General features: G+C 52.1%; 2 protein-coding genes across 6 annotated transcripts; both read right to left on the bottom strand.

Annotated features, from left to right (window-relative positions):
- Positions 1-27,247: 27,247 nt before the first annotated feature.
- Positions 27,248-48,799, bottom strand: LOC119956273 (synembryn-A-like). 4 transcript variants are annotated; one of them, XM_038783343.1, is made up of 12 exons: positions 48,602-48,797; positions 43,752-43,799; positions 41,550-41,567; positions 38,704-38,796; positions 36,626-37,243; positions 35,394-35,488; positions 34,515-34,665; positions 34,301-34,396; positions 31,037-31,181; positions 29,336-29,480; positions 29,088-29,207; positions 27,248-27,793 (listed from the first exon to the last, which is right to left on the bottom strand). In XM_038783343.1, exons 1-12 carry the CDS (start codon positions 48,689-48,691, stop codon positions 27,670-27,672), a joined length of 1,743 nt encoding a protein of 580 aa, XP_038639271.1. In that variant the 5' UTR covers positions 48,692-48,797; the 3' UTR covers positions 27,248-27,669. The 4 variants fall into 4 exon arrangements, with proteins under 4 accessions (XP_038639271.1, XP_038639273.1, XP_038639272.1 ...); XM_038783345.1 differs by having other exon boundaries at positions 27,656-27,793; positions 38,704-38,791; positions 48,602-48,798; XM_038783344.1 differs by lacking the exon at positions 38,704-38,796 and having other exon boundaries at positions 27,656-27,793; positions 48,602-48,799.
- A 4,209-nt stretch (positions 48,800-53,008) lies between these two features.
- On the bottom strand, positions 53,009-70,258 carry LOC119956275. 2 transcript variants are annotated; one of them, XM_038783349.1, is made up of 7 exons: positions 69,854-70,258; positions 63,001-63,090; positions 60,807-60,911; positions 59,800-59,922; positions 57,744-57,869; positions 54,804-54,934; positions 53,009-53,364 (listed from the first exon to the last, which is right to left on the bottom strand). In XM_038783349.1, the coding sequence occupies exons 1-6, from the start codon at positions 69,868-69,870 to the stop codon at positions 54,808-54,810; spliced, it is 588 nt and encodes a 195-aa protein (XP_038639277.1). In that variant the 5' UTR covers positions 69,871-70,258; the 3' UTR covers positions 53,009-53,364; positions 54,804-54,807. The 2 variants fall into 2 exon arrangements, with proteins under 2 accessions (XP_038639277.1, XP_038639276.1); XM_038783348.1 differs by lacking the exon at positions 69,854-70,258 and adding an exon at positions 64,841-65,529.
- Positions 70,259-70,497: the final 239 nt, after the last annotated feature.

The raw sequence follows: 70,497 nt of genomic DNA, 5'->3' as shown, positions 1-70,497 counted from the left end.
GAAAGCTCAGTTTGCGGATTTAGTCGCAACTTTCCAAGCGAATCCAAGGGAGAATCTGCAGGGTTATGAGAAAAGGCTCTAATCGGGCAGCTCCTTCGAACGGCCAGCCCGAGCACGATGTCCTGGATGGCCTCCTCCTGGTGATGGATCATCCCAGGAATTAACCGCACATAAAACACGGTCAAATACTGTCGGGGAAAAAAAATGAAAGCCTTTTCCTCCGTGTAGGCGAAGCCCCCCCCCCCCGCCGAGAAATTCTGGAAGAAATCGCCCAAACGTCTTGAGAATTTCAAAGTTACCTTAAAGGGGTGCGTTCCCAAGAAAGGGGGGACCTGGCGAATCCTGGTAGAGCTGAGGGCGTGGCACTTTCCCATTACAGAGCAGCTGGCTTTACCAGGCACTACCCAAGCAAAGCCTCACCGTGGAATCGAGACCCAGAGTGACATGGGGCTATCAGTTGCAGCAAGCGTAATTGAACTCTGTCGGCGGGGGGGACTTTGCTCTGGTCTGCTTGCTTGGCAGCTCTGTGTGTGTGTGTGTGTGTGTGTGTGTGTGTGATGAGGGAGGGACTGGTTAACGGCAGAGATGGCTTCAGCGTCGCCACCAACTGAAATAGAATTCGCCGGACAGGAAGAATCGCTTTGGCCCAATTCCAGCGAGACATGCTTCACAAGGATCCTCGGGTGGGATTCTCCCATCTGATGGCAGAGTGTTGACGCCTTCCTAATAACTGGAGAGTTTAACGACGGCGTCATCGGACCGCTAAGTGTAGCGATCCTCTGCCCTTCTGGAGTGACCCACGCCGCTCCAGCCGCCGATACCGGCGTCAAATGGGCGCCGCGGGTCTGCGCATGCGCGGTAGCGTCCTTCCCCCCCGGCGGACCCGACGCAACATGGCGTAGGGCTACAGGGGCCGGCGCGGAGTAAAAGAGGCCCCCACCGCGAGAGGCCGGCCCGCCAATCGGTAGGCCCCGGTCGCGGGCCAGGCCATGGTGGAGGCCCCCCCCCGTGGGTCGGACCGCCCCTCCCCAGGCCGCCCCCGACAGGATGGACGCTGAGGCCCCGGCGGGTAAGACCAGATGTGAACGGCGCCGGCGGACTCGGCCCATCCCGGGCGGAGAATCGCCAGGAGGCGCCGCGTAGAGCGGCCCCTGACCGGCGCCGTGCCGGCACCAATGGCGCCGATTCTCTGGTCACCGGATAATCGGCGGACCGGCATTGCGCGATCGCGCCTGTCCCGGCGATTCTCCGACCCGGCGTGGGCTGAGAGAATCCCGCCCCTCCTTCCTACCCCCTCTGTTTCCGGTCCCCCTTCGACATTCTGTAATCCTTTCTCCCTCATGTATTTATCGAGCTTTGCCTTGACTGCCTCTGGCCTCAACAGTTCCTCGTGGCGGAGAATTCCCCCCAATCCCTGGGTAAAGCCGTTCCTCCTGAATTCTCAATTGGACTTTCTGAGTGTCTCTCTCCACAGGCGCTGCCGAGCATTTCTATAGTTTTCTCTTTTTACTTCAGCTCTCGAGCATCCACAGATTTTTTGATTCTATCGTTACGGAAGGTGGGATGTTGCCCTTTCCTGGGCAGCCTGGGATTCGACAAGTCTGGAGGCACCACAGGCATGGATGAAGATTTCAACAGTGGATAAGCTGAGGCCAGTGTTATGGAGGTAGAGGTAGGTGGTCTGGATGGAGTACATAGATGTGGCCGAACCCTCTTCTGAAAACTCAAGGCCGACAATTAATCCACAGTGCAGAAAGAGGCCATTCAGCCCATCGAGTCTGCACCGGCCCTTGGAAAGGGCACCCCACTTAAGCCCACGCCTCCACACTATCTTCATAACCCAGTAACCCCACCTAACCTTTCGGACACTAAGGGCCAATTTAGCATGGCCAATCCACCTAACCTGCACATCTTTGGACTGTGGGAGGAAACCGGAGCACCCGGAGGAAACCCACGCAGACCCACCAATTACAGTGAGGGTAAAGATGTCTTGACCCACAGAAAGAGTGCGCCTGTCAGATTGTTAATCAGTTTGTGAAACCTTCCGACCTTGATATGTTCTCAAAGCAGACGGGTTCGGCATGTTCCAATGCTACATCGACCGTAAAGAATGGGCAGCACGGTGGCGCAGTGGTTAGCACTGCTGCCTGACGGCGCCGAGGTTTCGATCCCGGCCCCGGGTCACTGTCCGTGTGGAGTTTGCACATTCTCCCCGTGTCTGTGTGGGTCTCACCCCCACAACCCAAGGATGTGCTGGCCAGGTGGATTGGCCACGCTAAATTGTCCCTCAATTGGGGAAAAACCCCCCACAAAAGAAATATTTGCATTTATTTAATGTAACCACAGAACAGCTCATATGGAGCACAGCAAGCTCCCACGAAACAACACTGAGATAAGGGGCAGGTTTCTGCGCTGGCGGGATTCTCCGTTATGGCGGCCGGTCTTCCTGTTGTGGGGCACCCCCACGCCGTCCGGGAAACCCCCCCGGGCTGCCGGCAAAACGGAGAATCCCGCCGGCAGAGAATCCCGGCCAAGGTTTTTGCGATGTTGGTTGAGGGATGAATGCTGGTGAGGGGCTCTCTGGGAGATCACCCCTGCTGTTTCTTCCAGATGGGGGCTGTAAGATCTACATCAACCTGAATACCTCGTCTGAAAGGTGGCACCTCCGGCAGTACTGGACTGGAAATGAGTCCCGGGTTTTATGCTCGACTCTCTGGAGTGGAGCTTCCTGCTGGGGTGGTTGAAGAGGAGACGATGAATGACGTCACAGGAAATTGGATGGGCACTCAATGGAAAGAAAGTTTCCGGGCTACGGGGATAGAGCAGGGAGAGAGAGAGGGGGGGGGGGGGGGGGGGGGGGGGGGGGGGGGGTGGGATGGGACTGTCCTGGTTGAGCTACTGAGAGCTAGCATGGACTCGATGGACTGAATGGCCTCTTTCTGTGGCCGTAATGAGTCTAAGATTCGAGCCCATGAGTCGATGGTGAGAGCACTGACAATTGAATCGTGGCTAACACTGATGGAGAAGGGAATGCTGGCACTGTAAGGGTTTAAAAAAAATAAATTTAGAGTACCCAATTCATTTTTTCCAATTAAGGGGCAATTTAGCGCGGCCAATCCACCTAGCCTACACATCTTTGGGTTGTGGGGGTGAAACCCACGCAGACACGGGGAGAATGTGAAACCCCACACGGACAGAGACCCAGAGCCGGGATCGAACCTGGGACCTCAGCGCCGTGAGGCCGCAGTGCTAACCACTGCGCCGCCGTGCTGCCCCCTGCAAGGGTTTTTTAAAAATATTTTTATTCTCCTCCTTTTTCACATTTTCTCCCAAATTTACACCCAACAATAAACAATAATCAGTAACAAATATGTCAATCCCCATGTCAATAACAACGATCCCATCCTCCCGCCAAACCCCAAACATTAGCCGCATTGTCACATAAACAAATGACAAAAAGGAATCAGGAATCACCCACAGTCACCATTAACACACACAGCACCCCTCCTCCCAACCCACCCACCCACCCCCCAAACCTCCCACCCATCCCCCCCAACTAATGTTCGATATTATCCAGTTCTTGAAAGTGCACAATGAATAACGCCCATGAATTGTAGAACCCCTCCGTCCTTCCTCTCAGTTCAAACGTAACCTTCTCAAGACTCAAGAATTCCAACAGCCCCCCCCCCCCCCCCCCCCCCCCCGCCACGCCAGGGTAGAGGGTGAAGAAGCTGCTCTCCATCCTATCGGGCGATCAACGAGGCGAAGGCTACGACATCTGCCTCCGCACCCATTTCCAACCCCGGCTGGTCTGACACCCCGAATATGGCCTCCCGAGGGTCCGGGTCCAGTTTCACGTGCACCACTTTAGAAATTAGCCTAAAAACTTCCTTCCGGTAATCCTCTAGCTTTGGACAGGACCAAAACATATGAACGTGATTAGCGCCCCCCCCCCCCCACGCAATGTTCACACACATCTACTCCTTCAAAGAATCGGCTCATCCTCGCCATTGTGAGGTGTGCTCTGTATACCCCCTGCAGCTGTATCAGCCCCAACCTTGCGCACGAGGTGGAGGCATTGGCACTGCATGGGTTAATGGTAAATTTGTGACTGGATGGAGGAAGTTTCTGATGACGTGCATTGTGACTGACAGGGTTTCGATGGAGCGAAGGAGAGCGAATGAGTGAAAACTGAATGGGGCGGGCAAGTTTGGACTGGCTGAGGAGAGGGTGTGGATCCAGTTGACAAACCAGCTCTCTCACTTCAGGAAGAGCCGGGCTGTAAGGTGGCTGCGTGGCAGAGTGCACAGTCAGGATCCGGCTGCCAAGGAGGGGGTGGGGTGGGGGGGGTGGCAAATCCGAGGCGCCACGGGGCATGGAGATCCCACACTTGCAGCACGTCGCCCTGGCGCTGGAGACGGACGCCCGGGCTGGCCGGAAGAGGAAGGTCAGCTCGCTGGCACGCCCGCGACCACGGCGGCGGCGGTGCCAGGCTCCCAGCGGGCTCTCCGCCAGCAGCCTGCGGCGGAACGAGCGGGAGAGGAATCGGGTCCGGCTGGTCAACCTGGGCTTCGCCAACCTGCAGCAGCACGTGCCTCAGAGCGGGTCGGGCAAGAGGATGAGCAAAGTGGACACCCTGCGGTCAGCGGTCGAATACATCCGGATGCTGGAGGTCCTGCTTCGGGAACAGAGCTCCGGCGAATCCCAACTGATCCCCCCCTCAGCGATAGGCCGGGGATCCATCTCCGACTCCCCCCTCTCTTCCTACTCATCCGAGGACGTCTCTCACGACTCTATCTACTCTGAGCGGGAATTCACGATCTGCAAGGACTGGCTGGGGATTGAGTGACCAGGTGAGCTCCCTCGGGACAACACCCGCCTGCCACGGTTAAGGGTTTAGAAGACCCACCACACTAGATCTCCCTCTTCAGAGCTGTACAGGGTAGGAGACCAGGACTAGGGGTTAGCATTGGAGGCAGCCCAGAGGAGGTTCACCCGGCTGATCCCGGCTACGGAGGGATTTTCTTATGAGGAGAGGTTGAGTAGGTCGGGTCTGTACACATTGGAGTTTTGACGAATGAGAGGCGACCTTATTGACACATATCAGATTCTCAGGGGATTTGACAGGGTCGATGCTGAGAGGCTGTTTCCCCTTGTGGGAGAGTCTAGGACCAGAGGGCATCATCTCAGAGTGAGGGGGGGGGGTCACCCATTTCAGACAGAGATGAGGAGGAATTTCTTCTCTCAGAGGGGAGTGAATCTGTGGAATTCTTTACCGCGGAGCGCTGTAGAGGCTGGGCTGTTAATATGTTCACAACTGAGACAGACAGATTTTAAATCGGTGAGGGAATCGAGGGTGATGAGGATAAGGCAGGAAAGTGGAGTTGAAGATTATCACATCAGATCAGTCAGGACCTCATTGAATGGCAGAGCCGACTCAATGGGCCGAATGGCCTATTTCTTCTCCCACGTCTTATGATGCCATGGAGAGAAGATGTGATTGTGGTAGTATGGCTGGAGAGATCATATCACCGGAGAACCAGGCTGCCATTGGTACAGCAGCCTCGTTGCCCATTGGCCCAGGCAAGTCATGTGCCTCTCTGCCAATTGGTTGTGGCTGGTCATGTTACTCTACCTTTGCCCTACCTGCAACAGCAGTGAACACGCCAACATTGAGGGCATTTAAAAATTTATTGGATAAGCATATGGATGATAATGGCATAGTGTAGGTTAGATGGCCTTTAGATTTTTTCCATGTCGGTGCAACATCGAGGGCCGAAGGGCCTGTACTGCGCTGTATCGTTCTATGTTCTATGTTCTATGACTCCCCGCCGATTGGCTGAGAGGTCGGTAGCTCCGCCTACAAGGCGGGGTATAAGAGCTCGTGTTGGCTGGCAGTCGGCCTTTCTCTGTACGACCACTGCCGGGCTCACATCTAGCGCATTAAAGCCTGTTGTTTGGAACCCCACTACGACTCGAGTCCAATGGATGGTGCATCAGTGATTATCAAGGACGTTTTGATCAGCTGACGCCATGTTCAGAATCTTGCGTCCGTCACGATTCCGTGACTTTTCAAAGTGCGACACGGCCAATGAAACACGTTTTGAAATGTAGTCACGGGCCAGCAAACCCCAAAACAGCGATACGTTCACGACCAGATAACCTGTTGTGTTGACGTTGGGTTGAGGGGTAAATACCGACCAGGACACAATGGAGGGTCCGGCTGCTTTTCTGAGAGATAGCACCGTTTGACCTTTCACTGAGGGGGCAGCTGAATTCTCGGGTAAGGCCTCATTCGAGTTGACACGTCCGCCAGCGCAGTCTCCCCCCCCCCCCCCCCCCCCCCCCCAGTAGGCTGGGGATTCAGGGTTTTGAGCCTCTCGTCCTGATTCACGCTCCCTGATTGCGAATGACGCCCCCAAGAGGCTGAATATAGCGCAGAGAGAAACTATCTTCTCTGGTAGAAAGAAAGCATCACCTTAAAAAAATAAAGAGCCATGGTACGCGTACAGGCGGCAATGTCCGAAAACACTTGTTCACACAAAGGGTATTGAGGTTTTCCCTCACTAACCCACACCTCACGGACTGCAGTGGTTCATAAAGGCAATTAGGGATGGGCAATAAACGTTGGCCCCACCAGCGATACCCACCTCCCATGATTGAATTTAAAAAAAAAACTCTTTCGCTCTCCCTCTCCCTGAGGCACGGGAGTCAATCGAAAATTTAAAGACTGAAACTGATAGATTTGCATTCGGCAAGTGTTACCGAGACAGGCCAGATAAAGATTAGATTAACCTTGATGGGGGAGAGATCCCCAGGGACTAAATCGGCTCCTGTTTACCTTTAGGATATTACGGGACTCGCTGTTCAGTATTTAGTGGACGGTGATGTCCTGGAGATTACTGTTCAACGCGCTTGCTCCCCTCAAACTCTTCTTCCACCGGTTGGAGATGGGCTGGGGTTGTTCTCCTTAGATCAGGGCGAGGCTGAGGGACGGATTTGATTGAGGTGTACAAAATTGTGAGGGGCCTAGGGTAGATTTGGGCCTATTTACCTCAGCAGAGGTTGTGGGCGGCTCCACATTTTGGGCCGGTGCAGACACGATGGGCGAGTGGCCTCTTTGTGTGCTGTAGACGTTCTATGATTCTTCTCTCGAGCTCCCCAGATTTGAAGATTTTGCGCTGGGCATTGACGCACGGCAACTCAGGCTCCGATCCGGTGCCAGGCATTCAGTGGGTGCCAGAACCTTCCGTTTAGAGTCAGGCCTCAATACTTCAAGGCAGCCTGGTTTAGACATCCATCGTGTTAAATTTGTACAACCAGTTCTGCCCCTGATCACTGAGCCTTCTTGCTGTCAGTCAGTTCCTTACGTCTGCCGTACCATGGGTTAATGATTGGCCGGGATTTTCCGGTCATCGGGATTCACTTTTCCCGTCGACAGTGTACCCCCCCCCCCCCCCCCCCCCACCCTGGGTTTCCCGGCGGAGTGGGGTGGTTACGATGGGAAGTCCCACTGACAAACGGCGGGAAGATAGGATGCCACTCCCAGCGAAAGGCCGAGGATCACGCGGCTGAGGGACCAGAGAATCCCGTCCCATCGCGTTTCAAAACGTGGAGAGGAACTTTCAATAGCAGAGGTTAAGTGTTTACAGAGCAACAACGCTGCCAGTAGCTAAAGGCGTGTTGGAATGAGTGCAGGAAAACGAGTTACAATCTCGATGAGCAATTGGGTAGGCAGAGAAAGCCAAAGGGAATGAAGGGGTTTAGGAGTGGGGTGGGGTGGGGATTGCGTTCAACTCGAGGCCGAGATCGAGAGCCAAGGAAATCAGCGGAGTGGGATGACGCCACCTTCGAGGGATTTCCTCAACGCGGGTTTGGGTCTGCTGTAGACTCCTGGATAGAGATCGGCCACCATGACATCAGCCAATAACCTTTATCATTGTATTATCCAACTGCTGGGTCTTCCCTCGTCCACGCTCCACAGTGTGGCTGGATTGGGCGAATCACAGGCCCGCATCCTCAGGGTATGAGGAGTGATTGTTAGCCGTGCTCACGGTGGGAACTGCACCAACAAGGAAACAGCTTGGAAAATTGAAGGCAGCACCTGGAGATGTGCTCTGGTTTCCACAGACTGTTATTTACGGCCTCCATACTCACCCTGTCATCCACCATGAATACATTCAAGAGGCGGCTGGATGTAGCACTTGGGGAGAATGGGATCAAAGGCTATGGGGGAGAAAGCAGGGTTAGGCTATTGAGTTGGATGATCAGCCATGATGGTGATGAATGGCGGAGCAGGCTCGAAGGGCCAGAAGGCCTCCTCCTACTCTTATCTTCTATGTATAGCACAGAGGGCAGCACAGTGGCCGAGTGATCAGCACAGCTGCCTCACTGCGCTGAGGTCCCAGGTTCAACCCCGGCTCTGGGTCACTGTCCGTGTGGAGTTTGTACATTCTCCCCGTGTCTGCGTGGGTTTCGCCCCCACAACCCAAAAATGGGCAGTGGGCAGATTGGCCACTCTAAACTGCCCCTTAATTGGAAAAAGTAATTGGGTAATCTAAATATATTTTTAAAAATCTATGTATAGCGTAGGATTGTCCTGCAGAGAATATTTGTTCACTATCCACTCACCTCCCTTTGATGGTGAGATACCAGAGAGGCAGGCACCCATGGAGAGAATTGAGTGGAAGAATGAGGGGACTGTGCATTCGTAGAAGGTGGCCATTCAGCCCATCGTGCCCGTGCTAGCCCTTAGAAGGACCTATTCCTCGCAGCCGGAACAATTTCTCCTTTTCAAGTTTATCCCCTTTTGCTACACACTCGATTGGACAATGAGTGAGGTGTTCAGGATGTGGGTTTATTTCCAAAGCTTGAAAGCTGGAGGGAACTAGCAACAGGTTTGTGGTGGAGTGTTCGTGTCAGGACCATCACTGTTCTGGACTCTGCTCAAATCCATTAGATTTGGATTCCAGAAACTAGTTTGTGGGTTTGGGTCGGTGCCAATCAATTAGAACATTTCTCATTCTGCGATTTCGAGGAACCTCCTACGGGTTTCGAAAAACCGCGTGCAAATATTTTCCATTTTTACACTCGCACAACTGTTCTTGTGAGTGGGGTGGCCGTAGTTGCCATAGTAACTCGAGAAGCGCAAGTCGACCTGGAGGCCGCTGAGAGTAGGATCAGGCAGCAGCTTTGCACTTGAATGGGCGGCACGGTGGCGCAGTGGGTTAGCACTGCTGCCTCACGGCGCCGAGGCCCCAGGTTCGATCCCGGCTCTGGGTCACTGTCTCCATGTGGAGTTTGCACATTCTCCCCGTGTCTGCGTGGGTTTCGCACCCACAACCCAAAGATGTGCAGGGTAGGCGGATGGGCTGTGCTAAATTGCCCCTTAATTGGAAAAAAATGAATTGGACTCTCTAAATTTATTTTTTTTAAACTTTGCATTCGCATAGCACCTGCGGTAGTGATATAGAACATAGAACGGTACAGCACAGAACAGGCCCTTCGGCCCTCGATGTTGTGCCGAGCAATGATCACCCTACTCAAACCCACGTATCCACCCTATACCCGTAACCCAACAACCCCCACCTTAACCTTACTTTTTAGGACACTACAGGCAATTTAGCATGGCCAATCCACCTAACCAGCACATCTTTGGACTGTGGGAGGAAACCGGAGCACCCGGAGGAAACCCACGCACACACGGGGAGGACGTGCAGACTCCGCACAGACAGTGACCCAGGCGGGAATCGAACCTGGGACCCTGGAGCTGTGAAGCATTTATGCTAACCACCATGCTACCCTGCTGCCATATGTCCCAAGGCGCTGCACAGGACAGGCGAAAACCTGACACTGAGCCCGGGGAGGGGACAATAGGACAGGTGACTGAAACCTTGGCCAAAAGGGGGGAGGGGTGCAGGGGGCCCTATCTTACGGAATGTAGAAAGAGGCCATTCGGCCCATCATGCCTGAAAATGAAATGAAAAATGAAAATCGCTTATTGTCACGAGTAGGCTTCAATGAAGTTACTGTGAAAAGCCCCTAGTCGCCACATTCCGGCGCCTGTTCGGGGAGGCTGGTACGGGAATTGAACCGTGCTGCTGGCCTGCCTTGGTCTGCCTCAAAAGCCAGCTATTTAGCCCAGTGTGCTAAACCAGCCCCTGTGCCTGCACTGTCTCTCTGAAAGAACACCCTGCCTTGGCCCACTACCCCGCCCTATCCCCGTGACCCCAGCTACCCTGCTTATTGTCGGGACACTAAGGGGCAATTTAGCCGGGCCTTGGACATGCAGTCGCCCTGGCGACCTGGCAGCCATGTCTCCGTAATTACAATCATTACAATTAACACACCAATTTGAGCTGTTAATACATCTATCTTATTATGAAAGCTCCACGCATTCAAACACATGGCCTTTAGGCTAAGAGGGGTAAGGGGAGAGGATTGATTGGGAGGGGGTGCTGGGGGAAAGATGGCGGCCCCGGGGAGGGGGGGGGGGGGCAGAAAAGAAACCAAACTAATTGATGCTTTCTTCCATTTGCAGGGGTCGGTGTTGTTTGGTCCAAAGGTTTCTGAGGGGGGAGTGACTCCCCTCTTTTCTTTCCCTGTTTTTTTTCCTTTGCTGACAACTCTCTCCGCTACACAGGGACTGTGGTGAAAAAGAACGAGGCCTCAATATCTCATTAGGCGTCTATCTCAGAACTATGAACATGGCCATTGGCCTGCGCGCCTCCCCAAGGCTCCCGGATTCCATTGGATGTTATTTATGTTGTACATAACTGTAACTGTAGAGGTTATGTTGTCAGGATCAAATCTCTCCCTCATAAACAGGAATGGGGGACAATCTGGTTCTTTGGGGAGGTGGCGATAATGTTGCCAGACTAGTAACCCCGAGACGCGGACTAATGTCCTCTGGGGGAAGGAAATCTGCCGCCCTGACCCGGTCTGGCCTACATGTGACTCCAGACCCACAGCACTGCGGTCGACTCTTAACTACCCCGTCTGAAACGGACGAACGCGCCACTCAGTTCAAGGGCAATTAGGGATGGGCAACAAATGCTGGGCCCAGCCACATCCCCCATGACCTGTATTTCTCCCCGACCAACAGGAAACGGCTGACCCAGTCATGATCCCATTGCCGCGTCCGGGATCTTGCTGTGTGCAAATGGCGCACATTGCGACCATGATCGGCGACTGCAAATCCCCCTCCACGCCACTCACCGCGCCTGACTTTGAAAATACTTTCCGTTTATCACCGTCGCTGGGTCACAATCCTGGAACTCCCTCCCTAACAGCACTGTGGGTGTACCTACACCACGCGGAGTGCAGCGGTTCCAGAAGGCGGCTCACCGCTGCATTCTCAAGGTAAATTAGAGGATGGGCGATAAATACCAGCGATGCCCACATCTCATGGATCACCAAAAACAAATGGAACCATTCCGAGTGAGTGTGGAGTTGGGCCCTGTCAGGGACTGGGTTTCCAGACCTGCACCATGACCTGTGAAAATAGGGTTAAAGGAATGAATGCTCCTTTCTGCTGAGGGGCTGGAGTCAGGGGTCACTCGAGAGCCACCCTGAGGACTGCTTCAAGATACGGTTTGGACGGTGCTTGAGGTTTTGCACGTGGAGATCCCTGTGCGTCACCACGGAGACCAGGACCTGGAAAGAAAGAGGGCGGGTGGGAGAGGCTGAGGAACCTCCACTCAAATCAGAGGCCCCACTGAAGGAACCAGCACCGAATCCTCGAATCCATTCGCAGCAACTGGCTGTGATACTGGATTCATTCATCCCGAGATCTGGACAAACAGGCCATGGCTCATGAGTTCGAATCTCATCACGGAATTTGAATAATGTTGTAAAAATCAGAACAAAAATAAATACAAATATCCTTGCGGCTAGGCCATGGAACTAACAGGGAACATGGGTCAAGAACCGTATTGTGCTGTGCCCCCAGAATAATGGGCAAGGCTGGGTTTGATGACAGGTGTTGGGTTCTGTTGCATGTTTCTTTTTAACCCTGTGGCATTGTTACACATTTGATTGTCTTCAGTTTCCTGTTTAGTGTAAAAATGTAAAATGAAACAGTAAAGATGTTTTTATGCCAAAGAAATGTCATTTTGTCTTGCATGTGTGTGCATGTTAATGTGTGTATGTTAATGTGTGCATGTTAATATGTGTATGACTGTGTGTGCATGTTAATATGTGTATGACTGTGTGTGCATGTTAATATGTGTATGTCTGTGTGTGCATGTTAATATGTGTATGTTAATGTGTGTATGTCTGTGTGTGCATGTTAATGTGTATGTCTGTGTGCATGTTAATATGTGTATGTTAATGTGTGTATGTCTGTGTGTGCATGTTAATGTGTATGTCTGTGTGTGCATGTTAATATGTGTATGTCTGTGTGTGCATGTTAATGTGTGTATGTTAATATGTGTATGTCTGTGTGTGCATGCTAATGTGTGTATGTTAATATGTGTATGTCTGTGTGTGCATGTTAATATGTGTATGTTAATATGTGTATGTCTGTGTGTGCATGTTAATATGTGTATGTTTGTGTGTGTATGTTAATATGTGTATGTCTGTGTGTGCATGTTAATATGTGTATGTTAATATGTGTATGTCTGTGTGTGCATGTTAATATGTGTATGTTTGTGTGTGTATGTTAATATGTGTATGTCTGTGTGTGCATGTTAATATGTGTATGTCTGTGTGTGCATGTTAATATGTGTATGTTAATATGTGTATGTCTGTGTGTGCATGTTAATATGTGTATGTTTGTGTGTGTATGTTAATATGTGTATGTCTGTGTGTGCATGTTAATATGTGTATGTCTGTGTGTGCATGTTAATATGTGTATGTCTGTGTGTGCATGTTAATATGTGTATGTCTGTGTGTGCATGTTAATATGTGTATGTATGTGTGTTGTTATGAGACTGTCACTTTAAGAAATGTTTGGCTGCTCATGTTACTGCAGTAATGTCAGAGTGTGGGTGGAGCTGAGCTTTGGCTGCAGTGATGTCAGAGTGTGGGTGGAGCTGAGCTTTGGCTCTGCTTTTTAGTTTCACTTTGAGAAAACCTCGGGTGTGTCTGTGTTTTTCTGGTTTCGTTTTCAGTGTTGGAGCTGAAGCCAGACAAAGCAGGTGTACTGCTGTTCTCTCTGCCATGAAACGACTGTCTCTTGATCATTTGGTGAATTCAGAATTATAAATGTTCTGAGTAGTGACTTTAACCTGATGTGCTTCTGTTAAAGGTTATGTTTTTTGTAAGTTGTTATAACCTACCTGCCTACCATTGGCTGGGGACTAATGACAACCCCACAATCCTATGGGAGTATGAGTGAGCTTCCCCAATGAGGGGGGCGGAGAAATCATTAGCAGAGTCCCTGCATAAATAGAGCTGGCCAGTTTGGAACCAGCAGAGAGAGAGAGGAGTGAGCAGCAAGGGAAGTTGCTGTTGCTGTATATGTTATTGTAAATAAATGTTATTTCTTTGTATCCTGAAAACTCGTGCTGGATTCTTCGTGGCCCTCACAAAATAAGTCTTCTGTATTTTAAAAGGACAGCGTAAGCATCACTTAGTGTTGTTTTCTTTGGGGGTTGTATTTGAATTGATGGTTGCTAAGATGTTCACTGTATGTTTTAAAAAGGTTAACTTGAGTTCACAGAATAAACATTGTTTTGCTTTACAAAAATACTTTTCGATTTCTACTCTACCACACCTGTAGAATGGACCGTATGCTCCCCATACCACAATTTAGTAAAAGTTGTGGGTCAGGTGAACTCCATGATACACTTTGGGGTTCTCTAAACCCTGGCCCATAACACTAGTAACCTGTGAAACAAGCACATGTGCTGGGTATAGTTTGACATTGACCTTTTAGAAACAGTGGATAACTTCTGAGTGACGACCGTGTTCCTATGAAGTAATTGTCATTGCTGCATTTGTAGTTGTACATTTTTCTTGTCCGCCTATATATGAAAATGTACTTTTCAACAAGGACCCATGGTACCAAAATATTACTGATGTACTGCCACGTGTTGTGATGGTAATAGAAGAATAGTGGTAAGATAGTTCTGGCCGGCTACCTTTACACCTCTCAGTCCCAAGACAGAAAACACAAATTCACAACAGTTCCAAATTTGTACAGGAAGATGGAGGAGGATAAACTAGTTTTAAATCTAAAGCTTTTATTATGTTCAGTTGGAACACAAGTGATAGTCAAGATTCTTTAAGATGTGAAAATCAGTGGGGTTTCCATGCAGTTGCAAATTTCATACTTATGAATATCTGAAACGAATGAATGAAAATTGCTTATTGTCACAAGTAGGCTTCAAATGAAGTTACTGTGAAAAGCCCCTAGTCGCCACATTCCGGCGCCTGTTCGGGGAGGCTGGTACGGGAATTGAACCCACGCTGCTGGCCTACCTTGGTCTGCTTTCAAAGACAGCGATTTAGCCGTGTGCTAAACCAGCCCCTTACCTATAGAAATCTTAGACAAATATTAATATTTATTAGTCAATGAAGTCTGGACAAAAATTTTAAATGGTGAATGTAAACATGAAAACTATATGGTGTTTAAAGCATCGGATCTGAAATCGAATCCTCGTACAGTATTTAATTACTTGAATGCCTGCTAAAATTAATTTTAAAAATGAAGTGTGCTGCCACCTTCCTTTCTTTAAAGTTCAGCTCCCTGACAAGATTGGATCTGACAACAGGAGAGGCAATATTTACTCAGAGCGCTCTGTTTGTGATTTAGTTGTGAACGGGGTGTGGGAACATTGCAACGTTCTGAGCAAACAGGACGCGCGGGGTCCTCCCTCGAGCTAATAGACTCTTCGGCACCTCCCTGACATCCTGAATGGAGCCAGAAGATCCTTGATCGGTAAATCCTGAAAGCCGAACGCATCCAAGAACCACATTTCGTTTTAACCTCATCGACCTTCCTTTAGCGCGAGAACTCTGATTACTTGTCTGCACCATTTACCGGGCAACTTGTGTGGTGGACATGTCAGAAAATAAACTTATTGCAGGCGCCCTGTATTTATTATTCCGCGAGACACCTTACTTTTCCAACCAATTTATTATCTTTAGACGATAACGAGCCGTGGCTGGGGCGATGGTAATGTAACACGGGATCCGATAACCAAAATGATCTGAAATCCGGGAGAAAATTCCGGCCGAAGTTCCAAACAAGGGGCTGGATTCTCTGGTCGCTGACGCCGAAATCGCGTTCGGGGGCCAGCCGGAGAATTGGGGGTGGCGCCGCTTTCCCGCTGCTCCGCCCCCTCGAAAGCAGTGTACTCTTGGAGGGGGGGGTCGTCGCAAATAACGGGAAACCGTGTTGGCAGCGGCAAAACGTGCGTAGAAAATCCAGCGCAGTGACTCGGCAAAACTGCAGCCGGCAGAGTTTAATGGAGACGATCGACTTATAATTAAAAAGAAGATATTTCAGCCACTTTTCTAAATAGTGCGGAGCCAGGGACAGAGCTCCGAGTATTACAAATGATTAAAGCGTCGTGGACAAGTGCCAAAGAAAATAATTAAAAAGCAAATAGAACGTTGACCTTTATCTCCCAGTCACATTGGTTATCTCCAGGCTGACAGGTGTCTGAGCAGTGCTGAGGGAGTGTTGCACTGTCGGAGGTGCCGTTTTTCAGACGCGACGTTAAACTAGCGGCCCTCTCTCAGCTGTGCATCAGAACAAAAAAATAAATGAAAAGACGTTCCTCCCGGAATTCTGGTTAACTTTCAATCATCCTCACCCAAAACAGGCCGGGGGGCCCAAACTGAAACTAAAATGAATTTGTGTCATCTGCTCCTCGGATATTATATCACATCTGCGCTCGCCCAGAGTCAGCGCTGCCGCCTCACGGTGCTGAGGACCCGGAGGTTCGATCCCGGCCCCGGGTCACTGTCCGTGTGGAGTTTGCCCATTCTCCCCGTGTCTGCGTGGGTCTCACCCCCACAACCCAAAAAGATGTGCAGGGTAGGTGGATTGGCCGCGCTAAAGTTACCCCCTTAATTGGAAAAAAAGAATTGAATACTTTAAGTTGAAATGATAAAGATAAGAAAAGCCAGAGTGATTGGCCACCCTCCCAGTCACTAATGCCCGCCCTCCAGCCAACGCAATGCCGCCAATAATACAGACGAACCCCAGACTGGTGTAAGGGTGGGTCAGGCCAATTTAGGCAAAGCACCAGGAATCACGTGTACTGAGGGAGTGCCGCACTGTCAGAGGGTCAGTACTGAGGGAGTGCCGCACTGTCAGAGGGTCAGTACTGAGGGAGCGCCGCACTGTCAGACGGTCAGTACTGAGGGAGTGCCGCACTGTCAGAGGGTCAGTACTGAGGGAGTGCCGCACTGTCAGAGGGTCAGTACTGAGGGAGTGCTGCATTGTCAGAGGGTCAGTACTGAGGGAGCGCCGCACTGTCAGACGGTCAGTACTGAGGGAGTGCCGCACTGTCAGAGGGTCAGTACTGAGGGAGTGCCGCACTGTCAGAGGGTCAGTACTGAGGGAGTGCTGCACTGTCAGAGGGTCAGTACTGAGAGAGTGACGCACTGTCAGAGGGTCAGTACTGAGGGAGCGCCGCACTGTCAGAGGGTCAGTACTGAGGGAGAGCTGCACTGTCAGAGGGTCAGTACTGAGGGAGCCGCACTGTCAGAGGGTCAGTACTGAGGGAGAGCCGCACTGTCAGAGGGTCAGTACTGAGGGAGTGCCGCACTGTCAGAGGATCAGTACTGAGGGAGTGCTGCACTGTCAGAGGGTCAGTACTGAGGGAGTGCCGCACTGTCAGAGGGTCTGTACTGAGGGAGAGCTGCACTGTCAGAGGGTCAGTACTGAAGGAGCCGCACTGTCAGAGGGTCAGTACTGAGGGAGAGCCGCACTGTCAGAGGGTCAGTACTGAGGGAGTGCCGCACTGTCAGAGGGTCAGTACTGAGGGAGTGCTGCACTGTCAGAGGGTCAGTACTGAGGGAGCGCCGCACTGTCAGAGGGTCAGTACTGAGGGAGTGCTGCACTGTTGGAAGTTCAATCACCCAGATAAGACATCAAATCAAATTCCATCTCAGGTGATGTTTAAAATATTCCCAGCCCTCTGTTTGAAGATGAGAGGGGAGTTCTGCCCAGTGTCCTGGACGCTGTCTCTGCGCCATCTGTTATTGATAAAGAAAAATAAGACTTGCAATGTCCAGATCCAGTCATTTATTTCAAGGCCCTGGGACCTTGCTCTGTAAAAAAAATGGTGGCCGTTGTTAGCGATGACACTTTCCGTTTGACGCTTTCTCAAATCTTGTGAGGATGGGGCTGGGGTTCCGTTTGAATGTGAGCTCGCTGCTGTCCCATTTTGAGCGATCTCTTGCGCGATTTGATTGTGAGCCAGTTGACTAACCTAACAGTCCTCGCCAATCTGTACTTCCTCCAGGGCAACTTGTGCTTCTGCAAACAAACCATTAGTTGCTCAGTTGACGCCCACATGTCTCTCAGGAATGCTCGGCACTGTTGGATAATCATGTGCCATGCCAAAAGCCACTGCGCACGGTTCACAAGCTCTTGGCTCCCAACAACCGCGAAACAAATTGCGCTCGACTGGTTATGACAGTCCACCTGGGTCGGTGCGACCCAGGTGGACTGTCATAACCAGTCGAGCGCAATTCGTTTCGCGGTTGTTGGGAGCCTAGAGCTTGTGAACCGTGCGCAGTGGCTTTTGGCGACAATCGTACTGCGGAGAGATTGTCAGCCCGATGCCAACTGCGGTCAACACCGTACGACCCATCCTCAGGTCAGGCGGTGAATTGCCATCGGACTGAGCAGTCCAGTGAGAGAGCAGTGCCGATTCCACGATGGGGTAAGAGGGCCTGAATCCCACCCCTGGAGGAAATTGGAGCCCAGTGTGCGCGGAGAAGGGAGGGGGTTATTGAACTGCTGCACGAAAGCCATGCGTCCAACCCACCTTCCCCCCGCCCCCACCTCTGCGCCATTTGTTATTGATAAAGAAAAATAAGACTTGCAGGGACTCCGACGTGGCCTGAACCGCTCCAGCGTCGTGCTGGCTCCTTGCAGGGGCCAGAATTGCTGATCCAGAGGCCGTGTTGACGCCGCCGCGTTTCTCGACGGCGTTTCCGACGGTTTCAACGCGAAGCCTCGCGATCACAGAATCCCGCCCGAGGTTCCTCCGTACCATCCTTCGACTCTACCTTCCAACAAAACCTTTGATCGGCTCCCAAATTATCCAGTTGCTTTGAGGACAGTGAGGCACGCTGCATTTAGAAGTGTCTTTATAGAAATACAGGCCTAATAACACAAAGGGGCAGAATCTCAGAATCGTTACAGTGCTGGAGGAGGCCATTCGGCCATCGCTTCCAGCTCGCTAAACGAGCGTCGTGACTAGATGCCATTCCCCTGCACATTGTTTCCATCCCAACGCCCTCTCGAACCCCCGATTGAATCTGCCTACCCCAGGCCGCGTGTTCCAGACCCCAACCACTCGCCGTGTGAAAGTTCTCTCTCACCTCACATTTGTTTCTTTTGCAAATCACTTTAAATCTGTGCCTCTCTCGTTCTCGATCCTTTTACAAGCGGGAACAGTTTCTCCCCCTCTACGCTGTCCAGACCCCTCGGGCACTTGGGCCTTTGGTAATCATAGAAAACATGGGCGGGATTCTCTGACCCCCCCCCACCCCCGCCGAGTCGGAAGAATCGGCGGGGGCCGGCGTGAATCCTGCCCCTGCCGTCTCCAGCACCAGAGATTTGGCGGGAAACGTGCCGCGTCTGTCGGCCCCCCCCCCCCCCCCCCCCCACCCCTGGCGATTCTCCGGCCCACGATCGGGGCCCACCGATCGGCGGGCGGGCCTGTGCCGTGGGGGCACTCTTTTCCTTCCGCGTTGGCCATAGCCCTCACGATGGCGGACGCGGAAGTGACCCCCTCCCCTGCGCATGCGCGGGGATGACGTCAGCAGCCGCTGACGCTCCGACGCATGCGCGGACTTCCGCCGGCCGGCGAAGTCCCTTCGGCCCCGGCTGGCGTGGCGCCAAAGGGCTTTCCCACCGGCCGGTGGGGCACCAACCACTCTGGCGCGGGCCTAGCCCCTCAAGGTTAGGGCTTGGCCCCTAAAGGTGCGGCACCTTTGGGGCAGCCCGACGCCGGAGTGGTTCCCGCCACTCCATCCTGCCGGGACCCCCTGCCCCGCCGGGTAGGGGAGAATCCCGTCCCATGATAGAGAGTTTGGGGCCAACTTTACATCAGTTGCTATCCTATTGCCGCTGAATCCCATTGCTGTTTTGCTTCATTAACTGGGGAGTGCTTCGAGGACCACATGAGGTTAGTTAAATTATTTTTACGGAAGTTTCTGCGGTGTAGTTGGAATTTGGGGAGCCCTCCTGCCCACCCAAACATTCCGTCCCACAGTCCCGCCAGGAAGTCGCCTGGGCTGGAGAGGTTTAACGATGAAGAGAGATGGGATAGACTGGGATTGTTTTCCTTGGAGCCGAGGAGACGGAGGGGGGACGTGATTGAGATGTATAAAGGTATGGGGGTCATAGATAGAGGAGACAGAAAGAAACTTTTCCCCTTGGTGGAGGGGTCAATGAGCAAGGACATAGATTTAAGGTGAGGGGCGGGAGGTTTAGAGGGGATGTGAGGGGGAACCTTTCCACCCAGAGGGTGGTGGGAGTCTGGAACTCGCTGCCTGAAAGGGGGGTGGAGGCTGAGACCCTCACAACATTTCAGAAGTATTTAGATGCGCATTTGCGATCCCAGGGCAGACAAGGCTATGGACCAAGTGATGGAAAATAGGTTAGGTAGTTATTCTTGACCACCACAGACGGAATGGGCCGAAGGTTTTTTTTCTGTGCTGCAAACATCTGTGACTCTATGACCTGTGGAAACCAAGTCACATTGACTGATTGTTGAAATCATAGAATTTACAGTGCAGAAGGAGGCCATTCGGCCCATCGAGTCTGCGCCAGCCCTTGGAAAGAGCACCCTACCTCAGCTCACATCTCCACCCTTTCCCCGTAACCCAGTCACCCCACCTAACCTTTTTGGACACAAAGGGGCAATTTAGCACGGCCAATACACCTAACCTGCTCATCTTTGGACTGCGGGAGGAAACCGGAGCGCCCGGAGGAAACCCACGCAGACACGGGGAGAACGTGCAGACTCCGCACACAGACAGTGACCCAAGCCGGGAATCGAACCCGGGACCCTGGAGCTGCGAAGCAACAGTACTGACCACTGTGCTACCGTGCCGTCCACTAACCAGTGAGGGTTCAGGGACTTTGTTTGAGGGGTTACCTGGGGATATAGTCAGGACCTGTGGGAGGGCAAGAGGCAGTAAATTGGCTTCAAAAAAAACAAAGACTCCTTGCGGCCACAGCCGAGTCGACCAAGCTCAGTCAGAATGGGCTTCTCCTTTATGGAAGATGGAACGCTATGGAAATTGCAGGTTGTGATTTAGCTCGGTATATTTTGCGGGGAAATCAATCCTTGTTTATTGGGACAATGTGAGAGCAGATGTACGAGACCCAACCTGCCTCATCGCTGTGGAAAATTCCAGCCCGATCATTCCATTTGGCCCCACACCACACCAGCGATTTAAATCACAGAGCGGGAATTAACTCCGTTGCTGCCACGTTCTGAGACCTCCTCAAACCTCAAACCCTTATCGTTATCTGAAACATCTGAATATCTCTTTTCAGTGTTTTCCTTTCCACGGATTATTTTTTCAACCATTTCCTTCATCCAAACGAGTCCGCGGCCGAGTAAATTGGAACCGGATCCTCGATCCAGGCCAGTTGCAAATCTCTGAACAACGGCGGGGGAAGGAAGCCCTCCTTGGCCCACAAGCAGTGCTGTAAAAGAACGTGACTTCTCCCCCCAGGCCCTTCTGCAATTGCCGATCAAATCAATCCAATGTTTCAGCCTCTGGGGCAAATTTAAAATCCCAACTCGTCTCCTGGAAGTGGCTTAGATGCTCGACTCATTTTCCACCCCCTCAGTCAACCTCAGGAGTTTGCGGGTTGCTGTTCGCAATTTTTTCTCTCAAAGTCTCATCGCTGGTTATTTTCCTCCTATCATGTCAGTGGCTCAGTGAGTCACACTTTCACCTCATGAGGTTTCCTCATGGCTGCAGGCTGCCAATTCTGGTAAGATCCTCATAATTCTACATTATTGAAATAATGAGTATTTTAAAAAAAATTTAGAGTACCCAATTCTTTTTTCTTCAATTAAGGGGCAATTTAGCCTGGCCAATCCACCTACCCGGCACATCTTTGGGTTGTGGGAGTGAGACCCACACAAACTCCACATGGACAGTCACCCGGGGCCTGGATCGAACCCAGGTCCGCGCCAGCCCGCCCCGCAGCCATAATGCACAGCGAGTGGTAAAATCTGTCCTGGTCCACTCACGTCGACGCTATCACCAAGAAAGCACAACAGCGCCTATACTTCCTCAGGAAACTAAGGAAATTCGGCATGTCCACATTAACCCTTTCCATCTTTTACAGATGCACCATAGAAAGCATCCTATCGGGCTGCATCACAGCCTGGGTATGGCAACTGCTCGGCCCAGGACCACAAGGAACATCAGAGAGTCGTGAACACAGCCCAGTCCATCACACGAACCTACCTCCCATCCATGGACTCCATCTACACCTCCCGCTGCCGGGGGAAAGCGGGCAGCATAATCAAAGATCCCTCCCACCCGGCTTACTCACTCTTCCAACTTCTTCCATCGGGCAGGAGATTCAGAAGTATGAGGACACGCACGAACAGACTCAAAAACAGCTTCTTCCCTACTGTCACCAGACTCCTAAATGACCCTCTTATTGACTGACCTCATTAACACTACATCCTGTACGCTTCACCCGATGCCAATGCTTATGTAGTTACATTGTATATCTTGTGTTGCCCTATTATGTATTTTCTTGTATTTTCTTTTATTCCCTTTTAATGATCTGTTGAGCTGCTCGCAGAAAAATACTTTTCACTGTACCTTGGTACACGTGACAATAAACAAATCCAATCCAATCCAATCCAAGTGTCTGCCCCTCCATAGAGTCACTGCAGTGCAGCAGGAAGCCATTCAGGCCATCGAGTCTGCAATGACCCTTCGAAAGAGTACTCTAAACAAGGCCCACTTCCCCCGCCCCATCCCTGCAAACCCCGCGCATTGATCAAGGCCAATCCACCTCACCTGCACTTTTTTGGGGGACTGTGGGAGGAAACACGAGCACCCGGAGGAAATGCACGCAGACACGGGGAGAAGGTGCAGACTCCGCACAGACTGAGACCCGAGGCCACGGGGCAGCAGTGCCAACCACTGCGCCACCATCCAATGGGCTTCCCGACAGCGCCGAGGGTGCATTAGTGGCCGCTGCCGGGACTGCAACAATCCCAAGGTGAAGGCCCAATGGAGCCCCATGCAAGGTAAGGTTTCGGGATTGGGGATGGGGGAGGGATGGGAGGCTTCAGCCAGTTTAGGGAGGGGTGGAATGTGGGGTTTTGGCGAGCAAGTGGTGAGGAAGAATCCAGGTGAAATTTAATTCAATTAATAAAATATAGAATTGGAAGTGAGATGGTGACCATGGAACTATCGTTGAACGTTGTAAAAATGAATCTGGGTTCACTAATGTCCCTTCAGGGAAGGAAATCTGCCGTCCTTACCCGGTCTGGCCTACATGTGACTCCAGACCCATCGCATCGTGGTTGGCTCTTAACTGCCCCCCCTCTGAAACGGCCGGGGGAGCCGCTCAGTTCAAGAGAAACAAATGCCGCTCTTACCGGTGACACCCACAGCCCGTGAAAGGTCAAAGAAAGTAAAAGGTTCAGGAGCAAGGTGGTTATGTGCAGAGGCCTGATCTAATCATTCTCAGGCACAAGTTCAAATCTCACCCCAGCAACTGGGGGAAGTTAGCATCAGTTAATGAACTAAAGATGGGATAAAAAACTAGCATTAGCAATGGCGATCATGAAAGTACCGACTTTTTGAAAAAGCTTACCTGGTCACTAATGCCCACTAGGGGGAGGGAATCTGCTGTCCTTACTTGTGACTCCGGATCACAGCAATATGGCTGACACTTAACTACTCGCTGAGTTCAATTGCTCTATGTTTGATTATGTGAGCCTGTTTACTGTTGATGCTCACTGTGCTTGATTGTTTAAGGCTGGGCGTGGACTCAGGGAAAAGTAAGGAAAGCTGTAGAAAGAGTTGCAAGCCAGAACTGAAGCATGGAGCAGACATTCTGAAGCACTGTCACACCCATGGAAACGAGCCGCATCTCCGGACTCAGTAGTAGCCGTGGAAGTCACCTGGTTGTACAGGGAGGCTGGCCATGTCAGCGATGTCCACACTCCAGGAAACAACTCCAGAGGCGCGCGCTCCTGAAGACCGTGTAAAGGAAGCTTCGGGCAGGTGTGAGAAATGAGCGGATGCTCGCTATAGGACGAGCCTGCCCGCAGTTAAGCCTGCAAATAGCTGAACACACTTCTGCAAATTGCAACTGTTTATTAAGTTCCACAGCAAGGAAGTGAATATATTTAACCAAACATATGCTACACCCTCTGTGCATCAACTGTACAAATTAAAAAATAGTCTACGATCAAAATACTGAAACATTGCTACCGCACGTGTCTTGTGGACCTTTTATCGGCCAGTTTCCTTGCAAATTGCAAACACCAGGATGGATGTTGCAGCACAACAGTTACCAGGCAGTAGGCAGTCCGACTGTGATATATTTACAGGAGGGGGGCAATGGGAGCAATAGCGTGGGGAATGAGGAGGATGCTGAGCGGGAAACAGCGCGCTACGGTCAATGGATGGAGCATTGCTGAAGAGTGCACTCGGGAAGCAGGATGGAGCCCAGCTCGGGTTTCAAAATTAATCTCGTAGGGCCCAGGACGTTGTGGAAGGGAATAATACCGAGATCTCCGAAATGTCAAACTCTTCTCTCCGGTGGATTTAAGAGACCCCCCCAAGACCACTATTCGAGAGGACACCTTCCCCCAGTGTCCTGGCCAACAATTATCCTTCAAGCGACACCACTAAAACAGATTCTCTGATCACGATCCCGTTACTGTTTGTGGGATCTTGCTGTGCACAAAATGGCTGCCTTGTTTCTTACGTCATCCGAGTGGCTACACTTTCTTTGCCTGTGAGGTGCTTGGAGATGTCCTGAAAGGTGCCAGATATATGGAAGATGTTTCTTTTCATTTTACCTGATTGGATGATCCAATGTCAGTCAGACAGGGCCACCCCCTGCCCCACCCACTGCCACATCTTGTGGAATTCATTGCCGCGGAGTGCAGTGGAGGCCGGGACGCTAAATGGCTTCAAGGCAGAGATAGATAAATTCTTGATGTCGCGAGGAATTAAGGGCTACGGGGAGAATGCTGGTAGGTGGAGTTGAAATGCCCATCAGCCATGATTGAATGGCGGAGTGGACTCGATGGGCCGAATGGCCTTACTTCCACTCCTATGTCTTATGGTCTTATCTCCAATCTTTTCTTTCTCACAAACACATGGGTGATTTTTCCTCTTATGGCCAATCCACCTAACCCGCACGTCTTCTGGACCGTGGGAGGAAACCGGAGCACCCGGAGGAAACGCACGCAGACACGGGGAGAAAGTGCAAACTCCGCACAGACCTGTGGCCGTGAGGCAGCAGTGCTAACCACTGTGCCGCCATCCAGTTGGCTTGCAGCAGTCCCGACAGCGCCACGGGTGCATTAGTGGCCGCTGCCGGGACTGCAACAATCCCATTATCATTGGATGCAGTTGAGCTGGGCGCAACACGGCGATCGCTCCTCCAGGAGTTCCGACCTTTGTGTTTGGGAGACTAAACCTGGAGAATTCCTGCAGGACCTCAGGATGACGCGGAAAAGCTTCCCACGCCCAACGACATGGACCGATCCAGAGGGCAACAGAATGTACGTAGAGTTAGTTAAGTGAAGGACAAAACACACCTCTCTGTAAAGTAAAGTGAATTAGCGCGGGCGATAAAAATGTAATGTGTACACACAACAACTGTTTGTAAATATGGGAAAAGCCAATAAAAATATTTTCAAAAAAAAAGAAGGCATTAGAGACAGCTCTTGGGGGCTAAAGGGATCGAGGGATACGGAGGGAAGGCGGGATCAGGGTACTGAACTCGATGATCAGCCATCGTCATAATGAATGGTGTGGCAGGCTCGAAGGGCCGAACGGCCTCCTCCTGCTTTTACTTTCTATGTATGTTTCGAAGCGTGAACTGGGGACACTAACCTTTTACATTGTTCCGCCCCGACTTAGTGATCTGCTCAGAGAGTTGCAAAACAAAAAAAATCACAAGAACTTAAGAATTAGGAATTGAAGGAGGCCATTCGGCCCCTCTGAGCCTCCTACCCCAGCTCCCCCTCCCACACTCCCCATATCATTAATAGCTTCCGTGGGCAAAGGACTATCTATGAAAATCGGCAACGATTAAACACCCACAGAATTCCAGAATTTCACATCCTTGGTTCTTTTTGCAAGGAGGAAAGTGGGAATGTATGGGTATACCAAAAATGAAAATGCTGGAAAATCTCAGCAGGTCTGGCCGCATCTGTAGGGAGAGAAAAGAGCCAACGTTTCGAGTCCAGGTGACCCTTTGTCAAAGCTGAAAGGCATAGAAAGTGGGAGATGTTTATACTGTGGGGGGTGAGGGAATGAAAGATGAGTCATAGCCACAGAAATCAAGGCAAATAAACACCTTCTGAGATTGCGTGGGAAGGTGCCATGGGTGATAGGAGATGTGTTGGATTCCCCCGTGTTCCCCCTCCCCCCACATCTACATCTGTCACAGTTTACCCTCTGATTTTAGTTTCTCTGCTGTTTGACCTTTCACACCTTTTATTCTCTCTGGGGACCACCATTAGAACATAGAACATAGAACATACAGTGCAGAAGGAGGCCATTCGGCCCATCGAGTCTGCACTGACCCACTTAAGCCCTCACCTCCACCCTATCCCCTTGACCTAACCTTTTTTGGACACTAAGGGCAATTTATCACGGCCAATCCTCCCAACCTGCACGTCTTTGGACTGTGGGAGGAAACCGGAGCACCCGGAGGAAACCCACGCACACACGGGGAGAACGTGCAGACTCCGCACAGTCAGTGACCCAAGCCGGGAATCGAACCTGGGACCCTGGAGCTGTGAAGCCACAGTGCTAACCACCGTGCTACCGTGCTGCCCTCTTTTCCCTTGGTGTCTGTGGCTATGTCTCATCTTCCTTTCCCTCACCCTACAGTATAAATATCTCCCACTTTCTATGCCTTTTAGCTGAGCGGGGGAGCGGACTGCGTCAGAAGGTTATAGGTTCAAGGCCCACTCCAGTGGCTTCAGCACAGAGTGCTAGGCCGAAGCTTTCAGTGCAGTGCCCTCGACTAACCTCACTTCCGAAAAGCAGAGGCAATCGCGTTGCTCCTGATGGGATCTTGCTGTGTCCAAATTAAGCTGTGGCACTTTCTTCGTCCCAACAGGGACTATGCGTCACGGCTGTAAACGGCTCTGGGCTGGCCCCGAGGTTGTGAAAGGAGCGGTAGAAATGCGGGGCGGTTTTTTCCATTCTGCTTGGCTGTCTTGTTGGCATCACCGTTTTCCCGCTCGGCAAAATGGGCATCGGAATTGTCGCCCACCACCAACCCCCATCAATCCTCACCCCCCACCCCCCCCGCCCCACGTCATTGGCCCTATTTATCGAGGAACTGCAGAGGAAGATCCAGTGATTCACCCCAGTACGCGCGAGAGGAATAATGGCGAGAGCATAGGAACGCAGGATCCAGCAAGAGTTCACCACTGAACCCACCTGTCCAGAACCTGTAGGTGGAAGAGGGGTGGGAAAACGCATGGCCAATGGCCACGGGGAGAGCATTGTTCCCGGATAGGAGGCGGAACAATGAGTCTTTCAGTGAGGAGGAGGGAGAGAGCACAGAATGGGAGAAGAGTCGATGGAAGACCAGAAAACACCCTTAACGTGGACTTCCCGAGTATTGTTGATTGGAATTCCGCACCCAGCCACATAGGAGATGTTAGGGCAGGCAACCAGGAGATTGGTTAAGAAGCGACTTAACGGGAGGAAGCAGGAGGGTTAAACTAATCTTGGCCGGTAAAGTGAAGCGTGCTCAATGTGACTCGAGAACCCACCTTGCACCAAACACGATCTTCCTGTGACTTGTGATGATTCATTGCGCTAGCGGATGTCACCCTCTTCCCCCCCCACCCCCCCCCCCCCCCCACACACAACCCCGTCTCCGTCAGTCCCCAAAAGAAGATCAGAGACCTTAGAGAGAGAAACCTGGGCCGAGGCAGGGATTGTCCACCGATAAGAGAAGCTTCGTCTTGACCCCTGACTCTGGGCTTGGTCTCCCAGGAGGAATGATCCAACATTTTAAAAAGGGCCCACAAAGCAGCGATTAGACGAAAGTCCTAAATCTATGTTTACCCCCCCCCCCCCACAAACTCCCACTCCTCTCCTCCTCTCCCACCACCATTTCTTTCTCTCTTCATGGGCCGTTAGTGCATCTTTACCCTTCCAGGAGCTTTCTTCACAGTATATTAATGAACGTCACAGCGCCCCAAACCCGTTGGGTCCATCTTTGGCAGGTCACTGTTACCCATTTCTACCCATTATTTACACGTCTTCCATTGACTTTCAGTCCAGCTCCATATCTGAGTCGGAGTGTAACGAGATCTGATCCGCCATTTGCTGCATTGTCTCGTCCAATGGCGTGAGCTTCCCATCACAGCCCACTCCCATTGGCTGGATGATCTGTTCCCTGCCGATAGGTAGAAATCACAGCACATTAGGGACATAGGGATAGGAGGAAGACCCTTCACCCCCTCCAGCCTGTTCCCCCATTAGCTCAAGGCTGATCTTTACCTCAGCCCTCTTCACTCGCTTGGGTTCCATAACCATTCAGCCTCTTGCCCAACAAAAATATACTATCAGTTTTTACATTTACAATTGACACCCCCTCCACCAAAGACCACCCCCCCCTCCAACCCCCCCCATCCTCCAAACCCCCCCCCCCCCTCCAACACCCCCCCCCCTCCCCCCGAGCGGCATTTACATGAAAACTTTTCAGATCGGGGGGGGGGGGGGGGGGGGGGGGAGGATTCTCCCAGCCCTGGGCCGGGCCGGAGAATCCCCGCGACTGGGCCGCGTGTTTGGCACGGTGATGGGCCGCTGTACGCAGCCCACCCACCCCCCCCGCGATTCTCCGGCCTGCATAGGCCGAGCGGGTGGGGAATGGGAGGGATGGGTAGGGAATGGGAGTGGTAGGGAATGGGAGGGATGGGTAGAGAATGGGAGTGGTAGGGAATGGGAGGGATGGGTAGGGAATGGCAGGGATGGGTAGGGAATGGGAGGGATGGGTAGGAAATGGGAGGGATGGGTAGGGAATGGGAGGGATGGGTAGGAAATGGGAGGGATGGGTAGGAAATGGGAGGGATGGGTAGGGAATGGGAAGGAGGGGCGGGGAATGGGAAGGAGGGGCGGGGAATGGGAAGGAGGGGCGGGGGAATGGGAAGGAGGGGCGGGGAATGGGAGGGATGGGTAGGGAATGGGAAGGAGGGGCAGGGAATGGGAGGGAGGGGTAGGGAATGGGAGGGAGGGGTAGGAAATGGGAGGGAGGGGTAGGGAATGGGAGGGAGGGGTAGGGAATGGGAGGGAGTGGTAGGGAATGGGAGGGAGGAGTAGGGAATGGGAGGGATGGGTAGGGGATGGGTAGGGAATGGTAGGGTGTGGTAGGGAATGGGAGAGAGGGGTAGGGAATGGGAAGGAGGGGTGGGGAATGGGAGTGAGGGGTAGGGAATGGGAGGGAGGGGTAGGGAATGGGAGGGATGGGTAGGGAATGGGAGGGATGGGTAGGGAATGGGAGGGATGGGTAGGGAATGGGAGAGAGGGGTAGGGAATGGGAAGGAGAGGCGGGGAATGGGAGTGAGGGGTAGGGAGTGGGAAGGAGGGGCGGGGAGTGGGAGAGAGGGGTAGGGAGTGAGGGAATGGGATGTGTTGTCCCGGATTCCTACTGTGGGACTGGTTTTTGGTGTAACTGTTACTCCTGAACCTACCGGGACAGCTTGTCAAACATGCTGACCAGTTTCATGGCTTCATATTCCTTCTGTTCATCCGTCATCCCATCCATGGGGTTGGGAAGTTTCTCCTCGACTCGTCCTGTCACTGGGTTAATACTGCGAGGGGGTGGGAGACACAGAGATGGAAGTCAATGATGCAAATTTAAAGAGACGGACACATCCCCCCCCCCCCCCCCCCCCCGGACCCTCTGGGGACAATCCCAACATCCAATCACTTTGCTTACTTCGGTTTGGCTTCTTTGTATTCCTCCGTGTCGGTGTCCTCTTCCTCGGAATATTTTCCGTCTCCCCTTCCTCCTCCCAGGAGCCCTCGAGCCGCCAGCAGCCCGGCCGCGTTCCCGTATCCAGTGTATTTCACAAAACGGGATACTGTGGGAAGGGGAAGCAGAGCGGCGGATATCGGGAATGTGAGAGAGATAGAGAGAGAGAGAGAGATTGGGATGGAGAGATAGAGGGACGGGAATGGGTGAGAGGGGAGAGAGATATTACAGTGATCTTGGTTGAGGGATCGACATTGATGAGGGGCTGGTTTAGCACAGTGGGCTAAACAGCTGGCTTGTAATGCAGAACAAGGCCAGCAGCGCGGGCTCAATTCCCGTACCGGCCTCCCCGAACAGGCGCCGGAATGTGGCGACTAGGGGCTTTTCACAGTAACTTCATTGAAGCCTACTCGTGACAATAAGAGATTATTATTATTATTATTGGCCCGATACTACCACGGAGATCTCTTCTGCTCTTCTTCGAAGTAGTGGCTCTGGGCTGAGAGACGGCACCTACAGCAGTGCAGCACTCCCTCAGTACTGACCCTCTGACAGTGCGGCACTCCCTCAGTACTGACCCTCTGACAGTGCGGCACTCCCTCAGTACTGACCCTCTGACAGTGCAGCACTCCCTCAGTACAGACCCTCTCACAGTGCGGCACTCCCTCAGTACTGACCCTCTGACAGTGCAGCACTCCCTCAGTACTGACCCTCTGACAGTGCGGCACTCCCTCAGTACTGACTCTCTGACAGTGCGGCACTCCCTCAGTACTGACCCTCTGACAGTGCGGCACTCCCTCAGTACTGACCCTCTGACAGTGCGGCACTCCCTCAGTACTGACCCTCTGACAATGCAGCATTCTCTCAGTACTGACCCTCTGACAGTGCGGCACTCCCTCAGTACTGACCCTCTGACAGTGCAGCACTCCCTCAGTACTGACTCTCTGACAGTGCAGCACTCCCTCAGTACTGACCCTCTGACAGTGCAGCACTCCCTCAGTACTGACCCTCTGACAGTGCGGCACTCCCTCAGTACTGACCCTCTGACAGTGCGGCACTCCCTCAGTACTGACCCTCTGACAGTGCAGCACTCCCTCAGTACTGACCCTCTGACAGTGCGGCACTCCCTCAGTACTGACCCTCTGACAGTGCGGCACTCCCTCTGTACTGACCCTCTGACAGTGCGGCACTCCCTCAGTACTGACCCTCTCACAGTGAGGCACTCCCTCAGTACTGACCCTCTGACAGCACAGCACTCCCTCAGTACTGACCCTCTGACAGTGCAGCACTCCCACAGTACTGACCCTCTGACAGTGCGGCACTCCCTCAGTACTGACCCTCTGACAGTGCAGCACTCCCTCAGTACTGACTCTCTGACAGTGCGGCACTCCCTCAGTACTGACCCTCTGACAGTGCGGCACTCCCTCAGTACTGACCCTCTGACAGTGCGGCACTCCCTCAGTACTGACCCTCTGACAGTGCAGCACTCCCTCAGTACTGACCCTCTGATGTAAAATGGGCCGAATGGCCTATAACTGCATTCTAAATTTCAACCCAATTGTAATCCACGTGAATAGGAACCCCCTGCATTAAAAGGATGGGTGGGGGGGGGGGGGTGGGATGAGGGTTTTCTCCCTCTGCCGCACTATCGCCATGGTTACTCACCGTTCTCCTTGCACAGTACGAACAGGAACTCCGCGGCGCAATGTTTAACGTCCGTGTTGACGTGTGTCATCAGGCGCACCAGCTTGTTGCGCAGCGTTTCCCCCACCTCAGGCCGATTCTTCACGTCTCGTAGTGGGGGCAAGACCTGCGGGGGGGTGGGGGGGGGGGGGGGGGAGGGGGTGGGGAGGGGGGGGGGTGGGGAAGCGGTTCGATTTGGGGAAGAAAAATAAAATCAGGCCAATGTCTCCGTTGAAACCTCCTGTCTTTGTTCACCCGAAACACTGCTGCCCACGCCCTAACTCGCACGAGCTGCTCCTGACCTGGGACCTTCCACGTGACTCCAGGTCCGGGAACGCCGCCATTTCAAAATTCACATCCTGGTGTTCAAGTCCCCTCTTATCCTCTCCCCCTCCAACAAGGAACGGCGCAGAGCTGGACCTAATTCTGCGGAATGAAGCCGGACAGGTGTTGGTGGGGGGAGCATTTCAGTGATAGCGATCACAACATGGTGCAATTTAAGTTTGTTGTGGACAAAGAAATGGACAAGTTGCCAAAAAAAGGTTGTGGATTGGGGGAGAGCGGAGTTGAGTAAAATAAGGCAGGACCTGGCCAAGGTAGGCTGGGAAGATTTACTTGTGGGGAAATCTACAGGAGAGCAATGGAGGGGGGCGGATCCAAAAAGGAAATGGGGAGAGGACAGGCCCAACATGTTCCCCCTGGGGTAATAGGAAGGAGTAACAAGTCCAGAGAACCGTGGATGACCAGAGGTATTCAGGAGACAATGCTCCAAAGTGCAGGATGGAGTTTAAGAGAGCAAAGAGGGGATGTGAGAAAGCTCTGGCTGGTAAAAGTAGGGAAAATCCCAGATGTGCTGTAAGTATATTAGTGGGATGAAGGTAACCAGGGAAAGCGCCGGGCCCATTAGGGACCAACAGGGAAATTTGTGGGTGGGGCCAGAGGACATTGGTCGTGTGTTGAACGAATACTTTGCAGTGTGTCCTCACCCAGGAGGATGAGGGGGTAGAGATGGAACTCAAGGAGAGAGACTGTGAGGTTCTTCAGCAAATTGTCATCAGGAGTGACAAGGTATTGGAAGCGTTGGCAAGCTGAAAAGTGGACAAGTCTCCAGGTCCAGATGAATTGTGTCCGAGGATGCTGTGGGAGGTGAGGGAGGAGATTGCAGGGGCTCTGACCAAAATTTTTAATTCCTCTCTGGCACCAGCGGGAGGAGCCAGAGGACTGGAGAACAGCTAATGTGGTCCCACTAGTTAAGAAGGGTTGTAAAGATAAGCCAGGCGACTACAGTCCAGTGAGCCTCACGTCAGTGATAGGGAAATTATTGGAGAAAAGTCTGAAGAGGAGCATCTATCTCCATTTGGAGAGGCACGGGTTTGATCAGGAATAGTCATCATGGCTTTGTCAGAGGGGGATCATTCATGCCTAACAAATTTGATTGAATTTTTTGAACATGTGACCAGGTGTGTAGATGAGGGTAGTGTAGTTGATGTAGTTTATATGAATTTCAGCAAAGCCTTTAACAAGGTCCCACATGGGAGACGTGTAAAGAAGGCAAATGCACATGGGATACAGGGTAATTTGATAAGATTCAAAATTGGCTTAGCTGTAGGAGACAGAGGGTGGTGACAGACGGCTGCTTTAGTGGCTGGAAGCCAGTGTCCAGTGGGGTACCAAAGGGATCCGTGCTGGGCCCCCTATTGTTTGTCAATTATATGAATGACATAGATGACTATGCTGCAGGTAGGATCAGTAAGTTTGCGGATGACACAAAGATTGGCCGGGTGGTTAACAGTGAGGTTGAGTAGGGAGGCACAGTGGTTAGCACTGCTGCCTCACGGCACCGAGAACCTGGTTCAATAATGGCCCTGGATCACTGTCCGTGTGGAGTTTGCACATTCTCCCCGTGTCTGCGTGGGTCTCACCCCCACAACCCAAAGATGTGCAGGGTAGGTGAATTGGCCGCGCTAAATTGCCCCTTAATTGGAAAAAAAAAAGAATTGGATACTCTAAATTTATATTTACAAGAACAGTAAAGTTGAGTATGTTGTGTTACAGAAAGATACAGATGGAATGGTCAAATGGGCAGAAATGTAGCTGATGGAATTTAACCCTGACAAGTGTGAGATGATACACTTTGAAAGGAGTAATGTGAGACAGGGAAGTATTCAATGAATGGCCTGACACTGGGATGTTCCGGGGAACAAAGGGGCCTTGGTGTGTTTGTCCATAGATCTCTGATGGCGGAAGGGCAGGTTAATAGAGTGGGTGAAAAAGGCATATGGGACCCTCGCTGTCATCAATCAGGGCATAGACTACAAAAGCAGGGAGGTCATGTTGGAGTTGTGGAGAACTTTGGTGAGGCCACAGCTGGAGTACTGTGTGTAATTCTGGTCGCCACATTATAGGAAGGATGTGATTGCACTGGAGGGGGAGCAGAGGAGATTCACCAGGATGTTCCCTGGGCTGGAACATTTACGTTATAAAGAGAGGTTGGGTTGTTTTCGCTGGAGCAGAGACTGAGGGGCGACCTGATCGAGTTGTACAGGAATATGAGGGACAGAGGGAGCAGCTGTTCCCCTTAGTTGAAGGGTCAGTTACCAGGCGACACAAGTTCAAGGTGAGGGACAGGGGGTTTATGGGGATTTAAGGCAAAGCATTTTTACCCAGAGGGTGGTGATGGTCTAGAATGCGCTGCCTAGGAGGGTGGTAGAGGCGGGTTGCCTCACATCCTTTAAGGAGCACCTGAATGTGCACTTGGCACCTCATACCATTCAAGGCCGTGGGCCATGTGCTGGCAGATGGGATTAGGTGGGCAGGTCAGGTGTTTTTCATGCATTGGTGCAGATTCGATGGACCGAAGGGCCTCATCTGTGCTGTATCATTCTCTGATTCTCCCTATCTCTGCAACCCCTCCAGCCCCGCCCCCTCCACCTCGCTTCTCCAATTCTGCCCTCTTAGTTAACTCCAATCTTTAATCACTCCTCCCTTGCCTGTGCCTCACTCGCCTGGATCCCAAGGTCCGCAATTCTCTCCTGAAACCTCTCCGCTTCCCTCCCTCCTTTAGTCCCTTCTTAAAACCTGCCCCTTTGATCCAAACAGTCAACCAGTTGCCTGAATGGCCAATTATTGATCTCAGTGTTAACCCGTCCTTATCCAGCACCCTGGGCTGTTCTCTGCTCTGGTAAAGCTGGTGCGTAGAGGCAGGGTGCTGTTTGTGGTCAAGGGTCAGCACCGCCGCTCGCTTACCCTCGCACGCAGGAACTTGCGAGTCTCTCGATGGTAACGGGAGCTCTCTGTCAGCAGGTTAAGGACAGGAGTCAGAGATTCCCTCAGCTTCAAGCCCTGCAGGGGGGGGAGACATCAGGGAACATGTTACAGAGCGGGAACAGGAGGCCTTGGGGAGGGGGTCCACAGGGTCATTGATGCCCGTGTCTCGTGAAAGAATAAAAAGACCCCTTACCCTGTCCAATCTGTTGTCCATGAAGTCCAGCAGAATCTCCACAGTGTCCATGTTCATCCCCATGTACTCCACGGATCCCGGATCCACCTTCGGAGTCAGGAGGACGTCCAAGCACATCAGGGGCAGATTGACCAGGAGGTTGACTGTGTGGCTGAGGAGGGGCGTGGGGGTGGGTGGAAGAGGTGCAAATTGGCGAGGCGCAATTATACAACCAGATCGCAACCTCCCGCTCGCAGCAACAATAAACCAAGGTTCCCAGTGACCCTCCCCAGTGGACGTCGCCATTTGAAGGACATCAGGCGAGTTCCCTGAGCCAATATTTAATCCTGAATAAAACTGAGCAATATCCCACAGATGACCCCATCACATTTCTGCTTCTGGGATCTTGCTGTGCTCAAACCGGCTGCCGCAGCAGCACAATAGCACGGCGGTTAGCACTGCTGCTTCACAGCGCCAGGGTCCCGGGTTCGATTCCCGGCTTGGGTCACCGTCTGCGCGGAGTCTGCACGTTCTCCCCGCTTCTGCGTGGGTTTCCTCCGGGTGCTCCGGTTTCCTCCCACAAGCCCCGAAAGACGTGCTTATTGGGTGAATTGGACATTCTGAATTCTCCCTCTGTGTACCCGAACAGGCGCCGGAATGTGGCGACTAGGGGCTTTTCACAGTAACTTCGTTGCCGTGTTAATTACTTGTGACAATAATAGAAATTATTTGCTGCATTGCAACACTGACTGCACCTCCCAAAGCATTTCATTGGGCGTCAAGCACTTCCTGAGGTGCTACACAAAACACAAGCAAAGCAAGTGGAGGCTTCTGCACAAACGGGAGAGGCGTGAGCTCGGGAAAATGCCAGCTGTGCCCGTCGGATCAGCCGTTTCTTACCCGTGGAATTCCTGAGTCCTCTCCCTGCCGTCGCTGTCAGTCAGCAAACAGTGGCGCAGAATGGCTGCCAGGTGGCGGTAGAGAGCCGCATCCTCCTGTTGGGAGAAAAACGGGCAGGTTCGAAGGCCGGGCGGGACGGTGAATAGCCAGCGCTCCCGAGTGCGTGAGTGCGGCGGGCGCTCAGGATGAGATGGCGGTGGAAGCCCTTGCGCAGGACGTCACGTTACACCCCCCCCCCCCACCCCCACCCCCACCCCTCGACAACAGCAGGGGAGTTCATTCTGGTGCCCTGGCCAATATTCACCTTGCCAACAGCGGGGAGATGGTGGCCGGATGAATTCGGAGGTGGGGGGGGGGTCGTCAGGACTCTGTGGGAGGGGGGGGGGGGGGGGGCACAGGTTCAAACCCACCACGGCAGCTGGTGGAATTCGAATTTCATCAATAAATCTGGAATGTAAAAGCCAGTCTCAGTAATGGTGACCATCAAAGTGTCAGCGGTTGTCGTAAAACCCATCTGGTTCATTAATGTCCCTTCAGGGAGGGAAATCTGCCGCCTTTACCCGGTCTGGCCTACACGTGACTCCAGACCCAAACAGCCATGCGGTCGACTCTTAACCGCCCTCCGGAATGGCCGAGCGCGACACTCGGTTCAAGGGGCAATTCGGGGACGGGCAACAGATGCCCACCGCCCCCCACACCCCGTGAAAGAAACTAACATCACCCAGGAGGTTTGCCCAACCATTTAACCCACTGCTGCCTCTGGGATCTTGCTGTGCACAAATGGCTGCCACACTTCCCACAGTACCACAGTGACTACGTTTCAGAAGTGTTGCATTAGCTGCAAAGCACTTTGGGATGGCTCGAGGCTGCCACAGGCGCTAGAGAAATGCAAGTAATTTTGTTCAACTCTGCTGCCTCACGGCGCCGAGGTCCCAGGTTCGATCCCGGCCCCGGGTCACTGTCCGTGCGGAGTTTGCACATTCTCCCCGTGTCTGCGTGGGTCTCGCCCCCACAACCCAAAGATGTGCAGGTTAGGTGGATTGGCCACGCTAAATTGCCCCTTAATTGGAAAAATAATAATTGGGTACTCTAAATTTATTAAAAAGAAATGTAGTTAATCATGGGTGTTACGTTGGCGAGCATCGCCCCCTCCCTTCTTGCTGAGTGACCGTTGACCTTTCCTGCTGAGTGACCTTTGACCCCACACCCTCGCGCAGTAAGAAAGTGCTTGCCTCGTCCACTTGTTGCCTGCTGGTGTCGAAGGTAATGTTGAAGAGGATTTTCAGCACCTCCATTACGCGGTCGGTCTCGTCTCGCCGTAGCGGGGATCTGTCGCGCCCCGTCGAGACCTCGTACACGTCCAGCCACCGCAGGTCGAGCGCGGCCTCCAGGGTGTCTGTCAGCAGGGTCACGCCGTGAAGGTCGCGGGCGAGCTGCCGCCGGACGTCCACGAGCAGCGCCGTCAGCAGGAACATCAGGCGCAGCTCGTAGAACCTGGTGTCGCGCCCGCTGGCCATCCCTCCGGTGTTCACCTTCAGCCGCTCCACCAGCCCGTGGATCAGGCGCATCTCCCCGGCCATCACCTGGGCGGCCTCGCTGTTGTAGACGGTGTTGCAGAGGCACTTCAACGCCTCAGAGACAACCTCGCAGTCGCAGACGCCCCTGGGCCCGCGCCCCTCCGCGTACTCAATGCCAGCCAGCCGCGCCAGCACGCACATGGACTCACGGCTGGCAAAGGGGGCCAGGGCGTGCTTGTCCCTGGAGAGGATGCGGACAGCCTCCAGGCTCACCAACTGGCACGAAGGTTGAAGATCCCGCCCCAAGAAATCAATCAGCAGCTCACCAATTTTCTGAAAGAGACACCAGAGGGGCCGGAGTTATTTCAAAAAGAAAACATTGAGACATGGAGAAGGTGCAAAAAACAATATCCGCCATGGTGATACCAGAACTGAGATTTCTTCAACAGTCAGGAAAGGCGAAGGGGTGACCTCCTCGAGACCCTTAACAATATGGCACGGTGGCACAGTGCCTCACGGTGCCAGGGACCCCGGTTCAATTCCGGCCTCAGGTGACCGTGTGGTTTGCACGTTCTCCCCGTGTCTGCGTGGGTTTCCTCCGGGTGCTCCGGTTTCCTCCCACAGTCCAAAGATGTGCAGGTTAGGTGGGGTTATGGCACGGGATCGGATGTAGGTGGGGAGCTCTTTCGGAGGGCCGGTGCAGACTCAATGGGCTGAATGGCCTTCTTCTGCAGTCTGGGGATTCGATAATGAAGGGGTTCATTACGGTGGACATAGAACATACAATGCAGAAGGAGGCCATTCGGCCCATCGAGGCTGCACCGACCCACAAGCCCTCACTATCCCCGTAACCCCTCCTAACGTTTTTGGACACTCAGGGCAATTTAGCACGGCCAATCCACCTAATCTGCACGTCTTTGGACTGTGGGAGGAAACTGGAGCACCGGCAGGAAACCCACGCGGACACGGGGGAGACCGTGCAGACTCCGCACAGACAGTGACCCAGCGGGGGACTGAACCTGGGACCCTGGAGCTGTGAAGCCACAGTGCTAACCTCTGTGCTACCGCGCTGCCCGAAACCATAGAGCCTGGTTTCTCTTGTGAGGAGAGCCCTGAACCATCAGGCCACCAACATGAGATGGTCGCTCAATCCAACAAGGGATTTGTGGAGGACCTCTTTCACCCGGGGAGTGGCGGGGACGTGGAACCCGCTCCCACGGGGACATATTCAAGGGTGAAGCTGGGAAGAAACACGAGGTGGAAAGGAACAGAAGGATGAAGTGATGGGGGTGAGGTGATGAGGAGGTGAGTGTGGAACAGGAACACCAGCAAACAGTCTGTAAATTCTACACCAATATCGACCGGTAGGTTAGCTGATTCTGACCCATTGCTGATCACAAAACCCCTGACCCCGACCTCTCGGACACCACGGCGTAACGGTACGGTGTGAAGATCATGGACCTCACCTGACGTTGTGTAATGTGGAATTACTCAGCCTCTCTCCTACACTCTTAAAATCCAACAACAACCTACCACCGATTGATTCACCTTCCCGGTTCACCATGGTGCGCTCCGCACGATCAACCTCGCCCTAGTTTTCTCGATGAAGCAAACGGGCGGATCTGCACGACCTCCGCCCACCTATCTTCGGCCGCGCATTCCTTAATAGGCCCAGGGCTCAGGGGGAGGCTGTGCGGCCTTGGTAATGGAGAGGTAGAGCCCAGGGAGCGCACACCGAAAACTACAAACCCTGAGGCCCACCGTGACTCGGGGCGAACACGTCTCCCTCTTACCTCTCTCTGCCTCACTGCTGGATCCTCGGAATGGTCAAAATCTGAGTTGGAATCCGAATCGAAAACGCTCTCTCTATGTTTCATTATCCTAAACTAGGCCCGGAAAGACGAAGGCAGCAGTAGAATGAAGTTGAAAGAAATAAAAGGTGGAACAAAAAGCGAAGAACTAGTGACAGTTTCTGAGGTTTTACTTTCCATCTGCTTGTGGGGAAGATGGAGGGAAAGAGGGACAAAGAATTCAAATAATAAGTTAAGTCTAAAGGGTAACAATTGAAATTTATATTGGTATAATATCGACCTGTCTTTTGTCCCATTGATGCACAATCAATGGACACGAAACGTAGATGAAGTCCGAACGATCGGCTTTAATACATAAGAAGTGAACCCGGCAGCAGACGTACAGAAGAAAGGCCGACTGCCGGGAAACACGGGTTCTTATATCCCGCCTCGTAGGCGGAGCTACCTACCTCTCAGCCAATCGGCTGAGAGGCACATGACTTACCTGGGCCAATGGGCAGTGAGTCCTCCGCACCAATGGCAGCTCACACTTCCAGGTACCGTAATACCCCTAGTCATACTACCGCGCCCATAAATTTCATCTCAATGCCGAGAGTCCCACTGGGCCCATGGATCAATAACTTCACAGCAGCGGGAAAGGCTGGAGCTCAACCAAAGTTGCAGGCACACAGGAAACGGAGCTCAGACTCCCTGAGGATTGAGCCATTAAAGAAAGGGAACTCATTTTTCGTGATGGTCCCCGGGTCGTAATCCTGGAACCCGCTCCCTAACAGCACTGTGGGTGTACCTACACCACACGGACTGCAGCGGCTCACGACAGCTCACCGCCAAACTCTCAATTAGGGATGGGCAACAAAATGGTGGCCCAGCCAGCGAAACCCACGTCCGTTGAATTAATTTATAAAAACCTATTTGGACCGCTGAATGGCATCAACAAATACCACCTCGTCTGGTGAGGAAGCCTCGCGTTTGCTGCTCTGTTACCCCAGCAATACAATGTCTTTACAAATAGGACATTCACAACATGATGAAAGAGGTGGAATTTTATGCTGCGCCCTTGATCAACCACATTGACCAAGGTACTGCCCTGAACTAAGATGGCCATAGCCACACCCTTAGACCCATAAATCACTGAGTGCCTTTAAGGCGGAATTAGATAGGTTCTTCATTAATAAGCGGATCAGGGGTTATGGGGAGAATGGGGATGAGAAAATATCAGCCATAATTGAATGGCGGAGGAGACCCGATGGGCCGAGTGGCCTAATTCTGTTCCTATGTCATACGGTCTTCTGGTCATATGAGGGGTCTTAACCCTACGAGGGCTGGAGTTCTCGAAAATATTTAGGAATGCATCTAATCAGCTATTTATTATCAGTGAGAGGTCAGCTTGAGCACTGATAACCTTGGCTGACACTCCCGTGCCGTGCTGAGGGTGTGCCGCACTGTTGGCGATGTCTTTTCTGAGGTAAAATTTTAAACCAAAACCCTGTCTCCCCTCTCAACTGGTGTATAAGATCCCGTGGCATTGTTTAAAAGAGAAGGGAGGCTTCCCCTAATGTCCTTCTTTACAAAAAAATTCCAATTAAGGGGTAATTTAGCGTGGCCAATCCACCGACCCTCTGCATCTTTGGGTTGTAGGGGTGAGACCCACGCAGACACGGGGAGAATGTATTCCTGACCAATAATTCTCCCTCTGCTGTCATAAACATTATCTGGCCATTATCCTATTTCCAGTTCTGCTATTTCCATCTTTGACACAACGTCCTCCAGCCTCCAAACATCCGCTCCGTTTCTCTTTCCACAGACGCTGTCATTCCTGCTGAGATTGTCCAGCATTTTCTGTTCTTGTTTCAGATTCCAGCAGCCGCAGTAGTTTGCTTTCGAGGGCCAGCCCGGTGGCGCAGTGCTTAGCGCTGCTGCCTCTCGGGCGCCGAGGACCCGGGTTCGAATCCCGGCCCCCTGTCCGTGTGGAGTTTGCGCATTCTCCCCGTGTCTGCGTGGGTCTCACCCCCCACAAGTCCAAAAAGATGCGTGGGGGGCAGGTGAATTGGCCGCGCTAAACTGCCTCTTAATTGGGGAAAGAAAAACTTGTAAAAATAAAATTAAAGTAATTTGCTTTCGCCACATTGTGGGATCTTGCTGCCCGCCGATCGGCTGCCGCGTTTCCTGTGTGACAACAGTGACTGCTCTTGGGAGAAGGGCTTCACTGGCTGTGGATCACTCTGGGACACCCTGAGCTTGCAAAGGGCTTCACTGGCTGTGGATCACTCTGGGACACCCTGAGCTTGCAAAGGGCTTCACTGGCTGAGGATCACTCTGGGACACCCTGAGCTTGCAAAGGGCTTCACTGGCTGTGGATCACTCTGGGACACCCTGAGCTTGCAAAGGGCTTCACTGGCTGTGGATCACTCTGGGACACCCTGAGCTTGCAAAGGGCTTCACTGGCTGTGGATCACTCTGGGACACCCTGAGCTTGCAAAGGGCTTCACTGGCTGTGGATCACTCTGGGACACCCTGAGCTTGCAAAGGGTGATGCGTAACTACAAGCCCCTTTATTCACCCAGGAATGTTGTAACCCAAATATCGAAAGAGAGGTGCACCTGAGAGAGGAAAAATATAAACTCTACCCCTAACAAAGCGCCAGAGCGGCCACATCACCACAACATGGAGCAGCAGCGAGCGGCGGGGGGGGGGAGCAGGGAAGGGCTGGCCTGGGTAAACTGCTCTAAACCACCAGGAAGCTCGAGGCAGGGAGCAGTGAAATGCCGCACTTTGCAATCGCGCTTGCAAAGAGGACTGAGAGCTAAGCAGCAAAGGGATTCCTTTACCTCTTCCAGTTGTTCACGCTGCCGCAGAAACGGCGAAAGGAAATAAACAGGCACAAAATAGATTCAAAGACGTCGCGGCGGGAATCGTGTCAGACAAGGGAGGTAGGTACATTATGGTGAGTGGGAAGCTGGAGGGGGTGCGAGTGGTACTTGTGCTAAAAACACGGGTGGTGCCAAGTCCGGAGGTAGCGATCTTTGGAGTGTCGGAAGAGCCGGGAGTTCAGGGGGCGAAAGCGGCCGACGTCCTGGCCTTTGCCCCCCTGGTAGCCCGGAGACGGAACTTATTAATGTGGAGAGGCTCGAAGCCCCCGAGTGTAGAGACCTGGGTTAGTGACATGGCTGGGTTTCTCAGCCTCGAGAAAATAAAGTTTTCTAAAGTTTGGCCCCCACAGTGCCATTCCAGCTGGGAAAGCCGGTGTGAATAACGCCGACTGTTCGGGTGCGAATCCCATCGCGATCCTCCCGCACGGTTATTGTTTTGGAGCCAGGACTGAAACCCACTGAAAAGGTGATGCAGGGGGACCCCGAAGATGCTGGCCGGCTTCACAGCGATCGGGCGGCACCTTCGAACAGCCCCCTGATCTCAAAGTGCCACCCCGCAACTTCGCAGGCGCCTGGGCTTCAGTGGCCCCCACACTCCCCATCACCACCACCCTCGCCAGCATCAACACCCTATCCCCCCCCCCCCCCCCCCACCCAACCTCCAAGGGTCGCTGGCATTGGGGCCCCCCAAAAAGGATCTCCTTCAGGCCCCCCTCCCCTTCTAGCCGGCAAAGACCCCACCCCACCCCCCAGATCATCAAATGTGCCCCTTCATGTCCTCCACCCTCAACCCCCCCCCCCCCCCCCCATTCACGACCATGTCCCTTTCATGCCCACCCCCTCCATGGCCCCACCCCCATTTCAGGCCTCTCATCTCGGCAGTGCCGACCTGGCACGGTGGCATTGCCTCTGGCACCCTGGCAGTGCCCACCTGGCACTGTGTCAGTGCCCCCAGCGCCCTGGCAGTGCCAACCTGGCACTGTGTCAGCACCCCCAGTGCCCTGTCAGTGCCCCCAGCGCCCTGGCAGTGCCAACCTGGCACCATGTCAGTGCCCCCAGCGCCCTGGCAGTGCCAACCTGGCACTGTGTCAGTGCCCCCAGTGCCCTGGCACTGTGTCAGTGCCCCCAGCGCCCTGGCAGTGCCAGCATGGCACACGAAGGAATCAATGTGGTTATGAGAAATTAATCAAGTTTGATGGGTTTGGGCCTTTCTGACGTCACTCACGCCCCTCTCCTGCCCTCGCTCCATCCTTTCTACCACCTCCTAAAGTGGAAGAGGGATCTTTACCCAGAGGTTGGTGCGGAGGTGCTGGTTTAGCACACTGGGCTAAACCGCTGGCTTTTACAGCAGACCAAGGCAGGCCAGCAGCGCGGGTTCAATTCCCGTACCAGCCTCCCCGAACAGGCGCCGGAATGTGGTGATGGGGGCTTTTCACAGTGACTTCAGCATGGTGGTTAGCATAAATGCTTCACAGCTCCAGGGTCCCAGGTTCGATTCCCGGCTGGGTCACTGTCTGTGTGGAGTCTGCACGTCCTCCCCCTGTGTGCGTGGGTTTCCTCCGGGTGCTCCGGTTTCCTCCCACAGTCCAAAAGATGTGCGGGTTAGGTGGATTGGCCATGATAAATTGCCCGTAGTGTCCTAATAAAAGTAAGGTTGGAGGGGGGGGGTTGTTGGGTTACGGGTATAGGGTGGATACGTGGGTTTGAGTAGGGTGATCATTGCTCGGCACAACATCGAGGGCCGAAGGGCCTGTTCTGTGCTGTACTGTTCTATGTTCTATGATTCACTGAAGCCGGCTCGTGACAATAAGCGATTTTCATTTTCATTCAAGCTGGTGGAAGCTCGGGCAGCAATCGGAACGTGTTTGAGGGAATGATGGATACGTGAGGAATGGAATGATCTGGTGATGGGGGTGAGATGGAGAGGGGGGTGGGTGGGGGTGGGGGGGAGCTTGTGTGGGACAGAACCACCGAGGTGGGCCAGCGGGGCCGAAGGGCAATCTGAGCAATGTTGGGTCGATGTAAAGGGCTGCAGTACCGAGGGAGAGCTGCACTGTTGGAGGCGCTGTCTTGCGGATGAGGAGATGAATCTTCCTGACAGAATAACAGATGTTACTGCCGTACGTCGCTGGGCTGCCCAGTGTGCTGAATGTCACTCACCTTTCTCCTCTGTCTCTCCTCTTCGTTGAAAAAGAAGCACTGGGCATACTGGGGGGAGGGAAAACACAAAGACTTGGTTAAAGGAACAGGATGCCAAGAAATGGAGGAACGTTGTCAGTTAATAACTTGGTATAATTTACACTGTTAATCAAACAAAAAATATTTTTCTTCCATGTCTCCACTTCCATCATGTATATATTTTAAATGAATCAATTTAGTGACGGCGACTTTCCATGGCCAAACCAAACGATAGAAGGAATGGTATGGTTGTAATGTCGGGAATGCAGCGGACAATCTGTAGCATAGCAGGATCCCACAGCCATCAATGCAATAGTGAATGGACCATCTGCTGTTAATGATGTTGATCGAGGGATTAAATATTGGCCAGGGGCCCAGGGAGAACCCCACTGCACTTCTTCGAAATAGTGTCGTGGGGTCTCCTATCCCCACCACCTGGAGGTTCCCCTCCGAGTCACTCAGCACCCTGACTTGGAAATATAATCGGCCGTTCCTTCACTGTCGCTGGGTCAAATCCTGGAACTCGCTCCCTAACAGCACAGTGGGTGTACCTGCATGGACTGCAGCGGTTCAGGAAGGCAGCTCACCACCACCACCTTCTCAGGGAGCAATTTAGGGATGGGCAATAAATGCTTGGCCTAGCCAGCGACGCCCACATCCCAAGAATTAATTTTCGAAACTGAAATTGTAACCGTGGGAGATCAGGTGTATTGGGGATCGGGAATCCCAATCACAATATAACACTTCTTCAAAGATACTGCACCCCCTTGCCCCCCAACTGCAACCCACCCCCCACACTGACGTCCCCATTGTAACTCCCATTGTATCCAAACTCCTCTCACTGTAACGCCCATTGTAACCCCCCCCCCACTACCCCCGCTGTAACTCCCACTGTAATCCACATTGTAACCCGCCACTCCCCCCACTGTAAGACCCACTGTAGCCCCCATTGTAGTCCCCACTCTGCACCCTCCCACACTCCAATGATGTGCAGGATAGGTGGATTGGCCACGCTAAATTGTCCTTAGTGTCCAAAACGGTTAGACTGGGTTGCGGGGGCAAGGTGGAGGTGTGGGGTGGTCTTTCCAAGGTTCGGTGCAGACTCGATGGGCCGAATGGCCTCCTTCTGCACTGTAAATTCTATGTCCATTTTCTGTGTTTTATTCCGTGAGTCTGGAAACTGATCAATGCTCACTGCACTTGATTGCTTAAGGCTGGGCGTGGACTCAGAGCAAAGTAAGCGAACACCAGCAAATTTAGTGGAAGCTGGATCTGAGATCATTTTGAAAGATTGTAAACAACCCCGTTGCCCAATTCAGAATCTGTGTTTTCTCCGAGATACATAAAATGAACAAAGCCCACAATACCCCCATCCACATTAGCAAATGTCTCCTCACAAATGTGGGCTCTGATTCGATTGAAATAAGATGACATTCCTGTCACGCGTGTTGTATGTCACACGTGTGGCATCGCAACCTTTGTTTTTAAAATCAATTTTCTAACTCTGTGCTTTCTCCATCACTGCTGGCTCCCGGAAGGGGGGATATAGGGATAATGGGTCCGAGGTGTGTTACGGACCCCTGAGGGAGGTTAATGAATCGCTCGTCATTTACATACTTTGGGGGAAAGAAATTTCGCAAAAGGAGATAAGCCTTTCTTGTCTAACCCTGTGTGAATACAGTTTGACCTGAGCCTCACCCACGTTGCCAATTTGGGGCTGGTTTAGCTCACAAGGCTAAATCGCTGGCTTTTAAAGCAGACCAAGCAGGCCAGCAGCACGGTTCGATTCCCGTACCAGCCTCCCCGGACAGGCGCCGGAATGTGGCGACTAGGGGCTTTTCACAGTAACTTCATTGAAGCCTACTCGTGACAATAAGCCATTTTCATTTTTTTCATTTCATTTTTCTTGTGAGGAAATGCCCCTCGACAGATCATCATTGGAGCAGAATTCCTTGGGGGAGGGCGGTGGGGGTCTCACCTTGGGCCCTACACCGCCCCCTGCCCCCGTAAACACGTCAGGCGTAGGCTGGTGCCCGAATGCCATCTGGTCTAGACGGCAATCCAGACACGGATGGCCGAGTGCTGATCTGTGAGCAGGTTGGCCGGTCTCTGCCCCGTGCGTCCGCCTTCATGTCGGGTGGGGGGGGGAGCTGGGTGTTGGGGCGTGAACCTCTCCAAGCGGATGCCTGTGGCCTAGCTGAACACTAGGACGACACTAAGTCCTTGAGAGTGAGTGCATCAACTGAGATCTTTCAGACAGTCCATCGTCTAAAGCTAACACCATCCGCTTAACGCTAAACAGATTACAATTCGCAATGAAATCTAATCACCTGGGTTAATGTGCTCCGGGCTAATGGAAAGTGAAAGATTTACTCAATATAGAGGGAACAACTGATAGCTCAAAGTGGGGGGTGGTCGGAATGTCGGAAGAGGAGGAGGTCACACCTTGACCCTCTACCACTGCCGACCAATGGGACGATGGCTGACCTGTGACCTAACTCCAGGTGCTGACCTTCTCCCCATATCCCGAACATCATTGGTGAGCAAAGTCGATCATAGAACATAGAACAGTGCAGCACAGAACAGGCCCTTCGGCCCTCGATGTTGTGCCGAGCTTCGTCCGAAACCAAGGTCAAGCTATCCCACTCCCTGTCATTCTGGTGTGCTCCATGTGCCTATCCAATAACCGCTTGAAAGTTCCAAACGACAGTCTCAGATTTAAGATGAACAATTAGCCAATCGCTGTTTGCAGAAGTTAATTCCAAACTTCTATCACCCTTTGTGTGCAGAACTGCTCCCACATTCTACCCTGAAAGGTTTGGTGCTGATGGTCTGAGATGTCCCAACCAGCAGGTAATTATTTCCAATCTGTTGCCCTTAATATCTGGAAAACTTTGATCAACTCAGCTTTCCATGTTCCAGGATATTCAACCCTGACTTGCATAATCTCCTCATGATGTAACTCTTCGGGTCCAGGTATCATTGAGGTATACCGAAGATTCGAATCTGTGATGCACTCGTAACTTAACTCTCAACGAGTCAGACGCTCCCAGAGATTACTTTATAATAATCTTTATTATTGTCACAAGTAGGCTTACATTAACACTGCAATGAAGTTACTGTGAAAATCTACTATAAAAAGAACCCGCTTCACTCACCTGAGGAAGGAGCAGTGCTCCGAAAGCTAGTGTTTGAAACAAACCTGTTGGACTTTAACCTGGTGTAGTAAGACTTCTTACTGAGCCCACCCCAGTCCAACGCCGGCATCTCCACATCGTGGTTAAACAGCAGAGCCCTTGGGCGGGCTTCACCAGATTTCTGTTGTGGCACGCCGTCAGGCTTCCCCGTTTTGCCGGCAGCCCGGGGGTTTGCCAACGGCGAGGCCCCACAGCGGGGAACCCCATTGACCAGCCCCTAATTTTCAAACCAGGCTTCCTATTGCCAGTAAGGTTGGGTTACGTCTGGTCACGGAGTGTCAGGGGAAGGAGGTTCTAGGTGTTGTAGTCGGATGGGAAGAGGCAACCAAGGGCCGATAAGGAAATAACAGGCCGAGAGACGTCAACGTGTAAGGGTGGGGAAAAGGCAGGGGAATGGCGCCATTCAGAGGGCCAGTACAGACGCGATGGGCCGAATGGCCTCCTTCTGCACTGCAACGATTCCGTGGTTGTGCAAATACCAAACTGCGGACGTGTCGCAAACGGGATTTACACAGTTCCGTCTGTATCACCGTTAATGACGCCACCTTCCTGTCGGCGGGATTCTCCCTTTCCCGCTGTGGCGAATGGAGATTTTGTCGAATGCCTGATTCTCCGACCTCGCTGCCAGCGGGAGCGAGGCGGGACTGGCATTGGAGAATCCTGGCCTGTATCCCTGACAGGCGGCTTGCCAGGGTGCCCACGGCGCAGATCCCGCCTGAGGTTTAATTCAGTCGGGGAGCAGTTGCAGGTTGGAATAAGCTGAACAATTGTGGGCTGTCGGTCATTCGCACTCAGCCATCTCCAGCAGTGACCTTCTGTGCACAGGTCCACACCCCGATTCCCCCCCCCCCCCCACCCCCCCCACCCCACCACCCAGGTCCACACTGTGGCCTGCTACAGGCCTGTCAGCCTTGCTTGCGCCTTCTGACCCTGCCATCGAGGGTTAACACTGAACAAATCAATGCAATTAAACCGTTAACCCCCCCCCCCCCCCCCCCCGTGGATCCCAGCCAAAAGGAAACATTCACAGTTAACAAATCCGACAGCATCTAGTTTACAAGTCAGGCGCCAACTTTGCCCAGCTGGACCTGGTCAGCTACCCAGGCCGGATTTACAGTCGCCAATATTTTTAAAAATCGGTTTGGGGGGGATCCACGAGGATTCCAGGCAGTTGCCAACCGGAGCAGCGACGGTTCGCACCGGGGCAGCAGAGAGGGGCGAGAGGGAGAAGCATCAGAAATTAGGTCATGGCGCGGCATTCTCAGCTGTGCGTCCAGCTTGGGGGGGGGGGGGGGGGGGGGGGAGAGGAGCATTTTGGAGGGTTGTTCTGTGTTTGGAATCCGGGAGTGAACTGAACCGTGGCCGTCGGAAATATCTGTTTCCTCTGGGGGTTCTGGCGTCTGGTTCTATGACGGCACTGAGTACAGCCATCGGGTCGAACAAACCCGTCTTGCTGCCCTGCTGCTTAAACCTGTTATGTGGACCAGTCAGCAGCTGCTTCAGGGGCCAGGGCTCTCTGTCTCTCTGGGTGGGGAGGGGGCAGTGGGCAGTGGGGGGTGGGGGGAGGCAAAGCACAGCAAAACAAGTCAGAAAATGTGATGCTCTCTTTCTCTCTCTCTCTTTCTGACTCCTCACCTCTTTGTTAAATTCAAGCAAGGCTTTCTGTATCACCTCCTGGTCACCGGTTTGGAGGACGTCCGTCAACACGTCTAGTTCCATCTTCATGGGTAGAAGGAGACTGAGAGCTTTATGCTCCGGGTCCACAGCCTCTCCAGCTTTCCTGATCCTGGGATTAGGGAGAGGAGCAGCGAAATTCTCTCTCTCTCTCTCTCTCTGCCTGTGACATGCACTGACATCACAGAAATGGGAGGGGAGAAACCATCTTATCTGTGAGAGCACTGACACAGTCCTCTGTGTGTGTGTGTGACATTCAATAGTTATTAACCCTATGAGGCCCTCAGAGGTGCCAAATTCGGTTTGAATGTTTGAGAAGGTTTCCCAAGACTGTGCTTCCTTCCCGTATCTGGCCTTGACTGTCAATTGTACGTTAATCATGTTCACGAACATCCGGGTTATAGTAATAATCTTTTATTGTCACAAGTAGGCTTACATTAGTACTGCAATGAAGAAGGCAGCACGGTGGCACAGTGGTTAGCACTGCTGCCTCACGGCGCTGAGGTCCCGGGTTCGAATCCCGGCCCTGGGTCACTGCCTGTGTGGAGTTTGCACATTCTCCCCGTGTTTGCGTGGGTTTCGCCCCCACAACCCAAAGATGTGCAGGGTAGGTGGATTGGCTGCGCTAAATTGCCCCTTAATTGGAAAAAACAAATTGGGCACTCTAAATTTAGTTCAAAAAAAAGAAAATCCCCTCGTCGCCACATTCCGGCGCCTGTTCGGGTACACAGAGGGAGAATTCAGAATGTCCAATCCACCTAACAACCACGTCTTTCGGGACTTGTGGGAGGAAACCGGAGCACCCGGAGGAAACCCACGCAGACACAGGGGGAACGTGCAGACTCCGCACAGACAGTGACCCGAGTCGGAATCGTGACCCTGGCGCTGTGAAGCAAAACTCCTGGGAAACGTACACAGGGAAGAGCCCAGATGGCATGGATGGACAATATCAGAACACTGACCTCTCTGAGGGACAGAGAGTAGAAATCAATAGAGTCTGTTTATGGTGCGGCCAAGCTTCGGAACAAGGAGGGGCCGGAAGCTTGGCCGGAATTCTCCAGCCGGAATCGCGTCACCAGCAAACGGTACACCGCTGAGAACAGAGACAGCACGGTGATACAGTGGTTGGCACTGCTGCCTCACAGCTCCAGGGTCCCGGGTTCAATTCTGGCCTTGGGTCACTGTCTGTGCGGAGTCTGCACGTTCTCCCGGTGAGTGCATGGGTTTCCTCCGGGTGCTCCGGTTTCCTCCCACTGTCCAAACGTGTGCAGGTTAGGTGGATTGGCTACGCAAAAACTTTCCCTTATACAGCAAAGAGTTTTTCAAACTATTTTCCCGGGGACCCATTTTTACCAACCGGCATTCAAAATGGGCAGGGACAGATAAAACAATTCGGCTGCACTGCGCATGGGTGCCTGATCATCGATCTGCGCATGCGCACCGATGATCGGGCACCATTGCGCAGTGCGGCCAAATTAATTTTTATATGGTTGCAGCCTTTTGTTTTCAAGTTCGATGGGCCAAAGGGACCCAGAACCATTTCCACCATTTTTGTCAGCAACAAACAAGGTAAGAGAAAATGGTGGGTCGCGCAAGTTTGCCGGCGTGGGTCGCAAAGGTCGGGCGGGTTGGATCCCGAAGGTTGGCCGGTTGGTAAAAATGGGTCCCCGGGAAAATAGTTTGAAAAACACTGGGTTAGGGTGCTCTTTAGAGGGTAGGTGCAGTCTCGATGGACCGAATGGCCTCCTTCTGCACTGTAGGGATTCTATGAGACACACAGTTGGGGAAACTGGAGAAGCCAGCCCCTTGTTCTGACTGAATCAGCAATAACCAAGCTGCAATTTCTAAATCGTCCCAGGAGAGGAATTTAGAAGAATGTATTGGATTATGGGAATATACAATGACTTATTACAAGTGGATATTGGAACAAGGTAATCCCCATTGAGGGGCCAATAGAGGCTACGTAGGGTAAAGTAGAGGGAAGTTCGCATGAAACCTTGCAAAATGGAAAGAGGCCATTCGACCATCTTACCTGGTTGGCTAAAATAATAACGTCCAAAATTAGGCGGTTAAAGATAACGGCGAGGCGAGAGAGAGAACATTGGACCCTCCCCCCCTCACACAAAGCATGTCCTGTGGCACTGAACAACTGTTGGGAAATGGGCAGCGTTCTGACCAACGCTCGGACAAAGGGGCAGCTTTCAAGGGGCATCTTAAAGAAGGAAGGTGAGGTGGAGGGGACGGAGAGGGAATTCCAAAGCTCGGGGCCTGGGTAGCTGGAGGCCCGGCCACCAACGGTTCGGCGGTGAAGACCGGGGCACGCTCAGAAGGCTGTGATATAATCACAATTATCAGCATTGCAAGAGTTGAGGTAGCGTGGAGAGTAGCCACTAGGAGGAGCTACTGATACAACTATATAAAGCAGTGATGCTAGACCTTAGGGGAGGTGGGTATTGCAGGAAATAGCTAGTGAAGGTCATCAGAGCCGATAGTGTGAGAAGGTTAGATTATAGTTTGTACCAGTGAGTGAGATTAGGAATAGATGAGATGTTATTGATCAATTGTGTATTCTTAAGGACTAAGTATCGAATCCCAGTTTAGTGGTAGAAATAAAATCATAGCTCGAAAATGAAATGAAATGAAAATCACTTATTGTCACGAGTAGGCTTCAAATGAAGTTACTGTGAAAAGCCCCTAGTCGCCACATTCCGGCGCCTGTCCGGGGAGGCTGGTGCTTGGTAAGCCAGTGATTTAGCCGAGTGAGCTAAACCAGCCCCTGTTTCAGCTTTGTCTCAGTTAAAGCTATACTGTGGTCTTTGTGAACACTACCCCAACCATCCTGAATCAGCAACACAAAGACTACCACCAAGGCCAGATTCAGAGCAGCTCGGAGACGTTGTGGAGTGTGGAGGCGGTCACAGAGATAGGGAGGGGTGAGCACGCAGAGGGATTGTGGCATAAAGATGGGAGTTTTAATATCGTGCTGTGGCTTCAGGGGCAGTTGCTGTTATGATACGTTACCGTACACATACTCTCACACACGCTGTGGCACTGTCAATTCATTCCCGAATCTGTCTATAAATTACAACAAAGCCAGTCTCTGTTTGGTATCGTACTGCGTTTTATTAGCCTGCCACTAAAAAATCTGCCAAATTCACATAATCATTGAGCGCGCGATTCAGATAAACACAGAGAAATAAATAAACGCACACTTGAATCTGATAGGGAAAGAACATGTTGTGGAAGATAGGACAGAAAATTCATACATACATGTGCGGTGATACGCCTGTGGATAATATTACATGTACACAGCAGTGTAACCTCCCACCAGCAGGTGGCGTCAGACATCAGTCAGGTGCCATCTGTCCAGCATGGGAAGGTAGTAAGGCGTACACGAGGTCAGTCGCACATAAGGGTAGTTCCAGAAGAGTCTAAAGTAACTCTGTAATAATTCGGTCTGTATAAGATTCATATCATTACTTAACCACGTGTATATTAATAAAACATCGTTCTGGCTAAGTCACCAGTGGTTCTGTAGAATCATTGCTAGGCAAGATCATGGAACACAACAGTATCAAGAACATCGCCATGGCAATTAAAAATACATAATTTAAAGGGACAGTCCACAGTTTCTACAGAGTTGACATCCCCATTATAGAATGAACAATAGAGATGGGGTTGAGGGTGGGAGCGGACGGGGTTGGGGGTCGGGGGGGGGGGGGGGAGTGGGGGGCAGACACATATGGTCACTAGTGTCACCACCAGCATCTCTGGAAGAGAGGGTCACCGACGCGGTCAGTTTTAATAGGAATATTTCAAAGCGAGCAGCACAAAGGGAGGCCATTCGGTCCCTCGATCCGGTGCTGGCTGTTTGAACGAGCCATCCAGTTAATGCCCTACTCTTTGCCTCTCTTCTTCTCCTAATTTACTCTGCCCAAACCCATTCCTGTCACACGCTTTTTAATGCAGGATTTCAGGAAGTAATTGAACTAATGCCGTCGCCTCCTGAGCACCCACATCCCTTCCACTTCCAGATGGAATGCTCCATCGCCCCACCCCCATTTAGCGGCAGCAGGCAATTCAACTACACAAGGCATCGCAGCAGAGCTGAGTCCTGTCCCCGGCGACCACTCTGTGCTTCATAGCAGTGCTTGCCGGAATGAGGACAGGCTGTTGTCTGCATCCCCACATCCCCCCCCCCCCCCCACCTTCCCTCCTTGTCCCCCCCCCCCCCACCCCCCTAGATCAGTGGCGCAGAGGCTAATTCTGGCGTGATCACCAAAACCGGCATTGATGAGGACACAGTGTTCCTCCGAGTAGAGTTTTTAGTGGGGGGGTGGGGGGGGGGGGACGGGGGGGGGGGGGGAATTCAGGGCCGTGCCGGGGTGGGGGCGAGGGCTGACGTCAGTGAATTTAATTGATCGCCGCCCATACCTTGCAAAATAAGACGGGTTGGTGTTGAGAAATGTTTTAAGGTGAATCGAATCCTCTGGGCAGAGCAGAAAGGAGGAACAATTAACAGAATAACGAGGGTTCATATACGCCAGGGAGCGCTGTTCCGTGGTCCCAATCCTGCCCACAACTCGGGAATCCTGTTCCGAGCTTTGCAATGGTTCTGTTGTAACGGTTATTAAGGGAGGGGGCGAGGGGTAGATATTGGAGGGAGAGGTCACCCTCACTGAGGTCCTGTTGGTCTCTCCCATGGGGTCGCAATCACCCTCTGCCTGTGAAAGAAAACACAAAAAGAAATGATCAAAACCTGTGGGTACAGGAAAAGGAGGAACTGGAGGAAGAGGCGATTCAGCTCCTCAAGCCTGTTCTGGTATTCAATCAGATCATGGGTGATCTTTAGCACCCTCTCAATATGCAGCACCCCTCAGTACGCAGCACCCCTCAGTACGCAGTACCCTTCAGTACGCAGTACCCCTCAGTACACAGTACCCCTCAGTACACAGCACCCCTCAGTACGCAGCACCCCTCAGTATGCAGCACCCCTCAGTACGCAGTACTCTTCAGTACGCAGTACCCCTCAGTACACAGTACCCCTCAGTACACAGTACCCCTCAGTATGCAGCACCCCTCAGTACGCAGTACTCTTCAGTACGCAGTACCCCTCAGTATGCAGCACCCCTCAGTACGCAGTACTCTTCAGTACGCAGTACTCCTCAGTACGCAGTACCTCTCAGCACGCAGTACCCTTCAGTATGCAGTACCCTTCAGTATGCAGTACCCTTCAGTACGCAGCACCCCTCAGCACGCAGTCACCTTCAGTACGCAGTACCCCTCAGTATGCAGCACCCCTCAGTACGCAGCACCCCTCAGCACGCAGCACCCCTCAGTATGCAGCACCCCTCAGTACGCAGTACTCTTCAGTACGCAGTACCCCTCAGTATGCAGCACCCCTCAGTACGCAGCACCCCTCAGTACGCAGCACCCCTCAGTACGCAGTACCCCTCAGTACGCAGCACCCCTCAGTACACAACACGCCTCAGTACGCAGCACCCCTCAGCACGCAGTCCCCTTCAGTACGCAGCACCCCTCAGTACGCAGCACCCCTCAGTACGCAGCACCCCTCAGTACGCAGCACCCCTCAGCACGCATCCCCTTCAGTACGCAGTACCCCTCAGTACGCAGCACCCCTCAGTACGCAACATGCCTCAGTACGCAGCACCCCTCAGCACGCAGTCCCCTTCAGTACACAACACCCTTCCGTATGCAGTACCCCTTAGTACACAGTACTCCTCAGTACACAGCACCCCTCAGTACACAACACCCCTAGGTACACAACATCCCTCATTATGCAGTACCCTTCAGTATGCAGTACCACTCAGTACACAGCACCCCTCGTTACGCAGCACCCCTCAATAAACAGCACCCCTCAGTATGCAGTACCCCTCAATACGCAGTACACCTCAGGACTGACTCAGAGTGCCAGTCTGGATCATAAACTGAACCCATCTGACTCCGAGGCAAGCTCCTGGCCTACACTGCCGGCAAAGCCGGAACAATTAAGGAACCAGACTGTCCGACGTGTTTCACACGGTACGCAGAGAGGAGTCAGCATGAGTCTGGGTCCAATTTGAAGCCCAGTTGAAGCAGTATTCAGCTGACCCCAGGCTCCTTCTCTCTTTATCAGGAGGGATTCTAGACCAGCTGGAAGTACCTGATTATTGAAAGTCCATCGTGGTCAGGAAGGTTTGTAATTGTTGGTTAATTGCCAACTGGCGGATGGTCACACAAGTCTGGTGATCTATCAAAACTGCAGCTGGCCAATGGGAGCCATCGGATAAAATTCTGAAATTAATCGAAGAATTGGGGTCAGTCCTGGTGGATTGAATTGGGCTGGATAAGCAAGGTAGGGAGAGGAGGGAATTGGGCTGGATAAGCAAGGTAGGAAGAGGAGGGAATTGGGCTGGATAAGCAAGGTAGGAAGAGGAGGGAATTGGGCTGGATAAGCAAGGTAGGGAGAGGAGGGAATTGGGCTGGATAAGCAAGGTAGGGAGAGGAGGGAATTGGGCTGGATAAGCAAGGTAGGGAGAGGAGGGAATTGGGCTGGATAAGCAAGGTAGGGAGAGGAGGGAATTGGGCTGGGTAAGCAAGGTAGGGAGAGGAGGGAATTGGGCTGGATAAGCAAGGTAGGGAATTATCCGGCTCCTCCAGCCTATCCTGCCATTTCAATAAGAGCTGTGAAGAGCAAGAAATAGGAGCATGCTTGGGCCATTCGACCCTGTTGTGTTGTGTACTCTGGGATAACACAGGCTGCAACTCGATGCAGCTTTTACCAAAAGATACTCCAGACATTGAAGTCAGTTCAGTGTGATTTATTGAACCATTAGCACAGTTCTCTATGAGTTTGACTCTCCTGCTAATCTTGCTATAGTAACTCAGCCTAACTAACCAGTCTGCTCTAAGCCACGTGGTGGTGGTGATGCTTCTGATCTGCCCCTGTCCTTCTCTCTAAGTGTTCCCTGTGGAAAGAGACAGAGCATGTGTGCCCTGCTCTTATATATGGGTTGTGTAATGCCCCCTTGTGGTAGTGTCACCTCTGGGTGTCTTGGCTGCCCATTGGTCGTGCCCTATTCTATGTTTTCATTAGCTGTATGTCTGCATGTCATGACGTCTCTGGTGCTCCCTCTAGTGTTTACTTAGTCATAGTGTATTTACATTAACCCCTCGTGTATTTACAGCGATGCATATCACCACAGACCCCTCCAGCCTGTTCTAGCATTCGATGAGGTCACGACTGATCTGATGTGGCCGTAACTCCACTTTCCTGTCCCCCCCCCACCCCTCCCCACCCCCCTATAACCGTTAACTCACCCTCGAATATATTCAAAAACCCAGCTCCGCCGCTCGCTGTGGAATAAAACTCCGACGCTAACGCCTCTCGGGGGGCGGAAATTCCTCCATCCCCGTTTTAAATGGGAGACCCCTGATTTTGAAATTTTAGACCCTAGTTCGAGATTCCAATAAATGGGAGACCCCTGATTTTGAAATTTTAGACCCTAGTTCGAGATTCCAAGAGGGAGCATATTGCATCCAAACACCTGTTTCTCCTCCCCCCCCCCCTCCCCCAATGTAGGCATGGCCAATCCACCTACCCTGCACATCTTTGGGTTTTGGGGGGGCGAAACCCACGCAGACACGGGGAGAATGTGCAAACTCCACACAGATAGTGACCCGGGGCCGGGATCGAACCCAGATCCTCGGCTCCGTGAGGCAGCAGTGCTAACCACTGCGCTGCCATGTCGCCCCCTTCCATATACCTGGTTACATAGCCTTTATTACCCTTTCTAAACTGAATATCAATCTCAGTGGTGAAGTTCACAATTGACCCTCAGTCTCAACAGCTTTTTGGGTGAATTGTTGAAATAAGATGGAAGGGGCAGTGACAGGATGGAAGGGGAAAGGATGTCTCCGCCTGTGATAGGCCGTCGCTGTTTAAAAATTGTGGTAGTCACCACTGTTTGTATAACATGTATATGAGAGGTAATACAGTATGGCTCCTGTACTACAGGTACGGGGATAGATCCCTGTCTGCTGGCTCCGCCCAGTAGGCGGAGTATAAATGTGTGTGCTGACCGAGCTGCAGCCATTTCGTCAACAGCTGCAGGAGGCCACACATCTCTGCTTAATAAAGCCTCGATTACTCTCTACTCTCGTCTCGTCGTAATTGATGGTGCATCACAAATAAGGCGTGTTCCATTTAAATTGGGAATGAGGATAAATAGTTCCTCTCAGAGGGTGGCGGGTCTCTGGAACTCTCCTCCTCAAAAGGCAGTGGAAGGGGAGGCCTCAAATATTTTTAAGGCAGACTGAGATAGATTCTTGTGTGGCATGGTAGCACAGGGGTTAGCACTGTTGCTTCGCAGCGCCAGGGTCCCAGGTTCGATTCCCGGCTTGGGTCACTGTCTGTGCGGAGTCTGCCCGTTCTCCCCGTGTCTGCGTGGGTTTCCTCCGGGTGCTCCGGTTTCCTCCCACAAGTCCCGAAAGACGTGCTTGTTGGGTGAATTGGACATTCTGAATTCTCCCTCTGTGTACCCGAACAGGCGCCGGAATGTGGCGACTAGGGGCTTTTCACAGTAACTTCGTTGCAGTGTTAATGTAAGCCGACTTGTGACAATAATAAAGATTATTATTATTATTACAAGGAGGGCGAAAGACGATTGGAGCTCACAGGGACAATGGGAGATGTGGGGACATAAACGAAAGGAATTTGCCTCTTTGTCAGCATCTTGCAACGGTTAAGTTGAGATCAAAGCACGACTGCTGAGTCCATGCGTCAGCTAGTTTGTGCAGAGCAAGATCCCATTTAAAAAACAGCATTTGAGGAGAAAGGGACAGTTTATTGACTTTTAAAATTTTTTATTGACTTAGGTGAATCTGAGGAAGGAGCAGCGCTCCGAAAGCCAGTGATTCGAAGCAAACCTGTTGGACCTTAACCTGGTGTTTGGTGTTCTTCGAAATAGTGGTGGGTGGACGGGGGTGGGGAGCCAGAGAGGGGGGGGTGAGGGTACTCTCCCATCCTCCTGAGCGGCCAGACGGGGTGGGTGCGAATACAAATAAAATATCTTGCTCTCAAACCCGGTGGCCACGTCCTTACCTCATCGCCCTGTAGTAACTGCGGAACCATCTCAGGCAGGGCTGCTGTGTTAAACCGCGGAGCCTCAGTAGTTCACCCAGCACCGCCGACACATCCGGGTTCCTCAGCGAGAGCTCGTACACCTCACTGAACAGAATGAGATGTTTGTATTAGCACCTTCCCCAACTTCGGACACTCCCAAATCTTTACGTTCTGCTTTTCGAAGTGCAATCACTGCGGTGACGCGGCAGCCACTTTGTGCACAGCAAGATCCCACGGGGGACGCCGTGATACTGACCCGTTTCCGTGATGTTAACTGGGGCATTACAAAACTTAGCCATGGACTCTGGGGAGGGGAGGATTATTTGCCAGGATCTTTTATATCTATCTGAGAGGGCGAGGGTTGTTGAGGGGGGTGGGGGCTCAGGTTTAACTCCTTCAGTGCTACACTGGGAGTTGTCAGTCTCATCCTTCTCACACCCTTCTGACCTAGAGGTGGGCGTGCTAGCAGATTGCGTGGTGAGGTTTCTGCCCTGGGGAGCCCAAGGGCCTGCAAACTAGGTGCTGCCAGCCAATCAACGCCCTTTTCCCATGTAGCGTAAACTGTTGCTCCCTCTAGGATGATTTGGTATTCTTGTAATTCTGTCCTGATGAGTGCAAGGCGGAAAACTTTGATAGCATATGTCTTTTTGCAGCAATAAACAATTATATCACTATTCCCCATTATTAACTCTACGTGGATTGAGTGTTGACAATGCAAAGACATATCGTCACCTAATCTTGAAGAACAAACACTATAAAAACCTTAAAAGTATATCATGCGAGTGTTGGCCCAATTTAACAGAATGTTAAACCCCAATTGCGTTGGCATTAGATTCTTTAATAAATTATTTGCAGAAATTTATTAGAAATGGATTGACAAACTGAGAAGGCGGAACTTCATGGATGTGTTAAACTTGGGGAGTCAAGGCTTGAGTGAACATTTCAAAAAATAAATTGAGTACCCAATTATTTTTGTTCCAATTAAGGGACAATTTAGAGTGGCCAATCCACTTACCCAGCACATCTTTGGGTTGTGGGGGTGAAACCCAGGCAGACACGGGGAGAATGTGCAAACTCAACACAGACAGTGACCCAGGGCCGGGATTCGAATCTGGGTCCTCAGCAGCGTAGTCCCAGTGCTAACCATTGCGCCACGCGATACCCCCTAGGCTTGAGTGAACTTACGTTCATTGCCAAAGGCTGGGCCAATCCCCAGCCCGTTCCTTGGTCTTGAGTGACCAAAGTAGTCTTCAGATGGAGTCAGAGGGAAAGTCCAGGGCAGCACAGTAGCACAAGTGGATAGCACTGTGGCTTCACAGCGCCAGGGTCCCGGGTTCAATTCCCCACTGGGTCACTATCTGTGCGGAGTCTGCACGTTCTCCCCGTGTCTGCGTGGGTTTCCTCCGGGTGTTCCGGTTTCCTCCCACAGTCCACAGATGTGCAGGTTAGGTGGATAGGCCATGATAAACTGCCCTTAGTGACCAAAAAAGGTTAGGAGGGGTTATTGAGTTACGGGGATAGGGTGGAAGTGAGGGCTTAAGTGGGTCGGTGCAGACTCGATGGGCTGAATGGCCTCCTTCTGCACTGTATGTTCTATGGATGATTGGAATAGGTCCTATAGATGGAATTCAGTCTTCATTTTATTCTGCCCTTATTTTAGTACGTAGTTTTAACTTCCTAATAATTCCAATTAAATAGCAAATCATACTCCAGAGAGATGGAGTTGGTTGAAATTTCTCTGCAGTACTGTTCGGGAGCTGGGGAAAGAAAGAATGAGGTCCGACAGCGCCGCCGCTGGCAGGAGGTCATAGTTGCACCGTGACACGTTTACATAAGGAAATGTGTATTCAATGGACATGGGAATTCACGTTGGGAAAACTGGCATAGATTTGTGAGGAATGGATTTGCAGATCAGACGTGTGCACAGTGAAACCATTTTTAGTGCTCCAGGTGAGCTGACACTGCCACATATTATCCAGGGTTACTGAAGGCTGCAGAGTGTGAGAAGGCTGTAATAATTATATTTGCCACTCACCTTCCTTCAGGGAGCTGGAGGGCTGCGTGTAACTCCGGAACATTCCGCAACGTGGCCGGGGAACCTGGACGGGTTGAGTTCTCGCCGTCACTGAGGTGCCTCTTCACCTTTCCAGTATTGGAGCTGATATCAGAATGGAGAGAAGAGGTGGAAAGTTCAAATAAAGATTAATCCACCGGCTCCTCCACCCTCATCGGTTGTCAAGCACTTTGGAACTTTCTGAGGTTGGGAAAGGTGGCTATACAGATGTAAGTTCTTCCTTTCTGAGTGTTGGGTCCATCAGCTTCCCGTGCTATTGCGCAAGGACTCTTAAATTTGTCATGTCAAATCTGAGGGTATCAGATGGACGGAAGAATTAAAAACGTTCCATTTATATAAAGCAGCTCACTGCTCCCTGGGAAGCCCAGTCACGGCAAGCTGGTCTGTGGGCAAACCGGTCAGGCAATTTTCACAGGTCAAGATCCCATAGCCAGCAACCTCCCTTCACCACAGTGGGGTGAGGTTCTGTGGTAGTCACCACTGTTGCATATATCACATACGAGATGTAATACGGTAAGGCCCCTGTACTACAGGTACAGGGGGCAGATCCCTGCCTGCTGGCTCCGCCCAGTAGACGGAGTATAAATGTGTGTGGTCTCCAAGCTGCAGCCATTTCGGCAGCAGCTGCAGGAGGCCACACATCTCAGCTTAATAAAGCCTCAATTACTCTCTACTCTCGTCTCGTCGTAATTGATAGTGCATCTGGTTCCTTCCATTTACCTGCCTCAGTTTAACGTTTCCTCTGAAGCCCCTCAGGTGCTGTCTTGATCCTCTGCCCATTTCTCTGAGTCGGTTATGAACCCTTGTCCCAACTTGGCCCCCCCCCCCCCCTCTCTCCCCCGCCCCTACCCTCCTGTCTGAGTCAGGCCGCCGTTGCTGGGCTGTTGCTAAGTGCATTATCAAATTACCCTCGCCCCGCCGACCCAGCACACACCCCCACCCTTCCCCCCCACGTTCTGGGTTCTTACCTCATTTGTGCTTCCAGAATTGAGTTGATGACGTTTCGAGCCACGGCTGTTCGTCTCAGTTTACTTAACTCGCTGGTGAACAGGCTGTCTGAGTGTCTCTTGTGTCTGCGATAAAGGGAGAGAGCGGCGTTTAAAAAATTCAAGTGGCCGTTTCATAAGACCATCGGACATAGGAGCAGAATTAGGCCACTCGGCCTGTCGAGTCTGCTCCTCCATTCAATCATGGCTGATATTTTTCTGATCCCCATTCTCCTGCCTTCTCCCCATAACCCCGATTCCCTTATTAATCAAGATCCTATCTATCTCTGTCTTAAAGACACTCAGTGATTTGGCCTCCACAGCCTTCTGCGGCAAAGAGTTCCACAGATTCACCACCCTCTCGCTGAAGAAATTCCTCCTCATCTCTGTTTTAAAGGATCGTCCCATCACTTTGAGGCTGTGCCCTCAGGTTCTAATTTTTCCTACAAGTGGAAACATCCTCTCCACGTCAACTCTACACAGTCCTGCAACTTTCAATGAGATTCCCCCTCATCCTTCTAAACTCCAACGAGTACAGACCCAGAGTCCTCAGCCGTTCCTCATACGACAAGCTCTTCATTCCAGGGATCATTCTTGTGAACCTCCTCTGGACCCTTTCCAAGGCCCAGCACATCCTTCCTTGGATACAGGGCCCAAGGGCAGCACGGTGGCGCAGTGGTTAGCATTGCTGCCTCATGGCGCCGAGGTCCCAGGTTCGATCCCGGCTCTGGGCCACTGTCCGTGTGGAGTTTGCACATTCTCCCCGTGTTTTCGTGGGTTTCGCCCCCACAACCCAAAGATGTACAGGCTAGGTGGATTGGCCACGCTAAATTGCCCCTTAATTGTAAAAAAATGAATTGGACGCTCTAAATTTTTTATTTAAAAAAAGATACGGGCCCAAAACTGCTCACAATACTCCAAATGGGGTCTGACCAGAGCCTTATACGGCCTCAGAATCACATCCCTGCTCTTGTATCCTATCCCTCTTTTTTTTTTTTTTTTTAAATTTAGATTACCCAATTATTTTTTCCAATTAAGGGGCAATTTAGCGTGGCCAATCCACCTACTCTGCACATTTTTGGGTTGTGGGGGCGAAACCCACGCAGACACGGGGAGAATGTGCAAACTCCACACGGACAGTGACCCAGAGCCGGGATCGAACCTGGGACCTCAGCGCCGTGAGGCGGTTGTACTAACCACTAGGCCACCGTGCTGCCCGTATCCTATCCCTCTTGACATGAATGTTAACATTGCATTTGCCTTCCTAACTGCCGACTGAGCCTGCACGTTAACCTTAAGAGGATCATGTGTCACAGTGACTGGGCGGCCAGGGAATGGGACTGGGCATATTCCAATCCAGGCTGGGTCACAAGAGTAAAGTAAAGGGCTCACAGTGCGGACTAACACAAAACAGACTGGATTGAGCACAGGCAAATGTAGACATGCGTCCAGCTGATGCCTTTTCTTTTAAAAAAAAAAATTTATTTTTTAAAAAATTTAGATTACCCAATTATTTTTTCTATTAAGGGGCAATTTAGCGTGGCCAATCCACCTACTCTGCACATAGCTGATGCCTTTTCAATCACATGAGATTCATAGCTGCTTGATTGTATAGACCTCTGCCACTGCTGAGAAAAAAAACCAATGCTGTCAAAGTTTGCTGACTTGTACTCATCAGATGTAAGAATAACACATTTTTCTGTCTGTCCCAAAATGAAAAGCTCGGACAGCACGCCTCTTTCTTCAGCAACAAGTTAGATTTATTCGAGGTGTTAAAAATTAAGAAGGACTTTGAGAGTGCAAATAGAAAAATAATTTGTTTCCACTGGCAAAAAAAAAGCAAAGAGTAAACAGCGACTATTTTTGAAATGCAGTGATCTGGAATGGGCTACTCGAGAGGGCCATGGATACTAACTTTCAAAAAAGGAATTGGGTAAATACTTGAAAAGCAAACTCATGGGGCAGTGGGGACTACACCAACTGACAGAAAGCCAGCTTTTCGCACAATGGGCCAAATGGCCTCCTTCTGTGCTGAACACTCCTCAAAAATGTCTGGGCAATCCACAGAAGCCAGAATCCTGACCTCCCCACTCCGAAGATATTTTGTCTTGAGGGGCACACGACAGGAGGACAGAACGGCGGGTGAGAAATCAGCACCTGGAGCGTCGCTCCTCACCTGTTTGGAGGTAAAGGCTTTGCCACTTGCAGAAGGAGGGTCAGAATGAGGAGAACCTGCATATTGCTGAAAGGTCTGCTCGTCATCACTCTGTAACAAGAGAATTGGATTTTAGCCTCATCATTATCTCAAGACGATAGACGACTTAAGTCGAAAGTTCTTCTGACTTCTTGCCCAATCCCATCACCCCTCCATAACGTGGTCCTGTTTTCAGAGAGTATTTCACTGAAGAAGAACCCTTGTTCACAGTTTGTTCACTCTTTGCATGGATGCAACATGAAATGAAATGAAATGAAAATCGCTTATTGTCACAAGTCGGCTTCAAATGAAGTTACTGTGAAAAGCCCCTAGTCGCCACATTCCGGCGCCTGTTCGGGGAGGCTGGTACGGGAATTGAACCGTGCTGCTGGCCTGCATTAAAAGCCAGCGATTTAGCCCTGTGCTCAACCAGCCTCACAGCCGGCATTTATTGATTTATGTTTTATAAATTTAGAGTACTCAATTATTTTTTTTTCCCAATTAAGGTGCAATTTAGCGTAACCTGCACATAGAATTTACAGAATTTACAGTGCAGAAGGAGGCCATTCGGCCCATCGAGTCTGCACCGGCTCCTGGAAAGAGCACCCCAACCAAGGTCAACACCTCCACCCTATCCCCATAACCCAGTAACCCCACCCAACACTAAGGGCAATTTTGGACACTAAGGGCAATTTAACATGACCAATCCACCTAACCTGCACATCTTTGGACTGTGGGAGGAAACCGGAGAACCCAGAGGAAACCCACGCACACACGGGGAGGATGTGCAGACTCCGCACAGACAGTGACCCAAGCCGGAATTGAACCTGGGACCCTGGAGCTGTGAAGCGATTGTGCTATCCACAATGCTACCGTGCTGCCCTATCTTTGGGTTGTGGGGGTGAAACCCACACAGACACGGGGAGAATGTGCAAACCCCACACGGACAGTGACCCAGAGCCGGGATTTGAACCCGGGACCTCGACGCCGCAGTCCCAGTGCTAACCACCGCGCCAGCATTTATTAACCATTCTGTAATCACCCTGACAAGGTGGTGGTGATGTTAATAGTCCACTAATAGTGCATCAGACACAACTAAGTGTCTTGCCTGAGGCAAGAGTCAACCACATTGGCGCAAAACTGGAGTTACCAATAGGGTCAAAATCAATTTGGATTCAGATTCCTTCCCTGATGTCCCAGTCACACCAGTACTTCAGGACAATATCGCATAAAATAGCAGGAATATATGTTACAAAATGGCACAAAAACACCTCAGACATGAACCCGCTAGAGAATTCCAGGGGTTACGAAATGCTGCACCATGTACAGTAATAATAATAATCTTTATTGTCACAAGTAGGCTTACATTAACACTGCAATGAAGTTACTGTGAAAAGCCCCTAGTCGCCACATTCCGGCGCCTGTTTGGGTACACAGCGGGAGAATTCAGAATGTCCAATTCGCCTAACAAGCACGTCTTCCGGGACTTGTGGGAGGAAACCGGAGCACCCGGAGGAAACCCTTGCCGAACACGGGGAGGACGTGCAGACTCCGCACAGGCAGTGATCCAAGCCGGGAATCGAACCCGGGACCCTGGTGCTGTGAGGCAACAGTGCTAACCGCTGTGCCGCCAGCACAGGGCTGACCTGGGAATGTTTGTTGCCGGCACTGCCTCGGGCTTTGAGGGTTCCCGGGAAAAGGCAGTGGACGGGTAGACACCCCTCTGTTTCCGACTACGTACGAGAGAGATTCTGTACTGTCACCTCTTCCCCCATGCTAGCAAAATAGGAAGAAGATTAACACACGGACAGTGATTACTTACGGTATCCAGGAGTCTTCAAGAAGCTGTGATCGTCCTTGTCCTGTGAACTTGACAGTCCAGCCCAGATCTCTGAATGTTGACTTCCCAAAAACCATCCCTCTTTATACACACTCTCAACATTGAGTTCACCAGATACACCCACTCGCTCAATCAACCCTTGTCATGGCTGTGTCCTTGATTAGTTACCATTGTTGACAATCAGAATGTTTCTTATCTTGCTACTGGAAGGTCAAGAATAGATAACCCACAAATGTCATCGGGCTTATTCACCAAGGCAGGTCAAGGAAGATGAGGGGTTGGAAATTACCCATAATTCTCGTGCCTATCTTTCTGATCCACGATGCATTCAATTAAAAAGAAGCTGGACAGACTTTTGAAAACCACTATTGGAGCATGAATTTATCAGCCGAGGCGTAGAATATAAAATCATGGAGGTTATGATGGAGCTGTATAAAACGCTGGTTAGGCCACAGCTAGAGTATTGTGTCCCTTTCTGGTCACCACACGATAGGAAGGATGTGAGGGTGCAGAAGAGATTCACGGGGCTGGAGTGTTTCAGCTGTGAAGGGAGGCTGGGACAGGATGGGGTTGTTAGTTTTAGAGCAGAGAAGGTTGAAGGAGGGTCTGATCGAGGTGTACAAAATTACGAGGGACATAGATAGGGCAGATAGGAAGAAACATTTCCCTGAGTAGAGGGGTCAATGACCAGGGGGCATTTATTTAAGGTCAGGGGCAGGAGGTTTAGAGGAGATGTGAGGGAAACATGTTCACCCAGAGGGTGGTGGGAGTCTGGAACTCGCTGCCTGAAAGGGGGGGGGGGGGGGGGGGGGGCAGGAGCCTTCACAACATTTAAGTATTTAGATCAGCACTTGAAACATCAGAGCGCACAAGGCTACGGAGCAGGTGCTGGAGAATGGAATTCGAATAGATAGGTGCTTGATGGCCAGCACAGGCATGATGGGCAAAAGGAGGGCAGCACGGGGGCGCAGTGGTTAGCACTGCTGCCTCACGGCGCAGAGATCCCAGGTTCGATCCCGGCTCTGTGTCACTGTCCGTGTGGAGTTTGCACATTCTCCCCGTGTCTGCGTGGGTTTCGCCCCCACAGCCCAAAAATGTGCAGGTGAGGTGGATTGGCCATGCTAAATTGCCCCTTAATTGGAAAATTGGGTACACAAAAATTTTTTTTTCTATAAATTTAGAGTATCCAATTCATTTTTTCCAATAAAGGGGCAATTTAACGTGGCCAATCCACCTACCCTGCACATCTTTGTGTTGTGGGTTATGGGGGCGAAACCCACGCAGACACAGGAAGAATGGACAAACTCCACACGGACAGTGACCCCCGAGCCGGGATTTGAACCTGGGACCTCGGCGCCGTGAGGCAGCAGTGCTAACCCACTGCGCCACCGTGCTGCCTTCACTAAATTTATTTGAACAAAAATGATGGGCTGAAGGGCCTCTTTCCGTGCTGTGAAACCCGACCGGTGGGATTCTCCGTTGGCCGACTCCAGAATCGGGAAACGGGAATGGGCGGAGAATGCGGCATCGGCTGAAAGTTGAGGTTTGGCGCCAGGTGGGATGCCGTGTTCCGGTTCCTCAACCGCGGTGTGAATACGTTCTACACCGCATGCCAGCGTGGGCCTGCAGATTGTACAGGAAAGGCTGTCGGCATATCATTAACAGGGCCTTCCCGGCATTTCCCGGGCCTTCCGCGATGCCATCCGCCAGGAGGCATTACCGACGGCGAGGTTCGCTTGTGGTATTTCAACTCGGGCGCTTGCGGAGGGCGACACGCGGTACAAACCGTGTCCAACACAGCTATAAGTTGCTGACAGTCGTGCTGCTGGCCGGGGGCCATCTGCCAGGGCCGAGTGGAGTAGCGGGGGGGGGGGGGGGCTAGGAGGTGAGCCACGGGGTCGGGGTGGCCGGGCACGGACCGCCATTGCCGCACTGGCACATAACATCGCGGGTGGTTTGGGTGCCCCCCACAGGCTACTCCCCCGGCTACCCTCTGGCCCCGGGCAGGCGTGCTCCAGCTCACCCAGCGCCATCATGCCGGCTGGAGTGAGGGTCGGCAAGCATTAGAATGGCGCACGTTCGACGCGGTGGGTGCCGGTGCCCGGCCATTAACGGGACCCGAATACCTCCGGGACTGGCATCGCTGTAATCCACGGGGAACACTCGCGGTTCAGTCCCCGCTTCAGCATTTAGTCCCTCAAAGGGAAAATTCCCCCCCTATGACTCTCTGACTCTAAATTAAATTCCTTTTAGCTGTACTGGAACGAGGAAGTGGTTACTACGTGAATAACTAAGCCCAGGCCCCTCAATTTCAACATGCAGGTTTTTATTGGTATTGATTTCACAGATGGAGCACAAGGACTCTTCAGGGTAGTCGAGCCTGGTTCAATTAACCATTTTGTCACCATCAATATAAGAATAATATTTATTAGTGTCACAAGTAGGCTTACATTAACACTGCAATGAAGTTACTGTGAAAATCCCCGAGTCGCCACACTCCGGCGTCTGTTCGGGTACACAGGCCAAAGATGCGCAGGTTAGGTGGATTGGCCATGATAAATTGCCCTTAGTGTCCAAAAAAAAGGTTAGGAGGGGTTACTGGGTTACAGGGATAGGGTGGAAGTGAGGGCTTGAGTGGGTTAAGTGGGTTGGTGCAGACTTGATGGGCCAAATGGCCTCCTTCTGCATTGTATGGTCTATGTTCTATGTATACTGAGGGAGAATTCAGAATGTTGGGGCGGGGTTACGGGTATAGGGTGGATACGTGGGTCTGAGTAGGGTGATCATTGCTCGGCACAACATCGAGGGCCGAAGGGCCTGTTCTGTGCTGTACTGTTCTATGTTCTATGTCAATGTGAACCTCCACGTCTTTCGGGGCTTGTGGGAGGAAACCGGAGCACCCGGAGGAAACCCACGCAGGCACAGGGAGAACGTGCAGACTCCGCGCAGGCAGTGACCCAAGCCGGGAGTCCGGCGCTGTGAAGCCACAGTGCTAACCACCGTGCTACCGTGTTGCAAGAGTGTTGGGTTTTGGGAGCAATGAGACAATCCTGAGATACACGACCAAGCTGAACATCGCAAGGCCTTTTCCCAGATGCACCACCGGTGGGGCTGGAACAACCCGGCAGCCGGAACAGCCGGACGATCTCACTCCTCGTGAGTTGCAATAACTCGCTGCCGACGCGGGTGGCGACAATCGGGGATTTCAAAAGGAAATTGCAGTGGGGCCAACGGATTGCTCTGCAGAGAGAGACGGCATTGACTGGATGGGCCAAATGGCCTCATTCTCATATTCCGCTCGATAACTAATCATAATTGTAAATTGAGAAGTTGAAAGTTTGTGTGTGTGTGTGTGTGTGGGTGTGTGTGGAGCTAGGGCAGGTTAACCCCTGTTACTCTGAGCCAGTCTGTGCCGGCATGGCAGCTGGAGCTGTCTTTGGACTTGGGCCCCAATATCTGGGGGAACAGGGGGCTCGCATCAAGCGAATAACAAAATGGTACCGGGCTAGTGTTTAGCCGGGACGCTGTTGTCAGGAATTTTACTCCAGTTGAATTGAGGAAGCTGAAAAGTGTTGAGAAGAAGGAACTTGCATTTATATGGCGCCTGTCACGCTTCAGGTCAGGAAGTAGCTTTGAGGTCTCCGGTGTAACTTGGGAAATGCGGCCGTCCATTAGCCCACAAGAAGTCGGGCAGCGAGGTAAACGAACGGCTGACTATTTTAGTGATGTCGTTTGGCCAGTGCACAGGTGAGAACACTCCAGCTCAGTGCCATGTTGCATCACTGGAGTGTCAGCCAAGGTTAGAGACTCAAGGCAAGGGCCTTCTGACCCGGAGGGCTGCCTGCTGAGCGAGGCGATGCTTGCTCGAGGCAATGACTTTGCCCTTTAGCATTCAGCCACAACCTGAGTCAAACGGGGGCGCCTCCGCTTTCGCCCACGTCTCACTTTGCACTCTTCAATCACAAATCAGCAAAATCGAAGTACAGGACAAACCTGCAACTTGAGGATAAAATCAGCGCTGACTAAACAAGGAATAGATTGATGGTTAGAACGTTCAGCTCGAGCAAATCAGAACGTTCCCGTACATTTGATACTGACTGTTGAAATCTACTGACAGCATCATGCAGCAGTGACTCTAGGGAGACATGCACACTATTCTCTGCACTGGGAAATATTGCCGCTTAACATTTTGCTTCCAGCTCACACGACGGGGTAGAAATTCTTATCTCTCACTAGAGAATGAGATAAATGAATCTGGGGGCTCTCGAAACCTACTTGATAACAACTCTACTTCCTTAAGTCTTTCCGTTCCTCGGAACATTCGACCCAAATAACCTTACACTGAGACCAGAAAGCTACAGGAAATAGCAACACAACACCATTGATGGCCTGAGATTGTGTTAAAGGTATCTTGATGAGTTAGCGTAGAGGGAGCTTTCGCGTTTCCCGACGACGTCAACAGGCCCTCAGGAGCAGCGATTCTGACCCCTACAGGGGGTCAGCACGGCACTGGAGTGACCCACGCCTCTCCGGCTGCTGATACCGACGTCAGATGGGCGCCGTGGGTCTGCGCATGCGCAGTGCGTCCGGCGCCGCGGGTCTGCGCATGCGCAGTGCGTCCGGCGCCGTGGGTCTGCGCATGCGCAGTGCGTCCGGCGCCGTGGGTCTGCGCATGCGCAGTGCGTCCGGCGCCGTGGGTCTGCGCATGCGCAGTGCGACCGCCGCCAATCCGCGCATGCACGGTGGCTCCCGTCTCCGCGCCGGCCCTGACGCAACATGGTGTCGGGCTATAGGGGCCGGCGTGGAGCAAAAGAGGCCCTCAGCCGGAGAAGCCGGCCCGCCAATCGGTCGGCCCCGCAGAGGTGGGGGGGGGGGCTCTCTGCTCTCCGGAGAATCGGCGGACCGGCATCGGGCTGGCGTCACGTGATTCGTTCCCGGCCCTGCGATTCTCCGGCCAGGTCTGTACTGAGATAATCCCGCCCCCGCAGTCCTTACCCAGTCTGGGCCTCCATGTGACTCCACTCCCTCACCAAAGTGGTTGACTCTTAATTGCCCTCTCACGTGGCCTCGCTAACCATAGACTGAAACACAGGGCAATGAGGGATGGGTAGCAAACGATGGCATTCTTTGCCAGTTTCCCATATCCTGGGAATAAGCTTCAACGATCCTGGAGTAAGAGAATAGGGGTGGGGACAGATTCGGACAGGGCTCCTGTTGCTGATCGCTGGGCAGTCAATCGTGAAGAAAGTGTGCGTTGAGTGAGGACAGGGATCAGGAGCTGTGATACCAACCCAGGGTTGGCAATCATTGTTACTCACACCTGAGAGGCGACCAACTCGCGCGGGTGAGCAAACTAGCAAAACAAAAACCTAGCCTCCCTGCTCTTGATCAGAAACGGACAGGGTTGCCATTCCCAAGGTCACCGTCAGGTGATTGTGATGTCAGTAACCACCTGACAGAATGGAATGAAGCTAAACTATCCGTGCTGGATTGTGTAATATGATAAAGGGCACGGAATGAGCTGACGTTCTAAGATTGGCTTGGCTCCTGTCCAGAGGGTTATGATTATCGCTGATATTCTCGGAACTACTTAAAGGATTAGGTATAGACGGCCGTTCCTGCATCATTGTTTAGCTATA

Source organism: Scyliorhinus canicula, chromosome 23 (genome assembly GCF_902713615.1).
Source record: "Scyliorhinus canicula chromosome 23, sScyCan1.1, whole genome shotgun sequence".
Classification (NCBI taxonomy): Eukaryota; Metazoa; Chordata; class Chondrichthyes; order Carcharhiniformes; family Scyliorhinidae; genus Scyliorhinus; species Scyliorhinus canicula.
The sequence above is the reverse complement of the archived record's forward strand: the minus strand, read 5'-3'. Positions and strand labels throughout refer to the sequence as shown.

What these genes read in the sequence shown, in the direction of transcription:
- LOC119956275 (XM_038783348.1), bottom strand. Translation starts at nt 64,935, where the DNA reads ATGGTTTTTGGGAAGTCAACATTCAGAGATCTGGGCTGGACTGTCAAG. An exon ending in CTTGAAGACTCCTGGATACC is followed by an intron (nt 63,091 to 64,840) that starts GTAAGTAATCAC and finishes CTCTTGTTACAG; the next exon opens with AGTGATGACGAGCAGACCTT. An exon ending in AGTTACTACAGGGCGATGAG is followed by an intron (nt 54,935 to 57,743) that starts GTAAGGACGTGG and finishes GATTAATTTCAG; the next exon opens with AATTTTATCCGATGGCTCCC.
- LOC119956273 (XM_038783343.1), bottom strand. Translation starts at nt 48,691, where the DNA reads ATGAAGATGGAACTAGACGTGTTGACGGACGTCCTCCAAACCGGTGAC. An exon ending in GCAGGCAACAAGTGGACGAG is followed by an intron (nt 35,489 to 36,625) that starts GCAAGCACTTTC and finishes TTCTCCCAACAG; the next exon opens with GAGGATGCGGCTCTCTACCG. An exon ending in TACAAAGAAGCCAAACCGAA is followed by an intron (nt 29,208 to 29,335) that starts GTAAGCAAAGTG and finishes ACCCCCTCGCAG; the next exon opens with TATTAACCCAGTGACAGGAC.